This window comes from Acinonyx jubatus, chromosome F2, assembly GCF_027475565.1.
Source record: "Acinonyx jubatus isolate Ajub_Pintada_27869175 chromosome F2, VMU_Ajub_asm_v1.0, whole genome shotgun sequence".
Classification (NCBI taxonomy): domain Eukaryota; kingdom Metazoa; phylum Chordata; class Mammalia; order Carnivora; family Felidae; genus Acinonyx; species Acinonyx jubatus.
This window is the reverse complement of record NC_069394.1, coordinates 65,734,655-65,806,743: the sequence shown is the minus strand read 5'-3', so window position 1 is coordinate 65,806,743 and position 72,089 is coordinate 65,734,655. Positions and strand designations below refer to the sequence as shown.

General features: G+C 40.5%; 1 long non-coding RNA gene across 1 annotated transcript; it reads right to left on the bottom strand.

Moving 5' to 3' along the window:
- Window positions 1–39,208: 39,208 nt before the first annotated feature.
- On the bottom strand, window positions 39,209–56,833 carry LOC128312915 (uncharacterized). The gene is made up of 3 exons (XR_008292870.1): window positions 55,002–56,833; window positions 54,423–54,663; window positions 39,209–39,346 (listed from the first exon to the last, which is right to left on the bottom strand). It is a non-coding gene; the product is annotated as an uncharacterized LOC128312915 (long non-coding RNA).
- Window positions 56,834–72,089: the final 15,256 nt, after the last annotated feature.

The following is a 72,089-nucleotide window of genomic DNA, read 5'->3' as shown; positions in this document are numbered from 1 at the left end:
TAATAAAAGAAAAGATAAGAACCATATGATCCTGTCAATTGATGCAGAAAAAGCGTTTGACAAAATTCAGCAACGTGTCTTAATAAAAACCCTCGAGAAAGTCGGGATAGAAGGAACATACTTAGACATCATAAAAGCCATTTATAAAAAGCCCACAGCTAATATCATCCTCGGTAGGGAAAAACTGAGAGCTTTTTCCCTGAGATCAGGAATACGACAGGGATATCCACTCTCGCCACTGTTGTTTAACATAGTGTTGAAAGTGCTAGCATCAGCAATCAGACAACAAAAGGAAATCAAAGGCATCAAAATTGGCAAAGATCAAATCAAGCTTTCACTTTTTGCAGATGACATGATACTACACATGGAAAACCCGACAGACTCCACCAAAAGTCTGCTAGAACTGATACGTGAATTCAGCAAAGTCACAGGATACAAAATTAATATACAGAATCAGTTGCTTTTTCATACACCAATAATGAAGCAACAGAAAGACACATAAAGAAACCGATCCCATTCACAATCTCAGCAAGGATCATGAAATACCTAGGAATAAACCTAACCAAAAATGCAAAAGAGCTGTATGCTGAAAACTATAGAAAACTTATGAAGGATATTGAAGAAGATACAAAGAAATGGAAAAACATTCCATGCTAATGGATTGAAAGAATATTGTTAAAATGTCAATACTACCCAAAGCAATCTACACATTCAATGCAATCCCAATCAAAACTGCACCAGCATTCTTCTCGAAGCTAGAACAAGCAATCCTAAAATTTGTATGGAACCACAAAAGACCCTGAATAGCCAAAGTAATATTGAAGGAGAAAACCAAAGCAGGAGACCTCACAATCCCAGACTTTAGCCTCTACTACAAAGCTGTAATCATCAAGACAGTATGGTATTGGCACAAAACAGACACATAGACCAATGGAATAGAATAGAGACTCCAGAATTGGACCCACAGAAATATGGCCAACTAATCTTTGACAAAGCAGGAAAGAATATCCAGTGGAAAAAAGACAGTCTCTTCAACAAATGGTGCTGGGAGAACTGGATAGCAACATGCAGAAGAATGAAGCTAGACCACTTTCTTACACCATTCACAAAAATAAACTCAAAATGGATGAAGGACCTGAATGCGAGGCAGGAAACCATCAAAACCCTAGAGGAGAAAGCAGGAAAAAACCTCTCTGACCTCAGCCACAGCAATTTCTTACTTGACACATCTCCAAAGGCAAGGGAAACAAAAGCAAAAATGAACTATTGGGACCTCGTTAAGATAAGAAGCTTCTGCACGGCAAAGGAAACAATCAACAAAACTAAAAGGCAACCAACGGAATGGGAAAAGATAGTTGCAAGTGACATATTGGGTAAAGGGTTAGTATCCAAAATCTATAAAGAACTCACCAAACTCCACACCCGAAAAACAAATAATCCAGTGAAGAAATGGGCAGAAGACATGAATAGACACTGCTCTAAAGAAGACAACCAGATGGCCAACAGACATATGAAAAGATGCTCAACATCACTCCCCATCAGGGAAGTACAAATCAAAACCACACTCAGATACCACCTCACACCGGTCAGAGTGGCTAAAATGAACAACTCAGGAAACAACAGATGCTGGAGAGGATGTGGAGAAACGGGGGCTCTCTTGCACTATTGGTGAGAAGGCAAACTGGTGCAGCTGTTCTGGAAAACAGTGTGGAGGTTCCTCAAAAAATTAAAAATGGATCTACCCTATGACCCAGCAATAGCACTACTAGGAATTTATCCAAAGGATACAGGTGTGCTGATTCATAGGGGCACATGTGCTCCAATGTTTATAGCAGTGCTTTCAACAATAGCCAAATTATGGAAAGAGCCTAAATGTCCATCAACTGATGAATGGATAAGGAAGATGTGGTTCATATATACAATAGAATACTACTTGGCAATGAGAAGGAATGAGATCAATGCCATTTGCAGCAACGTGGATAGAACTGCTAGGTATTATGCTAAGTGAAATAAGTCATTCAGAGAAAGACAGATATCATGTTTTCACTCATATGTGGAACTTAAGAAACTAACAGAAGACCATGGGGGAAGGGAAAGAGAAGAAAATAGTTATAATCAGAGAGGGAGGGAGGGAGAGAGGCAAACCATAAGAGACTCTCAAACACAGAGAACAAACTGAGGGTAGATGGGGGGGAAGGGGGAAATGGGCAATGGGTATTGAGTAGGGCACTTGTTGAGATGAGCACTGGGTGTTGTATGTAAGCCATGAACCACAGGAATCTACCCCCAAAACCAAGAGCACGCTGTACACACTGTATGTTAGACAATTTGACAATAAAATATATTAAAAATATATATAGAAACAAAAAAAGCCAAACTCATAGAAACAGAGAGTAGAATGGTGGTTGCCAAGGACTGCAGTGTAGGAGAATTGGGGAGATGCAGTCAAAGGGTACAAACTTCCAGTTATGAGATGAATATGTTCTGGGGATCTAGCATTCAGCACAGTAACTGTAGTTAATAATACTGTATTATATACTTGAAAGTTGCTATGAAAATGTATCTTAGGGATACCTGGATGATTCAGTCAGTCAAGTGTCCAGCTTTGGGTCGGCACATGATCTCATCGTTCATGAGTTCGAGCCCTACACATCAGGCTCTGCAATGACATTGTGGAGCCTCCACTGGATTCTCTCTCAAAAACAAACAATAAACAGGAAAGAAAAGGAAAGGAAAGGAAAGGAAAGGAAAGGAAAGGAAAGGAAAGGAAAGGAAAGGAAAGGAAAGGAAAGGAAAGGAAAGGAAAGGAAAGGAAAGGGGAAGGGAAGGGAAGGGAAGGGAAGGGAAGGGAAGGGAAGGGAAGGGAAGGGAAGGGAAGGGAAAGGAAAAGGAAAAGGAAAAGGAAAAGGAAAAGGAAAAGGAAAAGGAAAGGAGGAAGGAAGGAAGGAAGGAAGGAAGGAAGGAAGGAAGGAAGGAAGAAAATGTATCTTAAATGTTCTCACCACATGAAAAATTTGTAATTATATGAGGTCATAGATGTGTTATTTAACCTTATTTGTGGTAATCATTTCACAATATACACATGTATCAAATCATCACATTTGTACATATTAAACTTATACAATGTTATATGTCAATCATATCTCAGTAAATCTAAGGGGAAAAAAACACACTCCAGTAAGTACTGTAAAACAAAAAGGCAAGAAAATAAAAAGGCAAATACTGGAAAGGAAGAAAACTATTTTAGTTCACAGAAGACATGATTGTGTAAATAGAGAATCCTAAGGAAACTACAAAAATTACTAGAATAAGTAAAGTTTGAAGGTCAAAATATAAAATTTATATTTTTATATAGCAGTCACAAATAATTAGAAAATAAAGCAAAAAAGTTATTTACAATAGCATCAGAAACATAAAATAATTAGGAATAAATTTAACAAAGGTTGGGTGAGACCTCATATTAGAACTATAAAATATTGCTGAGAGATATTAAAGAAGTCCTAAATCAATAGAAACAGATGCCATGTACATGGATTAGAAGACTTGATATTGTTAAAATCTCAATTCTCCCCAAACTAGTCTATAGATTTAATGCAATCCCCATCAAAATCTGTACCAGCTTTTCTGTAAGATTCAATAACTTGATGCTATGAAAATATAAATAATGTAGAGTGGTCAATCCAACACTGAAAAAGAAGAACAATGTTAGGGAATTCACACTAGTTGACTTTAATTTCTTATAAAGCTACAATAATCAAGACATGTGGTATTGGTTGCCTCTGGGTTGACTGCAAAGGGACATAAGGGAACTTTTGGGGGCAAAGTAAAAGTTCTATATCTTCACTGAGGTTATAATTTCACAGGCATACAATTTTTCAAGATAAATATTTGCATACTGTCCTGTCCATTCTCGGTACTTGAGATACATCAACAGACAAAAAAAGAAGCAGCATAAGCAGAGGAAATGAAGAAGGAGAAAGAAGAGGAAGAGAAAGATGAGAAGAAGGAAAAATGCCTGTTTTCATGATAGGAGTCAGGAGAAAGAGACAGATAATGAGGAAAAAGTATAATAAAGAAATTATATGATATGTTACAAAATGACAGTATTGTGGGAAAGAGAAAAGTCCAGTAGGCTGAAGGAGCTGTGCTGGGAGGATGCAATTTTATACTGAGTGATAAGATCTCAGCAGAGCAAAGACTTGAAAGCATATTCCAACTTCTTAGAGGAAAGAGCGTTCCAGGCCCTCAGTACTAGGAAGTGCAGGGAGGCCAGTCTACCCACAGGGTAGCTTTCTTAGTGCAATTCCAATTGAACAGAACTTTCTCTAAAGATCTAGTGAAAACTCCCTGAGCTGTTCTACCTGAGCTCAGTGCAGAACCTGCTGTCTAATGGCGTATGTTAACCCAGGGAGCAGGGGAAAGAGAAGAGAGAATTGTGGCTTTTTTATACCGGTTATCTCATTCTGTGTATACTTCAATGTTGAGGCGGGAGGTAAACAATCTCATTGCTGAGCTCTGGTCAGTAATCTGGCAGGGAAAGACACTGGTGCACTCTCAAAAATTGTGTTTCTGAGAGGTTAAAAACAAAAAACAGAACAGAACAAAACAAACAAATAAAAACAGTGTTCACTTCCCAATGGCTCTCAGGTCCTAATCATCCCCTGCACTAGGGCAGAGAAAGTGCAACTTAGGACAAATAAGAAGGCTCTAAGCCCTTGAGAGCCCTCCAGGAGTAGGCAGGTTGCTTCTGGAAAGAAAAGAGTAGGAAGGACCATAGCCAGGGTGTACAGTTTTGAAGGAAGTGGATATTTACTTATATCCCAGAATATTAGCACTGTGTGGCCACACAAATGGGAATTCACTCTGGTGTTGTTTTCTAGAAGATAGTCTATTTTTCTTGCTGTGTCTGAAATGGGAACTAGTGTAATAATTACAAACATCAGTTGGTCTAGCCAGTTCAAGCAGCTTTCCTTAATAATATCTTTCTTTTTTTTTTTTTTTTAACCTCAGGTCTTCATAAAGGCAGCCAAGTATTAGTTGGAAAGAACTGAGCCAACACTATGATTCCTAAATAGGCATAAATGCCAAAAACAAAAGAAAGCACAAATTTTGGACACCGATCCTTCCTCTCATTGACACAGCCCAGCTTAAGAGAGACATACCTAGAAATAAGAGCAGTAAGCAGAGCTTGAAACCATTTGCTTAGAGGTACGAAGCAAGGAGGAGGATATTTAGTTACTATTTTATAGCTCACTCCTGCTACCAATAACATAACTTAGTCTAGTTTCCTAATCTAGACTAGTTTAGATTTGAAACTAATTTGACTAGTTTCCTTAGTCAAATCCCTGTTTAACTGGCCTGTCCTGTCACTGTGGATTCAAGCCACGGCCAGAGCTTAATGAATTCACAGAAATAGAGATGCACCTACTTTGTGGCAATTAATTTCTAGTTCTACTGCTTTAACAAAACATTTGGTGTTTACTTAACAATGCTTATCAAATCAAAAATAATGTGAATTAATGAACATGAAATGTTATCTAATTTTCTTATCGGTAATAACGCTGGTTTCCAGTACCAAACACTTTGGAGCGAAACATTTAACCAGTATGTTTCCCACGTTTTCTCCCCATTGTATTCAATTTTAATTTGTGTGACAAGTTTCACCTCACAAAGTGCTTCCTCCTATTTGATTCTTCCTAAATATACATTGAAGTCTGTTTATTAGTTTTACATTTTTTTTAATGTTTATTTATTTTTGAGAGAGAGAGCGAGCAGGGGAAGTACAGAGAGAGAGGGAGACACAGAATGCGAAGCAGGGTCCAGGCTCTGAGCTGTCAGCACAGAGCCTGACACGGGGCTCGAACTCACAAACCATAAGATCATGGCCTGAGCCAAAGTCAGACAGTTAACCAACTGAGCCACCCAGGCACCCCCATTGAAGTCTGTTTATATATTAATTTCTGTTAGAACCATAAACATCTCCTCCTTAATGTCTCCTTTCCAAAGGACCAAAAAGGCCTCTTGAGTGGCTATAAATGTCTCTTTATAAACACTTAATTAAAAACTGTGTCACAGCGTCAATCTGGTCTGCACTCTCGTGCCAAAAAGCAGTCTTTCAAGCTGTGCATTTTACTATTAACTTTCCAGTGTAGCTTTAGAATCTCAATCAATTCTTTAAGAAATGCAAATGTTCTTTTCCCTTTGGCTTAGCAGTAGCCACAGGGAAATGCATATGTGTAATTTCTTCCTGGTTATACATGTGCCATAAAAATAATCAAAGCTAGATGCCAAAGAAGATATTCCAGAGCATTTTTCCCACATGCTGTAGGAGGCTATTTAACTTTCAGCCTTCCCCTTGGCCCAGCCAGGTGGATAGTGAAAGTGCCTGCGTGAAAATGCTGCCTGTTCATAGGATTAATCCTAATGTGTTCTCACTTCTGCTGTTGAGCCTCTTGTCTACAGCACCTTCTCCCTTCAACCTACTCTCTTGCTAGGGTGTTCTAAGGTTTCTCCTGGCCTGCCTCGGACATCCCTCTAGGTTCATCATCTGCATCCCCATAACACCCAACCCCAGTAACATATCTATGCTCTAATCACTAGCAGTTCCCAAACACACTGTGGGGTGTTTGCTCCCAGGCCTTTGCACACATTCCCTCTGCCTGCAACTTCTTTGTAGCCCTGGTGCTCTCCCACCCATCCTTCCAAACTCAGTTCATCTCCTCAGCCATCTCCTCTGTGAAGTCTCTCACTTCTCTCCCCCATCCTGAGCAGAGGGGAGAATTGTCTGCTAGTTCTCATAGCACCATGGGACCCTTGTCTATCCTAATATTTATCACATAACAGTTACTTATTAATTTCATTACTGTCTCCCCACTAGTCTGTGAGCTCCTTTAAAGTGAGGATGTTTTTCATTCTTATATTCCCAGCTGCTAGCACCATGGCTGGCAACTGGCAAGTAATCAAGAAGTCTTTATGGAATGAACAGAAGGGGATACAAATGTGGTAAGTATGGATTTTCCAGCTCTCCCACACACCTGGAAGGTTGTGAATCCCACACTATGGAAATGGATGACCTCTGCTCAAAGTTGGCCTAAACCCGTGACCAAGAAAAGAAACCTAGAAATGATACCATTTCTCGATGCCCTCTCACCAATCCTTATCTCTGCGCCTGATGGGATATGGGCATGAATCATGGAAGCATATATACCATGAAGGGATCTAGAATACACCACCATGGCATAAAAATTATTTTGAGCTGAAAGCATTTGAATTCCTGAAATGCTTTTTCTGGCTAAAAGCAGAACTACTAAAAAAGACTCAAAAGAACTCAGTTGTCATAAATCCTCTCCCCAGAAGCAGCCATGGAAGATTCACTCTTCCACCCAAACAGACATTGTCAAAAAACTGTATCTCCTATCTATTTTCCCAAAAGCCCATTTATCTTTCCAAAAAGTCATTTGTTTTGCCTTAAATGCCCTTTGATCCCCACCCTTTCCCCTATTAAGAAGTCATTTGTTTTCCATAAGTGCGCTTCTTCCTCTTACTTTTCCCTATTAAGATGGTAAATAAGCCCCAAATTCTAATCACCACTTTGAGTCACATTGTTCTGTGAACTCCCATGCATATACTTACATGAGTAATCTGTCACTAATCTGTCTTGCCAGTTTAATTTTGAAGGTCTCCAAACACTGAACCTAAGAGGGTGGAGGCAAACTTTTTCCTCCCCTATACACACACTAATCTATAGGTGTGTATATTGTATTTATACACATATATAGTGTATGTGTATACATACAGGCATGTGTATATATATGTCTATATACACATAGTCACATGGACAACTGCTTGTGCCTACAGAGGGCTTCTATGAAAGATTCGACTTGAAGGAAGAGGTCTATAGCTAAAACAAACAAATAAAAACAAACAAAACACCAATCCATAAAATGAGGCCATTTGCTTTGATGAAATTCCATCTAGTTTTACAAAAATATGAATGGCCTAAAATCAGACCAGCAGGCTGGAAGGTGACCTATAGCTCCCAATGTAGTATAGGAGAAACAAACCCAAAATTAGAGACAAGAGACTAATATCTGAGCCCTGCTCTACTGGATGTGACTGTCTCCCCCGTAAGATTCCCAGGCTGCTTGAGAGCACTGACCCTTTCTGCTTTGTATATCATGGAATTCTCAGACTGGAACATAGTAGCTATTTGATGACTAGCTGTTGAACAAAGAAATGAACAAAGTCTGCTGTGTTTGTCTAAAGAATTCTGGATTCTCAACTTGATAAAGTAACTTTTCTAAGCTGCAGTACTTTAAAGATAATAACAACAATACATATACCAGAGAGTTGTTTTAAAGCTTAAGTAAGATAGTTCATGTAAAATACATTAACATAATCCCTAACACAAAAAAGTGTCCAGTAAGGATTTTTTAATAATTTTTTAAAGTTTATTTTGAGAGAGACAGTACACGAGTTGAGGGAGGGGCAGAGAAAGAGGGCGAGAGAATCCCAAGCAGGTTTCATGCTGTCATGAAATGCAGGGCTCAAACCCATGTACCACAAGATCATGACCTGAGCCAAAATCAAGAGTTGGGCACTTAACTGAATGAGCCACCCAGGAGCCCCCATTTTTATAATTAATTTTACTGTTAGTACTCCCTGGACAGGAAGTTTCTCATAGAAGTACTTTTTTTTCAAGCCCTTAGAGGCAAGGTAGATGAAAGCTGGTTATTCCAGGCAAATTCCTTAACTTCTCTGAGTCTATAGTCATGCCTTCCTTCCAGGGTTGTTGTGGGGATAAGTAAGGTAGCATAGATATTCATATAGGTGACTTTCAATAAAGATCAGCCAACTGTCAATCAACATGCTCTTATTGGTGATGCCAATGTTAATGGCTGCGCTTGTGGTACACATTCTACGAGTCTACATAGATCATTCAGTCCTCATAAGGTAAGCTTTATTAGCCCTATTTTATGATGTAGAAACTGATACTTATAAAGGATAAGAAACCTGCTTGACATCACACAGCTAATAAGCAGAGCAGTAGGATTAAAACTGACATGTACCTTGCCCCACAGCACACAATCTTTTCTGTTTCAGTCCTGCTACTTTTGCAAGCCCTGACCCACGAACACCTGCCTACCCTGTCTGCATTGTCCCCTGGAGGGACATGTATTGGAAAGAACTTTACCCTGCATGTCAGGGCTGAGACCCAGCACACCTCCACCCCTCATGAATCTGTCAGCCACTGAGACTGCCCATGGTAGGCAGGGGCAGGGCTGTCCTTCATGTGGCTTGTAATAGAAGCAAATTTGTCACCCACTCATAAGCAAGTGTAAAGAATTTCCCGTCTGCATTTTAAATTGGCCTCATTTTTGTACCATTTTATTTCTACCCTTTTTCTTTTTTCTCAACTTTTTCTGGTCTGTACTTTATGTATGTTTGTTAGAAATCTTAAAGCATGTTTGGAGTAAGGTAGGAGTATGATATATAAGCCAACAAACATATTCCACAGAGGATTCACTTGAATGCCCCAGGAAAATCTAGAGAGAACACTTCACAACAAAAGCACTGTGATAGGAAACAGAAGCCCTGTATCCTAGCCCAAGTCCCTGCTGAGTGCCAGGTGAGTTACACAGGAAAACTGCACACCTTCACAACAAAGCTACACCAAACTGCCTCACTGAGCCTCAAGAAGTTGTGAATGAGCTTGTGACTGTCCTGGACACAGGTCTCCAGGCAAACCAGAGACAGAGAAGAAACAGAGGTTTAGAAGCCTAACCTTATGGAGCACATAGGTGGCTCAGTTGGTTAAGCATCCAACTCTTGATTTCAGCTCAGCTCATGATCTCATGGAGTGAGATTTTGAGTTTGAGCCCCACATCTGGCCCTGTCCTGACAGCATGGAGCCTGCTTGGGATTCTCTCTCTCTCTCTCTCTCTCCCTCCCTCCCTCTCTACCCCTCCCCAGCTCTCATGTGTTCTTACTCTCTCTCTCTCCCATTACAAATAAACTTAAAAGAAGAAGAAGAAGAAGAAGAAGGAGAAGAAGAAGAAGAAGAAGCAGCAGCAGCAGCAGCAGCGGCAGCAGCTGCCGCCACCGCCACCTAACTTTGCACAACAGTACAACTGGGGCAGGAAAATAGAACCAGTGACCACAGGTGGATACAGGCTTGAAAGAAGGTCCAGAGGCTTCTCAGAAGGCCAGTGCCTACCCAAGAGCCACCAGCACCTCCCAAGGCAGAAGAGAGGTGCCCCATCCCAAGAAACAACAGGGAGCAAGATTTAGGCATTGTTTCAGAGACACAGAATCTACCTTAAATCTTGCTGCCTTTTCAAGGCAAGTGTCACCAGTGCATGGTGAAACCTAAATTTTATCAGAAACAAACCTAACTTCAGGTCTAGGCAGGTGCTGGTGACATTTTCATTGCACAAGGGAAGGTGGGTATTTTTAAAACATAAATTATATCATATATGTATCCCCTTAGCCTAAAACCATACAGTGACTTCACTTAAAATATCATTTATTGGGGGCCAACATGGTGGAGAAATAGGGGGATCCGTACTTGCCTCATCTCTCAAACAAAGAGGTGCAGAAGCCAAAGGACTTTGAACACCAGAGCCTGGGAGGAAAAGAGACTGAATCTACTAGGAAGAAAATGGGAAAGCTGGAAAAAAGATGGGCGGGTAACTCCAAACTGGGGGAGATTAAAAAAAAAAAAGGCCGCATGGGCACGGAGGGGAGGGACCCCCTTCTGGGGAGAGACAAAGGGAAGAGAAAGAGCGGCTAGGGAAGTGTAGGACCATATCTGGACAGGAGAGAGACCTCGGACTGAGACTGAGAGGGATCCCATCACTAACTGCGGGGCTTTCTTCCGACTGGGGCCGGCTCTTTTTCGTGCACCTGGGGAGGAGGGGAGCCAGGGGCCTGGGTGTAGCTGTAGGTCAGGGGCTCAGACCACAGTTGGAAAAAGCAGTTCCCTCCCTGGAGGGCTGCGTGAGAGTACAAAGCCTGCCTGCGTCCTCAGTGGCTGGGCCAAGGGCACAGTCTGCAGTAGGAAAAGGCAGCCGTCTCCCTGGAGTGCTGTGGGAAAACACAACCACCAACCCCAGGGGCTCACGGCAAGGGTGGCAGCTCTCACTCCGCAGTAGGAGAAGGCGGTCCTCCCTGAAGTGCGGTGGCACAGACAAAGCCAGCCCGGACCACACATCGGCCACACTGAGAGGCGCTTCCCCAGTGCCAGAGCACACGGAGCGGGACTTTGAATCCTAGCCAAGCCCAGGGTCAGGGCACTTGGCGGAGCGAGAAGGACTGCCCTGGCTGCGCCCCTGGCACAGGGAGGATGACTCAAACGGAGTCCACCGGGTCGGCTCCATGGAGAAGAGACTGGGGGGTCACCATTCCCCACCCCACCCCCCCAGCGAAGGCGAGGCCTCAGGGATCACTCCCAGGGCCCGTAGCGGAGGTGGGTCCAGATTACACCACACCATGCCCCTTCACACTGCGTAACTGCGCATCCACCAGAGCGGCACAGACCCTGCAGACAGCTACTCCCGACAAACTCTGCAGCGTGGCCTGGACTGACTCTGGATCAATTCTGGATGTATAGATATATCCTCCCCCCGCCCCCACTTCCCCTCCTTATCTCTTCCCATCCCTAGGCTGCTTACTCTGGTTATTGGTCTGTCTAAACAGACATATTTAATCCATTGTCTTGATAGTGTTCTACACCTCCTTCTTTACCCTCCTTTCTCTCTCTCTAGAATAATCAAGCCATATAGTTTCTCTGTCTGGGTAACTTTATCTTCCTTTCGTTTTCCCTGCCCCCTTTCTTATTATCCTTTCTCTCTCTCTGGATTAAGCCTTTCAGTCTCTCGGCCTAATCCATGTTTATTTTTTCTCTCCCCCGCACCCTCATTTCCCTGTATGTGCTCTTCCATCAGCACCACCTCCACCCTCCTCTTTACTTGTAGTTGGTGTTTTGGGTTCTTTGTTTTTAGTCTTTAGTTTTTTGTTTTTGTCTATTGTTTATTGTGTTATTTGTTTGTGTGTTTCCGTGTTTTTGTCTCCTGTTTGTCTGTTTTCCTTTACAGGGTTACTCCAAGGAACAAATCAAAGCACACCTGTTGGAGGGTCCAAAATATCACTATGAGTAGGGTAATAAAAAAACCAAAGCCACAACAACAGAGAGCAAATAACAATCTCCCCCTGAAGGACCTCCTGAAGGGCCAGGCCCTGGAGGGTGTATGACCGTCCTTTAATAGAGCAGTGCTCCCAGGTGCAGAGCACGCAACAAGCTTTTAAAATGCATAAGGGACAGAGAACTAGCCAAAACGATGAAATGGAAGAATTCTCCTCAAAAGAAACTCCAGGAAGTAGCAACAGCTAACGAATGGATCAAAACCGATTTAAGCAATATGACGGAACAATAATTTAGAATAATAGTCATAAAATTAATTGCTGGGCTTGAAAAAAGCATAGACAACAGCAGAGAATCTATTGCTACAGAGATTGACGGGCCAAGAAATAGTCATAAGGAGCTAAAAAATGCTTTAAATGAGGTGAAAAATAAAATGGAGGTGGCCACAGCACAGATTGAAGAGGCAGAGGGGAGAATAGCTGAATTAGAAGAAAAAATTTTGGAAAAAGAGGAAGCTGAGAAAAAGAGATATAAAGAAATCTAGGAGTACAAGGGGAAAATTAGAGAACTAAGCAATGCAATCAAATGGAACAATATCCGTATCATAGGAATTCCAGAAGAAGAGAGAGAAAGGGGCAGAAGGGTACTTGCACAAATCATAGCTGAGAACTTCCCTGATCTGGGGAAGGAAACAGACATTGAAATCCAAGAGGCACAGAGAACTCCCTTCAGATGTAACTTGAATTGATCTTCTGTACGACATATGATAGTGAAACTGGCAAAATACAAGGATAAAGAGACAATTCTGAAAGCAGCTAGGGATAAACGGGCCTTAACATACAAAGGTAGACACATAAGGGGAGTAGCAGACCTATCCACTGAAACTTGGCAGGCCAGAAAGGAATGGCAGGAAATCCTCAATGTGATGAATGGAAAAAATATGCAGCCAAGAATCTTTTACCCAGAAAGTCTGTCATTCAGAATAGAAGGAGAGATAAAGGTTTTCCCAAACAAAAACTGAAGGAATTCATCACCACTAAACCAGCCCTACAAGAGATCCTAAGGGGGACTCTGTGAGTGAAATGTTGCAAGGACCACAAAGAACCAGAGACATCGCTACAAGCATGAAACCTACGGGCATCACAATGACTCTAAACCCATATCTTTTAATAATAACACTGAATGTAAAGGGACTAAATGCTCCAACCAAAAGACATAGGGTATCAGAATGGATAAAGAAACAAGACCCATCTATTTGCTATCTACAAGAGACTCATTTTGGACCTGAGGACACCTTCAGATTGAAAGTGAGGGGATGGAGAACTATCTATCATGCTACTGGAAGTCAAAAGAAAGCTGGAGTAGTCATACTTATATCAGACAAACTAGACTTTGATTTTTTTTTTTAATGTTTATTTACTTTTGAGACAGAGAGAGAGAGAGAGAGCATGAACAGGGGAGGGTCAGAGAAAGAGGTAGACAACAGAATCTGAAACAGGCTCCAGGCTCTGAGCTGTCAGCCCAGAGCCCGAAGTGGGGCTCGAACCCACGGACTGCGAGATCATGACCTGAGCCAAAGTCAGACGCTTAACCGAGTGAGCCACCCAGGCGCCCCTAGACTTTGAATTAAAGGCTGTAACAAGAGATGAAGAAGGGCATTATATAATAATTACAGGGTCTATCCATCAGGAAAAGCTAACAATTATAAATGTCCATGCACCGATTTCAGGAGCCTCCAAATACATAAAACAATTAATCACAAACACAAGCAACCTTATTGATAAGAATGTGGTAACTGCAGGAAACTTTAATACTCGACTTACAACAATGGACAGATCATCTAGACAGGGAATCAATAAAGAAACAAGGGCCCTGAATGATACATTGGATCAGATGGACTTGAGAGATACAGTTAGAACTTTTCATCCTAAAACAACAGAATATACTTTCTTCTCGAATGCACATGGAACATTCGCCAAGATAGATCACTTACTGGGTCACAAAACAGCCCTTCATAAGTATAAAAGAATTGAGATCATATCATGCACACTTTCAGATCACAATGCTACAATACTTGAAATCAACCACAGGAAAAAGTCTGGAAAACCTCCAAAAGCATGGAGGTTAAAGAATATCCTATTAAAGAATGAATGGGTCAACCAGGCAATTAGAGAAGAAATTAAAAAATATATGGAAACAAATGAAAATGAAAATACAACAATCCAAACCCTGTGGGATGCAGCAAATGCAGTCCTGAGAAGAAAATACATTGCAATCCAGGCCTATCTCAAGAAACAAGAAAAATCCCAAAATCAAAATCTAATAGCACACCTAAAGGAACTAGAAGCAGAACAGCAAAGACAGCCCAAACCAGCAGAAGAGAAATAATAAGTATCAGAGCAGAAACAAACAATATAGAATCTAAAAAAACAGTAGAGCCGATCAATGAAACCAAGAGCTGGTTTTTTGAAAAAATAAACAAAATTGTTAAACCTTAGCCAGGCTTCTCAAAAAGAAAAGGGAGAGGACCCAAGTAGATAAAATCACAAGTGAAAATGGAATTATTACAACCAATCCCTCAGAAATACAAGCAGTTATCAGGGAATACTATGAAAAATTATATGCCAACAAACTAGACAACATGGAAGAAATAGACAAATTCCTAGACACATACACACTACCAAAACTCAAACAAGAAGAAATAGAAAATTTGAACAGACCCATAACTAGTAGAGAAATTGAATCACTTATCAAAAATCTTCCAACAAATAAGAGTCCTGGGACAGACGGCTTCCCAGGGGAAGTCTACCAGACATTTAAAGCAGAGTTCATACCTATCCCTCTCATCTCCTATCCCTAAAAAGGGAAGGAATACTTCCAGACTCATTCTGTGAAGCCAGCATTACCTTGATCCCAAACCAGACAGAGACCCACCAAAAAAGGAGAACTACAGGCCAATATCCCTTATGAATATGGATGCAAAAATTCTCAACAAGCTACTAGCAAATCGAATTCAACAGCATGTAAAAAGAATTATTCACCATAATCAAGTGGGATTCATTCCTGGGCTCCAGGGTCGATTCAATGTTCGCAAATCAATCAATGTGATACATCACATTGTTAATGAAAGAAAAGATAAGAACCATATGATCCTGTCAATCGATACAGAAAAAGCATTTGACAAAATTCAGCATCCTTTCTTAATAAAAACCCTTGAGAAAGTCGGGATAGAAGGAACATACTTAAACATCCTCAAAGCCATTTATGAAAAGCCCACAGCTAATAGATAGCATCCTCAATAGGGAAAAACTGAAAGCTTTTCCCCTAAGATCAGGAACACAACAGGGATGTCCACTCTCACCGCTGTTGTTTAACATAGTGTTGAAAGTGCTAGCATCAGCAATCAGACAACAAAAGGAAATCAAAGGCATCAAAATTGGCAAAGATCAAATCAAGCTTTCACTTTTTGCAGATGACATGATACTACACATGGAAAACCCGACAGACTCCACCAAAAGTCTGCTAGAACTGATACATGAATTCAGCAAAGTCGCAGGATACAAAATTAATATACAGAATCAGTTGCATTTTCATACACCAATAATGAAGCAACAGAAAGACAAAGAAACTGATCCCATTCACAATCTCAGCAAGGATCATAAAATACCTAGGAATAAACCTAACCAAAAATGCAAAAGAGCTGTACGCTGAAAACTATAGAAAACTTATGAAGGAAATTGAAGAAGATACAAAGAAATGGAAAAACATTCCATGCTCATGGATTGGAAGACTAAATATTATTAAAATGTCAATACTACCCAAAGCAATCTACACATTCAATGCAATCCTAATCAAAACTGCACCAGCATTCTTCTCGAAGCTAGAACAAGCAATCCTAAAATTTGTATGGAACCACAAAAGACCCTGAATTGCCAAAGTAATATTGAAGGAGAAAACCAAAGCAGGAGACCTCACAATCCCAGACTTTAGCCTCTACTACAAAGCTGTAATCATCAAGACAGTATGATATTGGCACAAAAAGAGACACGGACCAGTGGAATAGAATAGAATCAAAACCCTAGAGGAGAAAGCAGGAAAAAACCTCTCTGACCTCAGCCACAGCAATTTCTTACTTGACACATCTCCAAAGGCAAGGGAAACAAAAGCAAAAATGAACTATTGGGACCTCGTTAAGAGAAGAAGCTTCTGCACGGCAAAGGAAACAATCAACAAAACTAAAAGGCAACCAACGGAATGGGAAAAGATAGTTGCAAGTGACATATTGGGTAAAGGGTTAGTATCCAAAATCTATAAAGAACTCACCAAACTCCACACCCGAAAAACAAATAATCCAGTGAAGAAATGGGCAGAAGACATGAATAGACACTGCTCTAAAGAAGACAACCAGACGGCCAACAGACACATGAAAAGATGCTCAACATCACTCCCCATCAGGGAAGTACAAATCAAAACCACACTCAGATACCACCTCACACCGGTCAGAGTGGCTAAAATGAACAACTCAGGAAACAACAGATGCTGGAGAGGATGTGGAGAAATGGGGACCCTCTTACACTGTTGGTGGGAAGGCAAACTGGTGCAGATGTTCTGGAAAACAGTGTGGAGGTTCCTCAAAAAATTAAAAATAGATCTACCCTATGACCGAGCAATAGCACTACTAGGAATTTACCCAAGGAATACAGGAGTGCTGATGCAGAGGGGCACTTGTACCCCAATGTTTACAGCAGCACTTTCAACAATAGCCAAATTATGGAAGAAGCCTAAATATCCATCATCTGACAAATGGATAAAGAAGATGCGGTTCATATATACAATGGAATACTACTTGGCAATGAGAAAGAATGAAATCTGGACATTTGCAGCAACATGGATGAAACTGGAGGGTATTATGCTAAGTGAAATAAGTTCAGGCAGAGAAAGACAGATGCCATATGTTTTCACTCATATGTGGATCCTGAGAAACTTAACAGAAGACCAGGGGGGAGGGGAAGGGGGGAAAAAAAAGTTAGAGGGAAGGAGGCAAACCATGAGAGACTCTTAAATACTGAGAACAAACTGAGGGTTGGTGGGGGATGGGGGAGAGGGGAAAGTGGGTAATGGGCATTGAGGGCACCTGTTGGAATGAGCACTGGGTGTTGTTTGGAAACCAATATGACAATAAATTATATAAAAAATAAATAAATAAATGAATAAACCAGGGTGCCTAGGTGGCTTAAAAAAATATATCACTTACCATTTCACTTGAAATAAATTCCCCTGTTTACCAGACCTTACAAGGGTATGGCCCTTTTCTGTCTGAGTGACCTCCCAACCCTCTCCCCTCATCACTGTGCTTCAGCTACCAGAGCCCCCTCATGACCTAAAGGGCTGAGCTCACCCTGCTCTTCCTTAGCCTGAGATGTCCCCTATCTGAGTTCTTTGCAAGGCTGGCTATTAGATCTCAGCTAGGCCAGTATCTCCTCAGTAGTGTCACCCTTAACACCCCAAGCCCCAAAGATACATTGTCCATCTCACCACCTGGTTTTATTTCTTTCATGGAAGCATTACCATCTGAACTTATTTTTTCCTCATTGTTTTCTTGTTTATGTTGCTTCTTCCTGCCAGAATGCGAGCTCCATGAGAGGGGGACCTTGTCCCGTTACCTCATCAAGCTCTTACTGTGTCCCAGTATTGATTTCATACCACACAACCACACCTTCATGCTATCCTCCCTACACTAGGAGGCCCCATGTCACAGAAGGGACTGGCCTGGCACCACAGTGCCTGTGGATGACATTTCGACCCAGAACCTCCATATCATAAAGTGTTGCCTCTGTTAATATTTGTGGCAGAAAGGCAAAAGCAAGGAAGGCAGAATAGAGGAGTTGCCTGGATCTTCCCCTATTTGTACAGTTCCTCATGCTTCAAGCCACAAAGACTCTGCCTCCCATCTGTAAAACTCCAGGCCTTCTCTCATCTAGCCAAGCCTCAGTGAGGTAACAGAAGATTTTGGATTCCTGGGAGCCTGGACTATATGTCCTTTCTACTCATTGGAGTATTGTCTGGAGCACTGAGCATGAGGCACAGCATCCGACCTGAGCCAGCCCTCAATAAAATAAATACGTGTTGACTAAGTAAATAAGAGTGAGCACAGCGGAAGGTGAGGGTGAGGGCAATCAAGTTGCTTGAAGTCCCTTACGGCACAGTCCATCAAAGTGCCTTGGAGAGTACTACAGCAGGGCTCAAACTTAAACATGCACCTGAATCACCCTGGAGGACTTCTTAAAAATATTGATTTTCTGGATCTCAGCCTCCAAGATTCTGTACGTCCAGGCTAGGGAGTTGATGTACAGCCAGGCTGGGGAATCACAGTATCCAATATTAAGGATTTCTTGATTACTGGAATGCATATGAGGATTTTCTCCTTTATTTGGTCAATGGCCCAGAATTTCTGGATAATGATAAAGCTGTGCCATTCTCTGTGCTGTACGGAACCTTGTGCTCTGTGGTCATCTGGTAGATGTTAGCTGATATTAACAGTAATAAAGCCTCTTTCCCTTAAACCTGCTGAGTATCTTCTACTGAGGAATCTAGTTCTGCCATCTCACTGTGAATGGTTGGCTTACAGGTCTTGAGCTGAATATAATATAATTCACCTAGTTATGAGGCAGGAAAATGAGTATAACCTTCCTGAATGTAGCCAGCAGCTGCTGGGAGAGAGGCCAGGCCCTCAGCTCAGGCTGGGAGAAAGTGAGTTCTTCAAAAAAAGCATATCAAGGGGCGTCTGGGTGGCGCAGTCGGTTAAGCATCCGACTTCAGCCAGGTCACGATCTCGCAGTCCGGGAGTTTGAGCCCCGCGTCAGGCTCTGGGCTGATGGCTCGGAGCCTGGAGCCTGTTTCTCATTCTGTGTCTCCCTCTCTCTCTGCCCCTCCCCCGTTCATGCTCTGTCTCTCTCTGTCCCAAAAATAAATAAACGTTGAAAAAAAAAATTTTTTTTTAAAAAAAGCATATCAAGTGTTGCAAGAGTCACTTGAAAAGGTGACAGAAAAATACCAACGGAAAACCTGTCTTAAGGTAATCTGAAAGTAAGTCTTAAAAGAGGGCCAGTTTGAGAAAACGTAAGGTATCAAATACCAAGCATTGACCTCCCAGCAGAGAGCCCAAAACAATACAGTGGTCCTTCTAGCAGGCAAGATATACCTAATACCACTGATAAGATTAAAAATGTACAGTTGTGAGGTAGTTTTTCTTTAGAGAGGTCAAAGTATTTTTCTATATTGTCTCACATCTGCCCTCCACAATCTGATTGGATGACTATGGCTGTGACTGAGGTAAGGAAACTGAGGCATAGGGAGACTAAGCAAAATGAAGCTGCCTGCACAATCCACCTGGTAAAAGTCAAACCCTACACGAGGGGTCTCCAGATTTACAGCTCAGGATTCTGTCCACTGACATTAGCCCGTGTCTCAAAATTATAGTGATGAAGGATAGTATAGATCAGTAAGATCAGAAGAATGAGGTATCTGGATTAGGAGGTGTTAGGCTCAGACTGCCAGACTAGCTCAGATCTCTAAGATGCGTTCCCCAAAGACCGCCCTATGACCAAACACATCCACCTCTTAGCCCAGCCCTGGGTCAGCAAGACTGAGTGGCCAGATGAGGTCTGTCTGCTGTGAACCAGGGATCCCAGAGTGGGGCCCCCTCAGGTTGCAACACAGCCCCTCTGACCACAGCAAAGGGTGGGGAGAATCCTCTAGGCCACGCTCAGCCTTGTCTTCCTCTCCACACTTTTCACAGATGACTCTACACCAGGCAAGAGTCTGGACAGGGTCCCCTAAGGGACCACACATACCACACAACCACACAACCACAAGTGCGCTCTGCACAATTTTTTTTAAGTTTATTTATTTATTTTGAGAGAGAAAGAGAGAGCGAGCGAGCAAGCAGGGGAGGGGCAGAGAGACAGAGAACGAGAGAATCCCAAGTAGGCTCTGCACTGCCAGTGAGGAGCCCGACACAGGGCTGGAACTCACCAACTGTGAGATCATGACCTGAGCTGAAATCAAGAGTCAGACATTTAACCGACTGAGCCATTCAGGCGCCTCCCGGATTTCTCTACTGAGATGTTTCACTGGCTCCTCAAACTTAGCAAGGCCTAGAACAGCACCAATCTTCCCCAGCAGGCAAGTGCTCCTCTTCTGTCTTCCCTATTTCAGTGAAGACTAGCAGCATCCACCATGCTTGGTATTCCCTGACCCCTCCATTCTGTGCCACAGACAGCCAGTCACCATCTCCTCAGCAGCACCTCCTCCTGGTCCCTTTTCTCTTACCCACTGCCTTGATTCTGGATTTCATCGCTCCCTGCCAAGGTTGCCACAGCAACCTCCCTCCTTAAGCCCCACAGGCCACAATACATCTCTGCAATGCTGCCATGCTGGCTGTGACAGAGTTCCTTCATAGCTCCCCATCACTTTTGGAATTAACCCAAACTCCTTAGTATGGCATAGGCCAAGATCTTCATGATTTAAGCAATACACCCTCTTCTCCAGCCTTTTTATAGTAGGAAGTGGGAAACTAATTCAAGGAATCAGAGATTATCCAGGTGGAGAAGGCAGGGAAGGGCCCCTTCAGTCTTCTTACACCTCCACTCCTACCATGGCCTTACCCTGTTCCTATGCCCCAGTTGTACCAACAAGCAATATATCATGTCCCTATCTCCTTGCCTGGGCTGGGGCCTCCCTCCCCCTTTTTCTCCACCTGGATAACCCCAAGTCCAGGTATTAGTTTCCTGTTACTGCCATAACAACATACTGCAAATTGGTTGGCTTAGGACAGAAATTTATTATCTCAGGGTTCTGGAGACCAGAAGTCTGAAATCAAGGTGTCAGCAGGGCTGTATTCTCTCTGGAGGCGCTAGGGGAAGGAACAGTTCCAGGACTCTTTCCTAGCTTCTGGTAGCTCCTTGGCTTGTGGCGGCATAATTCAATCTTCCTGTGGCATTACCCCTGTGTGTATGTGTGTGTGTGTCTTTGTGTCTAAATCTTCCCCCTTTTATCAGGATACATACTGGATTAGGGCACATGCTAATGACCTCAATTTAACTTGATTACCTCATAAAGACCCTAACTCCAAATAAGGTCACATTCTAAGGTACTGGGGGTTAGGACTCCCACATATCTTCTGCAGAAGGGACACTATTCAACTCATACCAGTCCTTAAAGCCACAGCTTAGGCGTCATTTCCTGGCTGAGCCGGGCTCAGTGCCCCTGCCCCTATGCTTCTCTAGTCCGTGTCATATCATACTGTAAAGTCTACTTGTCTGTGTCCTCCACCCTACCACGACTCTGAGAAAAAGAACCAAGAGCCTCCCCTCTGTAGTTCCAGGTCCTCCTCAGCCCATTGCTGGGTACATCATGGGCATCAAACGTTCGTTGACGACTGAACACAGATGGTGATGGATTGTGCAAGCTGTGCCGCTGGCCCCATTACCTTTCTTCACCACAGGAGTGCAAGGGAACACATGGTCAGCAGGCTTGAGTGACCTCTGTCCAGACTCCAGCCTCAAGGGCAACTAGGTGAGCTGGAAAATTCAGTCCATTTGTCTCATACCAGCATGGTCCTGACAGCTGGAAACTTCAGCGAACACAGGGACCCATGGGGTGAAACTTCAGGATCTCCAAACCTTTGCCTTGAACGCCATCTTTCAAGCTCTATTCGTGAATGGTTGCCAAAAACAAAGAAAGATTTATTTTTCTGGTTGTTTTTCTTACTGACCTTTCTTTGAGCCTTGTGGACCCATTCTTCTAGACGAAGATCCTTCAGGTAGAACAGCAACTGTAGGCTCAGGACTACAATGTGCAGCTCACTTCCCCTCCAGCATATGGAGAAGTCATTGCTTCTTCACATCCATACCCCCTGTACGCCAAAGGCTACCTGGAGCTGGCCTCAGTCCCTGCTGTGGCTAGAGCAGCCAAGAGCAGTGCTTGGTGCCAGCTCCTTTGCTTCTGTATGTTGCACTTGGCTTTCTCAAAGCAAGTTTTGAAATTAAAAACCACTATCTTCCACCTCGGTTACAGTAATAGTAGTGAAGATTCATTTGGAAGCATGGGTCACAGCTGTCCTTCAACAACTGCCATGCCTAAGACTGTGCCTGTGTTGACTCTCTCATCTCCAACTAAATGGACTGTGAAACAGGGCTGTTGCCTCTGTGCAGGGCTTCTCTCACCCAAGTGAGTCTAGTTAATGAACATTTGTTTAAATGCACTCTTTTGTTCCCAATGTGCTCTGGTGGGTTTGTGGCAGCATAATTCCAATTTTTCTTATATACATCCTTTTGATGTGCTAAGATCCCCTATGGTGATGGCAAAGGATGTGATCAGGTTGAGAGGACCAATGCAACAAAGGTGGAAACACAGTCATTCAGGAAGAATCCTGCCACTTCCATGCTGCAGATTCTTTAATGTTCTCCAGAATAGGGATTCCCCATCCTTAGAGCCTTTGCTTCCTACCACTTGTTGTGATACTAATAATGGCTAGCTTTATATTGTGTATCATCTCATTAATAATAATTGTGGTCATTTATTAAGTATCTGTTAAGTACCATTAAGCCTTCGGAGCAGCCCTAAATGAAGCAATTAGGCAAGAAAATGAAATAAAATGCATCCAAATTGGAAAGAAAGAACTAAAACTGTCTCTGTTTGCAGAATTCATGATATTATATATAGAAAACTCAAAGATCCACCAAAAAATTGTCAAAACTAATACACAAATTCAGTATCATTGCAGGATACAAAATTAACATAAAAATCAATTGCATTTCTATGTATCAACATGAAAATATCTGAAAGAAAAAGAAATAATCCCATTTACAACAGCATCAAAAACAATAAAATACTTAGGAATACATTTAACCAAGAAGGTAAAAGATCTGTTACACTGCAAACTTTAACTTACTGATGAAAGAAGCTGAAGAAGACACAAATAAATGGAAATATATTCAATGTCTGTGGATCAGAACTAATACTGTTAAAATGTCCATACTACCCAAAAACTATCTATAGATTCAATGCACTATCAAAATTCCAATGGCACTTTTCATAGATACAGAGAAAAAAATTCCAAATTTCATATGGATACACAAAAGACCCTGAATATTCCAAGCAATTTTGAGAAAGGAGAACAAAGTTGGAAGTATTTCACTTGTTGATTTAAACTATATTACAGGAGGATCCTGGGAAGATGGTGGCGCAGGAGGACGCTGGGCTCACCGCGCGTCCTGCTGATCACTAAGATTCCACCTACACCTGCCTAAATAACCCAGAAAACCGCCAGAAGACTAGTAGAACGGAGTCTCCGGAGCCAAGCACAGACGAGAGGCCCACGGAAGACGGTAGGAAGGGCGGAGAGGCGCTCCACGGACTGGCGGGAGGGAGCTGGGGCGGAGGGGCGGCCCCCCGGCCAAGCAGAGCCACCGAGTTCGGCTGGCAAAAGCGGACACACAGACGGAGTGTGTCCCGACAGCAAGTGGGACTTGACATCTGGAAGGTTATAAGCTAACAGCTCTGCTCTGAGAATGGGAGGGCTGGAGGACAATGGGAGGGAGAGCTGTTGAGACCCGGACAACAGACCTCAGCTTGGCGGGGAACAAAGGCGCTCGCCAGCACCATCTCCCTCGCCCATCCCCCAGCCAAAATCCCAAAGGGAACCAGTTCCTGCCAGGGAACTTGCTTGCACCGCGCAAACACCCAAAGCTGTGCTTCTGTGGATCCATCCCTCCGGCGGGTCTGACTCCCGCCCGGTGCCCCAGGGCCCCTCCCGAAGCGGATCTCCGAAGGAAAAGCGAGCTGAGCCTGTCCCTCCCGCCCCTATGCACCTTGCCGATCCACCCCAGCTAATACGCCAGATCGCCAGCACCACAAGCCTGGCAGTGTGCAAGTAGCCCAGACGGGCCACGCCACCCCACAGTGAATCCCGCCCCTAGGAGAGGGGAAGAGAAGGCACAAACCAGTCTGACTGTGGCCCTGGCGGTGGGCTGGGGGTAGACATCAGGGCTGACTGCAACCCCGCCCACCAACGCAGTTATTCAAGACAGCACAGGGGAAGTGCCCGGCAGTCCCACACCACTCCAGAGACTATCCAAAATGACGAAACGGAAGAATTCCCCTCAGAAAAACGTCCAGGAAATAACAACAGCTAATGAACTGATCAAAAATGATTTAAACAATCTAACAGAAAGTGAATTTAGAATAATAGTCATAAAATTAATCGCTGGGCTAGTAAACAGTATAAAGGACAGCAGAGAATCTCTTGCTACAGAGATCAAGGGATTAAGGAACAGCCAGGAGGAGCTAAAAAATGCTATCAATGAACTGCAAAATAAAACGGAGACAACTACGGCTCGGATTGAAGAGGCAGAGAAGAGAATAGGTGAACTAGAAGATAAAATTATGGAAAAAGAAGAAGCTGAGAAAAAGAGAGATAAAAAAATCCAGGAGTATGAGGGGAAAATTAGAGAACTAAGTGATGCACTAAAGAGAAATAACATACGCATAATTGGTATCCCAGAGGAGGAAGAGAGAGGGAAAGGTGCTGAAGGTGTACTCGAAGAAATAATAGCTGAGAACTTCCATGAACTGGGGAAGGAAAAAGGCATTGAAATCCAAGAGGCACAGAGAACTCCCTTCAGACGTAACTTGAATCGATCTTCTGCACGACATAGCATAGTGAAACTGGCAAAATACAAGGAAAGAGAAAATTCTCAAAGCAGCTAGAGATAAACGTGCTCTAACATACAAAGGGAGACCTATAAGACTCGTGACGGATCTCTCTACTGAAACTTGGCAGGCCAGAAAGGAATGGCAGGAGATCTTCAACGTGATGAACAGAAAAAATATGCAGCCGAGAATCCTTTATCCAGCAAGTCTGTCATTTAGAATAGAAGGAGAGATAAAGGTCTTCCCAAACAAATAAAAACTGAAGGAATTCGTTACCACTAAACCAGCCCTACAAAAGATCTTAAGGGGGATCCTGTGAGACAAAGTACCAGAGACATCGCTACAAGCATGAAACCTACGGACATCACAATGACTCTAAACCCATATCTTTCCATAATAACACTGAATGAAAATAGACTAAATGTGCCAACCAAAAGACATAGGGTATCAGAATGGATAAAAAAAAAACAACACCCATCTATTTGCTGTCTACAAGAGACTCGTTTTAGACCTGAGGACACCTTCAGATTGAGAGTGAGGGGATGGAGAACTATTTATCATGCTACTGGAAGTCAAAAGAAACCTGGAGTAGCCATACTTACATCAGACAAACTAGACTTTAAATTAAAGGCTGTAACAAGAGATGAAGGAGGGCATTATATAATAATCACAGGGTCTATCCATCAGGAAGAGCTAACAATTATAAATGTCTATGCGCCGAATACAGGAGCCCCCAAATATATAAAACAATTACTCACAAACATAAGCAACCTTATTGATAAGAATGTGGTAATTGCAGGGGACTTTAACACTCCACTTACAGAAATGGATAGATCATCTAGACACATGGTCAATAAAGAAACAAGGGCCCTGAATGATACATTGGGTCAGATGGACTTGACAGATATATTTAGAACTCTGCATCCCAAAGCAACAGAATATACTTTTTTCTTGAGTGCACATGGAACGTTCTCCAAGATACATCACATACTGGGTCACAAAACAGCCCTTCATAAGTATACAAGAATTGAAATCATACCATGCATACTTTCAGACCACAATGCTATGAAGCTTGAAATCAACCACAGGAAAAAGTCTGGAAAACCTCCAAAAGCATGGAGGTTAAAGAACACCCTACTAAAGAATGAATGGGTCAACCAGGCAATTAGAGAAGAAATTAAAAAATATATGGAAACAAATGAAAATGAAAATACAACAATCCAAATGCTTTGGGATACAGCGAAGGCAGTCCCAAGAGGAAAATACATTGCAATCCAGGCCTATCTCAAGAAACAAGAAAAATCCCAAATACAAAATCTAACAGCACACCTAAAGGAAATAGAAGCAGAACAGCAAAGACAGCCTAAATCCAGCAGAAGAAGAGAAATAATAAAGATCAGAGCAGAAATAAACAATATAGAATCTAAAAAAACTGTAGAGCAGATCAACGAAACCAAGCGTTGGTTTTTTGAAAAAATAAACAAAATTGATAAACCTTTAGCCAGGCTTCTCAAAAAGAAAAGGGAGATGACCCAAATAGATAAAATCATGAATGAAAATAGAATTATTACAACCAATCCCTCAGAGATACAAGCAATTATCAGGGAATACTATGAAAAATTATATGCCAACAAACTGGACAACCTGGAAGAAATGGACAAATTCCTAAACCCCACACGCTTCCAAAACTGAATCAGGAGGAAATAGAAAGCTTGAACAGACCCATAAACAGAGAAGAAATTGAATCAGTCATCAAAAACCTCCCAACAAATAAGAGTCCAGGACCAGATGGCTTCCCAGGGGAGTTCTACCAGACGTTTAAAGCAGAGATAATACCTATCCTTCTCAAGCTATTCCAAAAAATAGAAAGGGAAGGAAAACTTCCAGACTCATTCTATGAAGCCAGGACTACTTTGATTCCTAAACCAGACAGAGACCCAGTAAAAAAAGAGAACTATAGGCTAATATCCCTGATGAATATGGATGCAAAAATTCTCAAAAAGATACTAGCAAATCGAATTCAACAGCATATAAAAAGAATTATTCACCATGATCACCATGATCAAGTGATGGGATCAGCCCTGGGATGCAGGGCTGGTTCAACATTAGCAAATCAATCAATGTGATACATCACATTAATAAAAGAAAATATAAGAACGATATGATCCTGTCAATCGATGCAGAAAAGGCCTTTGACAAAATTCAGCAAACTTTCTTAATAAAAACCCTCGAGAAAGTCGGGATAGAAGGAACATACTTAAAGATCATAAAAGCCATTTATGAAAAGCCCACAGCTAACATCATCCTCAATGGGGAAAAACTGAGAGATCAGGAACATGACAGGGATGTCCACTCTCACCGTTGTTGTTTAACATAGTGTTGGAAGTTCTAGCATCAGCAATCAGACAACAAAAGGAAATCAAAGGCATCAAAATCGGCAAAGATGAAGTTAAGCTTTCAGTTTTTGCAGATGACATGATATTATACATGGAAAATTTGAAAGACTCCACCAGAAGTCTCCTAGAACTGATACATGAATTTAGCAAAGTTGCAGGATACAAAATCAATGTACAGAAATCAGTTGCATTCTTATACACTAATAATGAAGCAACAGAAAGACAAATGAAGAAACTGATCCCATTCACAATTGTACCAAGAAGCATAAAATACCTAGGAATAAATCTAACCAAAGATGTAAAAGATCTGTATGCTGAAAACTATAGAAAGCTTATGAAGGAAATTGAAGACGATATAAAGAAATGGAAAAACATTCCGTGCTCATGGATTGGAAGAATAAATATTGTCAAAATGTCAATACTACCCAAAGCAATCTACACATTCAATGCAATCCCAATCAAAATCACACCAGCATTCTTCTCGAAACTAGAACAAGCAATCCTAAAATTCATATGGAACCACAAAAGGCCCCGAATAGCCAAAGTAATATTGAAGGAGAAAACCAAAGCAGGAGACCTCACAATCCCAGACTTTAGCCTCTACTACAAAGCTGTAATCATCAAGACAGTATGTATTGGCACAAAAACAGACACATAGACCAATGGAATAGAATAGAGACTCCAGAATTGGACCCACAAAAGTATGCCCAACTCATCTTTGACAAAGCAGGAAAGAATATCCAATGGAAAAAAGACAGTCTCTTTAACAAATGGTGCTGGGAGAACTGGACAGTAACATGCAGAATATTGAAACTAGACCACTTTCTCACACCATTCACAAAAAAAATGGATAAAGGACCTGAATGTGAGACAGGAAACCATCAAAACCCTAAAGGAGAAAGCAGGAAAAGACCTCTGACCTCAGCCGTAGCAATTTCTTACTTGACACATCCCCAAAGGCAAGGGAATTAAAAGCAAAAATGAACTACTGGGATCTTATGAAGATAAAAAGCTTCTGCACAGCAAAGGAAACAACCAACAAAACTAAAAGGCAACCAACGGAATGGGAAAAGATATTTGCAAATGACATATCAGTCAAAGGGCTAGTATCCAAAATCTATAAAGAGCTCACCAAACTCCACACCCGAAAAACAAATAACCCAGTGAAGAAATGGGCAGAAAACATGAATAGACACTTCTCTAAAGAAGACATCCAGATGGCCAACAGGCACATGAAAAGATGCTCAACGTCGCTCCTCATCAGGGAAATACAAATCAAAACCACACTCAGCTATCGCCCCACGCCAGTCAGCGTAGCCAAAATGAACAAATCAGGAGACTATAGATGCTGGAGAGGATGTGGAGAAACGGGAACCCTCTTGCACTGTTGGTGGGAATGCAAATTGGTGCAGCCACTCTGGAAAACAGTGTGGAGGTTCCTCAGAAAATTAAAAATAGACCTACCCTATGACCCAGCAATAGCACTGCTAGGAATTTACCCAAGGGATACAGGAGTACTGATGCATAGGGGCACTTGTACCCCAATGGTTACAGCAGCACTTTCAACAATAGCCAAATTATGGAAAGAGCCTAAATGTCCATCAACTGATGAATGGATAAAGAAATTGTGGTTTATATACACAATGGAGTACTACGTGGCAATGAGAAAAATGAAATATGGCCCTTTGTAGCAACGTGGATGGAACTGGAGAGTGTGATGCTAAGTGAAATAAGCCATACAGAGAAAGACAGATACCATATGGTTTCACTCTTATGTGGATCCTGAGAAACTTAACAGAAACCCATGGGGGAGGGGAAGGAAAAAAAAAAAAAGAGGTTAGAGTGGAAGAGAGCCAAAGCATAAAAGACTCCTAAAAACTGAGAACAAACTGAGGGTTGATGGAAGTGGGAGGGGGGGAGGGTGGGTGATGGGTATTGAGGAGGGCACCTTTTGGGATGAGCACTGGGTGTTGTATAGAAACCAATTTGACAATAAACTTCATATATTGAAAAAAACTATATTACAAAGCTATAATAATCAAAACAGTATAGTACTAACATAAAAACAGACATAGATCAATACAACAGAATCAAGACCCTATGCATATAGGGTCAACTAATACTTCACAAAAGAGCCAAGAGTATTCAATGAGGAAAAAATAGTCATTTCAATAAATAGTACTGGCAAAATTGGATATTCACACGCAAAAACATGACACTAGACCTCTATCTTATACTGCTCACAAAAATTAACTTGAAATGGGTCAAAGTCTTATATATGAGAAACTAAAACTCCTATAAGAAAACATAGGGAGAAAGCTCCTTGACATTGGTATTGGTAACAATTTTTGGGATACAACACCAAAAGCACAAGCAACAAAAACAAAACTAAAATAAGTAGTACTATATCAAACTAAAAATCTTCAGTACAGCAAAAGAAACAATCAACAGAATGAAGAGTTAATCTACGGAATGGGAGAAAATATACGCAAATCATATACTAGATAAGGGGTTAATATCCAAAATATATGAAGAACTCATACAACTCAATAGCAAAATAATAATAATGATGATGATAATAGTAATAATCTGATTAAGAAATGGGCAGGATCTGAGTAGACATTTTTCCAAAAAAGACATACAAAGTGGCCAATAGTACATGGAAATGTACTCAACATCATTAATCATCAGAGAAATGCAAATAAAATCCCTTGGATTTTAGATGTTAAAAGAATCTGAAAAATCATCTTGTCCAGCCATCATACTTTAGTTTATTTTATATTTAAAATTTATTATTTTTAATTTTATTTTTTATTTTTTAAGATTTACATCCAAATTAGTTAGCATATAGTGCAACAATGATTTCAGGAGTAGATTCCTTAATGCCCCTTACCCATTTAGCCCATCCCCCCCTCCCACAACCCCTCCAGTAGCCCTCAGTTTGTTCTCCATATTTACGAGTCTCTTCTGTTTTGTCCCCCTCCCTGTTTTTATATTATTTTTGTTTCCCTTCCCTTATGTTCATCTGTTTTGTCTCTTAAAGTCCTCACATGAGTGAAGTCATATGATATTTGTCTTTCTCTGACTAATTTCACTTAGCCTAATACCCTCTAGTTCCATCCACGTAGTTGCAAATAGCAAGATTTCATTCTGATTGCCAAGTAATACTCCATTGTGTGTGTGTGTGTGTGTGTGTGTGTACATACCACATCTTCTTTATCCATTCATCCATCCATGGACATTTGGGCTCTTTCCATACTTTGGCTATTGTTGATAGTGCTACTATAAACATGGGGGTGCATGTGTCCCTTCGAAACAGCACACCTGGATCCCTTAGATAAATACCTAGTACTGCAATTGCTGGGTCATAGGGTAGTTCTATTTTTAGTTTTTTGAGGAACCTCCATACTGTTTTCCAGTGTGGCTCCACCAGCTTGCATTCCCACCAACAATGCAAAAGAGATCCTCTTCTCTGCATCCTCACCAACATCTGTTGTTGCCTAAGTTGTTAATGTTAGACATTTTGACAGGTGTGAGGTGGTATCTCATTGTAGTTTTGATTTGTATTTCCCTGATGATGAGTGACGTTGAGCATTTTTTCATGTGTCGGTTGGCCATCTGAATGTCTTCTTTGGAGAAGCGTCTATTCGTGTTTTTTGCCCATTTCTTCACTGGATTATTTGTTTTTTGGGTGTTGAGTTGGGAAGTTCTTTATAGATTTTGGATACTAACTCTTTATCTGATATGTCATTTACAAATATCTTCTCCCATTCTGTCGGTTGCCTTTTAGTTTTGCTGTGCAGATTTTTATTTTGATCAGGTCCCAATAGTTCATTTTTGCTTTTGTTTCCCTTGCTTCCAGAGGCGTGTTGAGTAAGAAGTTGCTGCAGCCAAGATCAAAGAGGTTTTTGCCTGCTTTCTCCTCGAGGATTTTGATGGCTTCCTGTCTTACATTTAGGTCTTTCATCCATTTTGAGTTTATTTTTGTGTTTGGTGTAAGAAAGTGGTCCAGGTTCATTCTGCATGTCGCTGTGCATGTCCTGGCACCACTTGCTGAAGAGACTGTCTTCATTCCACTGGATATTCTTTCCTGCTTTGTCAGAGATTAGTTGGCCATACGTTTGTGGGTCCATTTCTGGGTTCTCTATTCTGTTCCATTGATCTGAGTGTCTGTTCTTGTGCCAGGACCATACTGTCTTGATGATTACAGCTTTATAGTATAGTTTGAAGTCTGGGATTGTGATGCCTCCTGCTTTGGTTTTCTTTTTCAAGATCGCTTTGTCTATTCGGGGTCTTTTCTGGTTCCACACAAATTTTCAAGTTCTGTGAAGAAAGCTGGTGTTATTTTGATAGGGATTACATTGAATATGTAGATTTCTCCGGTTAGTATCGACATTTTAACAGTATTTTTTCTTCCTATCCAGGAGCATGGAATCTTTTTCCATTTTTTGTGTCTTCTTCAATTTCTTTCATAAGCTTTCTATAGTTTCAGTGTATAGATTTTTCACCTCTTTGGTTAGATTTATTCCTAGGTATTTTATGGTTTTTTTGTGCAACTGTAAATGGGATCGACTCCTTGATTTCTCTTTCTGTCGCTTCATTGTTGGTGTATAGGAATACAACCGATTACTGTGCATTGATTTTTATATTCTGCAACTTTGCTGAATTCATGAATCAGTTCCAGCAGTTTGTTGGTGGAATCTTTAGGGTTTTCCATATAGAGTATCATGTCATCTGCAAAGAGTGAAAGTTTGACCTCCTCCTGGCTGATTTGGATGCCTTTTATTTCTTTGTGTTGTCTGATTGCTGAGGCTAGGACTTCCAATACTACGCTGAGTAACAGTGGTGAGAGTGGACATCCCTGTCTTGTTCCTGACCTTAGGGGGAAAGCTCTCAGTTTTTCCCCATTGAGGATGATATTAGCGTTGGGTCGTTCATACATGGCTTTTATGATATTGAGGTATGCGCCTTCTATCTCTACTTTCTTGAGGGTTTTTATCAAGAAAGGATGCTGTATTTTGTCAAATGCTTTCTCTGCATCTATTGAGAGGATCATATGGTTCTTGTCCTTTCTTTTACTGATCTGATCATCACATGGTACACTTTCAACTTACACAATATTGTATGTCAACTATATCTCAATACAACTGGAAAAGAAAAGCCCTCACAGCAACTCTCTGAACCTTTGTCCTCACTCTATTAGAAAAGAAACTGATGGCTTATTTGCCAAATGCACATATGGTCAGTAGGTGGCAGAGCCAGCAGGCCAGCCTGGATGTGTTCAATTCCTGGGCCCATATTCTTGCTAACTCACCTTTTACACCTTCAGGTCTTCAGAACACAGTCAAAAATAAAACTCTGAATGGAACAAAACTTAACTCTGTCCTCCTGGACTTCCAGCACAGAGCACATAAACTGATCTTACTGACATAACTGGAATCTCCCTCAATTGTCTCCTCCACCCCCTGCCACCCCCAGTTGTTGGCGCACATGGTGGGATGAGGCAAGGAGACTGTGTGGAAGCAGAGAATGAAGCAGCTCCAAAGAGATGAAAATAACTTCCCTGTACCAAAGTAAACCTCCAGCATATTGGACCCTGTGGGGATACTTGCACTGCCGCAATGGAACAGCTGTCCCCACAGGCTCCTGTCCCCACAATTTCCACAGACTATGCAGAAATGACACAGGTTCCTATATGCCTCACAAGGAAAGTAACCCAGCTCCCACCAGGCGAGTAAAGGCAAACTATGTCATGGGGTCCTACAGAAGTCAATCCTCCCACCAAGGCAAGATGCCAGTGTGGACAGCAGTCCAGGGTTTGAGTCCCAAAGGTCTGCAGGAACTGGGTACATAAAGAGAGGAAGCTGAGACATGGCCTCAGCTGACCCCAGCGGACAGGACCAAACAGATATTTTTTTTAATTCACTTCTAATTCATGCATGTGGATAAAATAGTTATGGGCCCGGGAACATTTACCACACTGGAATCATAACACTTAATTAAAGCATTGTTGACCCTGCAGGAGAAGCTGGAGGCACTAAAGGAGGAGAAGAGCCTGCATCTCCTTTGCTTAAAGCCTTTCAATGGCTTACATTCTCTTTGGGTGGAAGTCCCAGCATCTTGGCCTGCACAATGTGGCTCCCACCCTAACCTCAAGCCACCCCGTGCCCATGCTCCTGAGCTTCCATATATGTCCTAACACATCTTGCTCTCCTGTCTGCAAAGTAGCTGTGCCTGTACCCAGAACATTACCTCCATGCCCGCCTTACCAGCTGACAGCTGCTCGTCATTCACATCTCTACTTACCACCTCCTCCTGGAGCCCTCTGAGCTCCCCCCATGTGCAGGTCAGACACTTCTAAGTTCTCTCCTAACACCTCTGCTCCCTACTGAAGCACTCATGCTGATGGAAATTGCTTGTTACCAGACAGAAAGCTCCCTGAGGGTAGGAGCCAGATCACTGTGTCATTACTGTGCATCAAGTGAGCAATATCATACTGAAAACACAAATTAATAAATGAATGTAGTAAATGAATTTAGGGATAAAGCTTGGTTTATTCTCTCTGCCTCTGAGAGGTCTCTTCCATCTGCTCTAAAAATGGATCCCTCTCATCTTGTTGGCAGGTCTGTCCAAGCAGGGAGTGCCAAGACAAGGATCCACTCAAATTCTTTGAGTTTTGACTGTCTCCCACTAAAAATATAATCCATAAACCCAGGCCAAGGTTCCATCCATCAGACACCAAAGGCCAAGCCTGACATCATCAATAACAGGGCTGATCGTGCCGTCAGCACCAGGAAATGAAGAGTGATGCAGGCCCAGTAGCTCAGGGACACCAGCAGCTGCACCAGCTCTGATGGATTGCCTTGGATGCACAAAGAGCATGCCTAAGAAGCAAAGAGGTCTCCTGTTCAGCAAGATGAGAACTGCATGGATATGAAGCTTAACTTCTCACAGGTTGAGAGAAATTTGTAAACTGCTACTTTGTCATTTAGATGTATATGCATTTTTCATCTGGATTAAAGATACACTACATTTTCTTTACAAACAAAACCATGCTGCCAATTAACAACGACTGCTCAGGAAATGGAAACCCAATGTAGATTCCTTATAATACTAGAGCGGTGGAGTAAGCTGTCTCTTTATTAAGGTTAATCTAATTAGACTGGAGAATATTTTGGCATTTTTCCGCCTTTGGAGTTGTTTGACAATGTGCCAGTGAACCCAACTGTGGCAGCCACCCTTGCACAAACTCTACACCAGAGGACTCACACCCAACATCCTCCCCAACCTTGAAAAGTGGTCCAGAGAAGATACCCTTTAGGCTCTTCACCAAGTTCTCAACAGTCTCCCTTCCCCAGAAAACATCCTCTGCCAAGCTAGGCATTCAGGCATATTTGTACTCTGTGCCCTACCCTCCTGGCTACAGGTGACCTGTGTTGGGCCAGAGCTGGATATTTGGAATTGGGGCTAAGAGTGTCCAGTTTTAATCTGGGCTGGTCCCTTGAGCAGACAACGTCCAAGGGCCTTGAGGACAGCCATTTTCAGCCAATTTCTGAGGAGCAGAGCAAGCCAGTGTGTGGAAAAAAGAAGCTGGAAGCAGCTGTGTAAGTAACAGTGACAAGAGAGGGACCTGCTGGGTTCCCTCACCTAGACCCACACTGCTCCCTTTCTCTAACACTTTCCCTCCTGGTCTAGATTCCTGTCCATTGTAAATGAATTACTGGACACCTTCAGACTCCATGGAGATCTGCTTCTGCCTGACTGATCCTCCTTGACTTGAATGAAAGCTGGATCAGAAGAGCATCAATTTCAGTACTATACCACATTTACCTCCCCAGATCACGAGTGCACAGACACATTGCTTCCCCAGCACTTGGATATGCTCAACACCTATTTACTGAATGAGTAATGATATCATCTTACTTGAAGGCCTCTCAGTGGAGGCTGCTCATTCACTTGCTTCCCACACACCATGAAGACAGGTGGACATTCTTCCTTTCCTACTTCCTACTGCTGCTTCCGACACCACTCCTCCTCCCTTATAAAAACACAAACCCAAACAAAAAGCCAGCAGCAGCTATTCCTCTCCAAGGTGTGTGACATCACAGTCATCCACCCATCTCAGCTGCATTTCTCAAATGAGTTCTCCCCATCTTACATTGGACCTTCATCGGCCCATGGTATAATTCCAATCATCAGTAATTCTTCCTCACAGTTACACAGAATCCATTTTGGGGTAACATTTGGGAATGGCTTGGTGAGAAGTGATATCTGGTTCAGGGTAGCTACATGGCTGAGATTTCATATGCTAAGTAAAGAGGAGAATTGAGTTAATTCTGGTCAGTTTGGCTCATGAAAGCAGCTAAACTAGAATGTACCCTAGTAGAGTGCCTTAATTCCTCACTAAAATTGAACTGAGTGGACATTACAGCTTTTGGCACTTCTCTAAGACAATTTATTAGGCACCATGAATAATATCCCGGATTCTTTATATTCTATCAGCACCAAAACATAACATCGTTCATTTATTCCCCACTGTACAGAGTCAGGATAAAGAAGATGCCTCAGGAATGACAACAGCTGTTGGTGGGGTGATCCAGTCTCCCTTTATAAGGCCCTCATAACCTGTATATGACTCAATTATCTCCGAGCAATTAAATCCTAATGGGAAGAAGTACTGCAAAGAAAACTGCAATTATACACATGTGTATAACTGAGCCTGCACCTCACTTCAACCCCCTTTTATTTCTTGGTCTCTGTGTCACATAAGAGCTGTGTATGTAGAAAGCAATAGAGTTTCCTCCCACACAGTCACAGAGCAGGTCAGTAGTGTGATTCCCTGCTTGAAGCAGAAGCTGTGGGAGGAAAAGCTGTATACCCAACATGGCAGGTAAGATACAATTTCACATGTTTTCCAGGGCCCTACCATAACCTCAAGAAAGTAAGGAGTTGAAATTGTTTGGTACTTGAAAATCAGTCTCTTTGGTGTCCAACTACTGCCCACTTCTTTCTAAGCAAGGAGATCATGCAGATGGGTAAGAGAAGACATAGGAGGCCCTGACTGGTAAAAGTGACAATTTACATGGGGCCAAGCAATATCCTTGACCAAATCCAGATACCTCCAAGGAAGCTCCAATGATAGTTGGGTACACAGGTCTACAGAGTCACACCCATCAATCAGCATGTGGGCACATAGAACAGTAGTAATGACCCATTCTAAGATTCTGCCCAGGAGGGTCTGGCCTCTAGGTACTCAGAGCAGAGTAACATGCACCACACACACACACACACACACACACACACACACACACACACCCTGTTCTTGCCTCCTGAACCTGAAGCAGCTCCTGTGTGTGGTGCTATGGTACATAGGAAGAAGTCCTGGATAGTCACGGGTAGATGAGATGGCAGTGATGTTTCACATCCTCTTACTCATTGGTCTTGGTTGTTGCCTAAACCGTCAAGCTCAAAACTTATAATCAAATGACAAAATTATCTAAATCATGTGTATCTTACTTTCCATTTCAATGTATCATATTAATTATATGCCATTGTATAGCTCTAAAGCATGAGATTGGCCCCCCAAATCTTTAAGGTTCCAATTGAGCATCTTAGGAAATATCAACCAAAACAGATAATATGCTGCATGAGATTCTTTTTCCAATTCAGATCCTCAACAAGACATTCAACCAAGCATGTAAGCATGTCTAAATTTGTCATTCATGGCCATGCTGCAAGCTGACTTCAGATGACTAATTACCGAGCCTTCCTTCATCGACCTTCTCCCAGGATGTCCCCCCACTTCCAAGCTACATCTCTTGGCGCTTCCGTGCCCACTATTCCTGCCAGTCATCTCACTCCATTCCTCCACACTGTGCCAAAGAGAGGTCCTGGCCCCCTCCCCTGACAAAACATCAATTATCACTAAATTACGACGTCTCTGACACCAACCAAACTAGATATTTCAGACCTAAATTTTTTCTAGGAAGCTTGAGGCAAATTTATCAGACAGTTGCCAAAGTTTATGCTTCACTTAGAGGCAGCAACACACAGTCTGACTGAACCATTCCAGAAAGATGGTCTGGTCATTTAAAAACCTGACTGTCAAGGGCTGAATTCAGGCAAGACTGGATTGGGGAAATGACATAGTTGATGGGAGAAAGGAGAAACCTATAGGAGCAGCAAGACTTCCCCCCTCACAGAAAAGAGAGGGGGACCAGAGAGAAGCTTACAGTAGGTATTTGGAAAGTTTAGAGTTCTATTTTAAAGCCTTATGTCTTATTCAAAACCATTTGATGAATTAGGGTTTTTTAAAAATTTTTTTAATGTTTATTTATTATTGAGAGACAGAGAGAGGCAGAGCAGGAGCATGGGAGGGGCAGAGAGAGGGGAGACACAGAATCTGAAGCAGGCTCCAGGCTCTGAGGTGTCTGCACAGAGTCCGACCTGGGGCTCAAACTCACAAACCACAAGATCATGACCTGAGCTGAAGTGGGACACTTAATCAACTGAGCCACCCAGGTGCCCCTTGATGAATTAGTTTTTATATAAACTGATATCTTCTTAGCTTTAGATTAAAATAATGTGCACAGCAATATTCACTTTAGCACTGTTTGTAATGAAAAACTGGAAGTCTATATATGAGAGAACATAGTTAAAATAAGGTGACTTCACTCAATGGAATACTGACATAATTAAAACAAGGATTCTGAAAAGAATGTTATACTATGGAAAAGGCTTAAGATGAAATGCTAAGTCAAATGACAAAGGGAACCAAAGAATGCATAATATATGTTATGATTTCACATTTTAAAATATAGTCTGGCAGACAGTTCACCGCAACACATATGGTGGGTATGTTTAGGTAGTGGGAGTATACACTTCTTTCCTTTTTTCTATATACCTGTGTTTTCCAAATCTAATGAACATGTAAAATTTTTAATGAACATATTTTATAATAGATACTTATTTTAAAATATAAGTAAGTGGCCTCAGAGGATACACTATAAAAATTACATGGAATCAGAAAAAAGTAGGTAAGAAAATCACTATATGAAACTAAGCCGGTCATCCAATGAAAGATGAGGGAAAGCTGAAGTGACTTAGAAGCTACTAGGGCAAGTGCCCTCTGGAAAAAAAAGAAATCATGAGACTTTATGCTGTGGATATGACCCCACATTATTCCTTTCTCTTCTTTGCTTTATTACAGGGAAACAAAGGATCACACAACACTTATCTTCTGAGAACTAGAAGCAGACCATTGGAAGCCTGCCTTCACCTGGTCCATTTTTAATTTTTGACTCCTCTCCTACTTACAAGGGTTTTAGCACACTTTCTGCTCTGAAACTCTTGGGAACTACAGTCAGACCCCAGGCACCATACACATCCTTAAAGAGCTGCAATTCCATAGAAGGTTTCCAATCCCTAAAAAAGACCACATTCCTGCATACTATCATCTCTCTGGGGACAAATTTCAACTTTATCTTATTCATTACTGCAACCCCAATGCCTAGCATAGTACATCGTACCAAAGGATGCTTCAAGCAATTTGTTGAATGGTTTTTAAATATTTTCTTATAATCAGGATTAGCCCTAGTAGAAACTGAAGTGAGTTTAAATTAGTAAAAATTATATTTTATCATATTTAGGCACCGGGCTTTTTAATTTATGACTATATGTTATTTGGACAAATAACTGTACTCTTTTAATTAGTTTTAAAATTGGCCAAATTAACATGTGGTGTCACCTTTAACACAGTTATTTACACACAAGAGAAAGAAGCCAAAGCCAGACACTACCAGCCACCTAGTGCAACTTATGTGGATCACAGACAAATTGCAAAGGAGGAAATCAACAGCCTCTGGAACATTACCCTGGCAAACCTGAACCCATGGAGTGATGGTGCTTGTTCCATGAGGAGTTGATCCTAACCACTGCCGGAAAGAGTACCTGTGGGACAGCCATTTGGTACCAGCGCTGGGAGGAAAACAGGAGCAGCCATGTTGAAACGTCACAACTGGTGACTGGACCAGGAGAACTGGTGTTGGCAAGAGTCTCCAATGATGCTGTGTCTGATGCACTTTGCAGGTGCCACCTATCAAAAATTGAAAGCCCAATTCAATCAGAGTTGGTTTTGTGCTACATTTCCTATAGTTAGTTTACAACATGTCTCTGATTCTTATGCTACACAGACAAGAAAATTCAAAGATTACACTGGCTCCTTCATATGCGGTCAAGTTCTTCAGCTCTCAGTCATATTCTCTATGAAGGGCTCTGTGGATTCTTTAGAATGAATACAAAATAATAAAATAATAACAATAATAGTAATAATAATAATAATAGTTATAATAATGATAATAGTGCTTTAAATAAGTGAAGTTCTGGCAGGTTTCAAGTGCTTTCCCATTCAGTATCAGAACCTCTTATTAATTTTCACAGTCAGAATTAAGAAACAAACTTAGAAAAACCTTTAAGGAAATGGAATTAGAGTTTAGCAAAGAGCCACACAATAATATCTTTCAAATGTAGGAATGGCTTTCACACAGCGAGAAGCTACTTTTCATTTAACAAAGAACAAGGAGAGCCTGGTTTTAGTTGAAACCTGAGGAATTTAGGTTAGATAATATGTTAACTTTTGTTCTCTGGTATTCTTTCCCAGGAACTGTTTTTTAGGTAGGGTAGATACTCATCTTGCTGAGATGCTTTTAAATTTAACCTGAATGCAAAAGATGTAGCAGATGGTCTTTTAAAGACTCTCCATATTCAAGAAGCTGGACATTTAAGAGCTTCAAAAGGAAATTGTACTTTGTCATTTGATGGCCAATTCAATTCTAACAAACATTTCTGAAACACTTGACACATTATTTTCCTATAGGCAATGACCTAATAGCTTTCTCATCCATTTAAACCTACTGGTTGATTTCCTCTCCGAGTTACTGACTACTGTCTACTTTTCCTTCAACTGTTCTCACCTGTTTCCTCTGACCTTTTCATCCCATCCAAGTCCCTGTGAACTCACACTATGTTCTCTGCAATAAAGAAGGGACTTTCCTCTTAAACCATACAGTCCTCTAAGAAAAGGAGGATTATTAACCAAAAGGTCTTGTTCAAATTCCAACAGGGGAAACTGTATTTTGCCACCATATAATTACCCATCATTTATTTAGAAATACTATTTAATATCCCATTCAAAATAAAACCTGTTGCAGAGAAGGCTGCCTCAGAGGGGGCCTGTCTCTTCTAGCACAGAGGAGATGATGTTTCAGAGATGTATGACTAATACTCCTGGGGCAGGAGCCGAGTACATTGGGATCCTTTGGGAATAAAGGTACCTTCAAAGGATCAAAATGATTTTTATTTTATGCGTGAAGTAGACAATCCCATTAGACAGATTTTTTTCCCTCCAGCATTTTGCAGCATCTTCTGAGATTCAGACTCAAGCCAAGAACTGCTTGGTAATATTGTGTGGATGACGCATTACACGGAGATGACTCTGTGACATCATGCCGTCTTGTTCTCAGTAGAGCAACCTGATGTGCCTGCCCTGTACACCCCAGTTCTGTGAGTCACTGCATGATATATTGTCCAGGAAATGCAAAATGATGCTCTTCCTAAAAACTCACGATTAAAAAATTGAGGCTTCCGGCTAGGGAATGTAGAGTGAAAAAAGTTAACTCTCTGGAGGGGCAAGTTCTCATTTCTGTTTTTCTTTTCATTATTGTTTAAGATCCTATAAGGGATTGTGGTTTATAAATAAGTATGACAGGTGGTTATTTTCTTTGGTGTCTTATTGTTACAGAAATGAAGTTTATTTTCCACCAACCAGAACTTCCCACAATGAACAGCTATGCCACTCTTCATCCTAGGAAGCTTTACCATCAAAAATGAATACTGGAGCGCCTGGGTGGCTCAGTCAGTTAAGTGTCTGACCCTTGGTTTCCACTCAGGTCATGATCTCATGGCTTTATGAGTTTGAGCCCTGCATCGGGATTCTCTCTCTCTGTCCCTCCCCTACTCGTGCTGTCTCTGTCTTTCTTAAAATAAATAAACTTAAAAAGAAAGACTTAATATCTATATGCGTATTATGGATACTGAAGACAATTGACTAAATAAGCATACTCACGCCTGAAGAATTCTTCAATACAAAGCAATCCTTATACACACAAACTTACAGTAAATTTTAGCAATGATAAATTAAAAAGGATAATCTACTAAAGAGAAAATTAAAATTTGGTCTTATCCAAATAGTTCCAATCTGAATCAAAAAATCATGTGCTGAACCCCAGAGAGAATTCGAGGTTTAAAAATCTTTTCTCCTTCTGTCTCCACCCTGCAAATTTCAGTAAATAAAATAATTGGTGAACCAAAGATTCAGTGAACAAAAAATGCAGGGAAAAACAGAAACAGCAGAGATTAATCAAGCCAAGATGTTAACAAGGACAGAATCTCTTTCTGGCAAGGCTGACCTTTCCAATCCAGTACATTGTACTCGTCACTCCTGAAGCTTAAGACATCAGGGCAGCCAGACAAATAGCAAGAGCCCAGACCCCCAGGGTTCAAAAGCAATCAGGCAGAGAGCACACATTAAATACCTTCCCTTGCCTCAAAACCACCATTCATCTCCTGTTAGAAATGCACTGTTACTGAGAGAGCAGCATCATTTGGGGCTATGGATGCTACCGGTTTGATTTGGACCAATGTCTGGTTAAATCCCAAGGAAGGATTCAAGAGCCCATGAAGGTGTGGGTTCCATGGAGGAGGGATCACTCCAGGTAGTCACTTCACAGTTAAAGAAACCCCTGGAATTGCTATTGGATTTGGAGGTCAGGCAACCAGGCAGAACCCGAAGGACCCAAAGGACCCAGACGCTCTAATACATCCCCTAGGAATTTTAGTTCTCTCTGTGCCACAGCCCATTTATCTAAGCACGTCTTTTGAAGGAGTCTTTTTTTGGCAGATTTCAGGATTTTTCATATAGACAATTATGTCATCTACATGTAGAGATATATCATTTCTTCATTTCCAATATGTATGCCTTTTATTTCCTTTTCTTGCTTTTTGCACTAGCTAGGATTTACAACACTATGCTAAATAAGAGTGGTGAGAGCTCATGTCCTTGCCTTTTTCCCACGTTTAGGGGGAAAGCATACAGTCTTTCACTATTAACTTTGATGTTGGCTTCAGGATTTTGTAGATTCATTTTATCAAGCTGAGGAATCCCCCACTAGTACTGTTTTTTCTGAGAGGGCTTTTGTTAATTTAAAAAAATGTTGATTTGGGGGGCATCTGGGTGGCTCAGTCTGTTAAGCGCCTGAGTCTTGATTTGGGTTCAGGTCGTGGTCCCAGGATTGTGGGATCAAGCCCCACATCAGGCTCCATGCTAATCCTGCTTGGGATTCTCTCTCTCCCTCTGCCCCTCTCCCCTGCTTGCACACTCTAAAATTTAAAACAAAAAAATTTTATGTTGAGTTTTTTTTTATTTGCATCTACTGATATGATCATGCGATTTTTCTTCATTAGCTTGTTAATATGGTGGATTACATTATATGATTTTCAAATGTTAAACCAGTCTTGAATAACTAGAATAAGCCCCATTTGGTTGTGGTGCATAACTGTTTTTATGGAATGCCAAATTCTCCTTCCAACATTCTATTAAGACTTTTATGTCTATATTCATAGTGCAAATAGGTCCATAGTTTTCTTTTTGTTTTTTGCACAATCTTTGCCTGATTTTAGTATCAGGTATATTGGCTTCACAAAATAAATTGCAAGTGTTCCCTTCTCTTCTGTTTTTGAAAAGATTTGTAGAATTGGCATTAATTCTTTAAACACTTATTAGTATTCTCTAGTGAAAACTTCTGGATCTGGAGATTTATTTTAGGAGGTTATTAATTATGAATTAAAATTCCTGAATAGTTATAGGGACCTTCATATTGGGCCTTGTCTATTTCATATTGGGTGAGTTGTGGTAGTTTGTATTTTTCAAGGAATTGGTCTATTTCACCTAAATTGTCAAATGTATGTATGTAGACTTGTTATTAGTCCTTTATTATCCTTTTAATTTTTGCAGGACCTTTAGTAATATTTCTTGTTTCAGGGCACCTGGGTGGCTCAGTCAGTTAAGCATACCAACTCTTGATTTTGGCTCAGGTCATGATCCCACAATTCGTGAGATCGAGCCCCACATCTGGCTCTGCGCTGACAGCATGGAGCCTGCTTGGGATTCTCTCTTTCCCTCTCTCTGCCTCTCCCCTGCTCACTCTCTCCCTCTGTCTATATCTCTCAAAATAAATAAATACAATAAGTAAAATGTAAAAACTTAAAAAAATATTTTTTGTTTCATTCCTGCTCTTGGTAATTTGCATCTTCTGTTTTTTCTTTATTAATCTTGCTGGACATTTGTCAATTTTAACTTTTTGTTCCATTAGTTTTCTCTTCTTTTGTTTTTAATCTCATTGATTTCTCTATTCTTATCTTTGTTATCCACTCCCTATGCTTGCTTTGGACTTATTTTGCTTTTTTTCTCGGTTCATGAGGTTGAGAACTTATGTTGTTGATTTGAGACTTTTCCTCTTTTTTTTTCCTTAGAATCATTGTTAGTATTTTATTTTAATTTTGTTTGTTTTTCATTTTATTTAAATCCAAGTTAGTTAACATATAGTGTAATAATGGTTTCAGGAGCAGAATTTAGTGATTCATCCCTTACATATAGCACCCAGTGCTCATCCCAACAAGTGCCTTCCTTAATGCCTATCATCCATTTAGCCAACATCCCCCCATCCAACACCCCTCCAGCAACCCTTAGTTTGTTCTCTGTATTCAAGAATCTCTTAAGGTTTGCCTCCCTCTCTGTTTGTATCTTATTTTTCCTTCCCTTCCCCTATGTTCATCTCTTTTGTTTCTTAAATTCCACATGAGTGAAATCATTTGGTATCTTTCTCTGACTTATTTCCCTTAGCATAATACACTCTAGTTCCATCCATGTTGTTGCAAATGGCAAGATTTCATTCTTTTTTATCACCAAGTAATATTCCTTCATGTGTGTGTGTATATACATATATATATATACATATATATATGAAGATGTGGTATGCATACATATATATGTATACTTATATACATATAGATACACACACACACACACACATCTTCTTCTTCTTCATCCTTTCATCAGTCAATGGACATTTGGGCTCTTTCCATAATTTGGCTATTGTTGACACTGCTGCTATAAACATTGGGGTGCATTTGCCCCTTCAAATTAGCATTTTTGTGTCCTTTGGATAAATATCCAGTAGTACAATTGTTGGGTGATAAGGTAGCTCTATTTTTAATTTTTTGAGATGCTTTTCTTCTTTTCTAATGAAAGAAAGCATTAAGTACTATAAATTTCCCTTTAAGTATTGTTTTAGCTATGCCCCACAAATTTTTATTATGTTCTATCTTCATTTTCATCAATTCAATTTCTTTTTACTTCAATATAATCTTTGACCCATGGATTACTTAGAATTGCACTGCTTAATTTCCAAATGCTTGAAAATTTTTCTGTCATTCCTCTGCTAATGATTTCTAGATAATTCCATTGTGTGTACAGAGCACATACTTATGACTTCTATTCTCTTAAATTTGTTGAGGTTTGTTTTATGGCCTAAAATATGTTCTATTTTGGTATATGTTCCATGGACCCTTGGAAAGAATGTATATACTGCAGTGGTTGGGCAAAGCTTTCTATAAATGTCAATTAGATTTTCTTGGATGATGATGTTGAATTCTTCTATATTCTTGCTAATTTTTCTATTTAGTTACTCTATCAACATTGATAGAGGAGTCCTGAAATCTCCAACTATAATTGTGGATTTGACAATTTCTCCTTATAGTTCTATCAATTTTTACATCACATATTTTACAGCTCTATTGTCATATAGTGCATACCCTTTTAGGATTACTATCTTTTCTTGGGAGACTGACCTTTTGTAATTATATAACGTTCCTTTCTGATCCATATTTTCTTTTCTTTCTACTTTGTGACATGAGTATAGCCACTCCTGATTTATTTTGGTTAATGTCTGCATAATACATCTTTTTAATTTCAATGTTTCTATTTTATTATATTTGAAATGAGTTTCTTACAGACATCATATAGTTGGGCTGTTTTTTAACATACTCTGTCAATCTCTGACTTATAGTTGTTATATTTAAACCATTGACATTTAATGTAATTATTGATATGTTGTGGCTTAAAGCTGCCATTATATCTTTTGTTTCTCTTTGTTCTTCTTTTTCCATTTGTTTTCTTGACTGTCTTAAACATTTTTTAGTGTTATAGAGTTTTTTAGTGGTTGCTCGAGGTATTACATTATATATAGATAATTTATACCTCTACTGATACCATGGGGGCAGGGAGGTGGTCTCCTTACCACTGAGGAGTGATGAAAGTCCTAACTCTCCACTAGGTCTCCTCTGACAGCACTCCAGCAAAGGGGTTTCCTTGTTAAAATGTGAAGAAGGTCAGAGTCTTTTCCAGTATGGGTTAAGGTAGGGCCATAGTTTTTCTGTGATGTTTGACTAGAGTAGAGCAATTATTATCTAAAACTTTTCTTCTTAAATAAATAATAAGAATTTTCTGTCTTCCTAAACTGTCCCTCTCCTAGTCTTCTGGCTACAGACAGCAAGCTTCTACTGGAGATTTCTTTGTCTGCATTTGGTGTTTCTAGGTTACTGGCTTATCAAGCTCCAAGTATGAGACTTACGAGACAAAAAGAAGACCCAGGGAATTTACCATTATGCTGTCCTTGAGTACTAAGGTTCCTAACCGTTCTGCCTTCTTCCTTCTACCTTTCATAATCTTCTTATGTGCGTTTTCTATATACTGTCCAGGGTTTGTATTATATTTAACCAAAGAAATAGGGGAAAGTATGTCTATTCCATCTTCCCAGAAGTGCTAAGTGCTTCTTCCTTAGCTGTTTAATAAAGAACACTTAAAAGAATTGAAGGACTATTGGCATGGATGTTTTGAAAAGACAAAGCACCAGCTAGCCATTGCACTGTCATATAAATATATTCATTATCATATAAATATATTTATTGTTAGATAAATATACACTAGTTATCATAAAGTTTAAATTGAACCTTTATTTATTCTGATTATTATCAGAAAATTTGGTTTATCTTTAAGACAAAAAGGAGTTTTCTTGTAATGTGAAATGATTCATTTTAATAATTCAAAAGATTGATCAATTGTAATCTTGATAATATAAATGTTCTTATATGAAAGTACTTTTGTATCAGCTTGTTAATAAATCCTTTAATTTGTGGCAGGTTATAGATAGAGTTTTCAGATTACCTTCTGATAAAAATACAAGCATCTAATAGCAGATAGCAAGAAAGCAACCTGTTTTCTAGCTGGATGAAGCCCCAGCCTCTGTCTTCCTCAATGCTCTAACCATACCTTGTATTTTTTTTCCAGTAACATATGAATTCTAGAGGCAAAATTCAGTTAATCTCTCAATCAGCCTCAAGTGACCAGAATCTTCTAAATTGTAGGAACACAATTATTGTATTCAAGTCTCAGGTACCAACCCCATATGTGAGGGGGAAGGCTTCTGATACCCCTTTCATGCAAGAGTGGGAGAGTGTCTCCAAAATTTTTTAATCAATCATTTCATGAAAATACCCATTAGCATCCCCCTACACATCACAGAGAATTCAACCATTGAGAAATAAAGGACAGGGGGAAGAAAGAAGTAGTGGACAAAGCATTTTACAGTTTTTCCAGAAGTGGAGCAGCTGGTAACTACCGTGTGTTATACAGTCACTTCTTCAAGTCTCTTTGAGTTTCTGAAAGTCATATTAGGGTGGGATAAACACAGCATTCTTTACAAAGGCTGTTTTCAGGCTTTTTAAAAAACTTATATCCTGGTAGAAAATAGGGAAGGATTGTTAAAGCCCACTCATCTGCCTACCACGACCTAGTCCCCTCAAAATGTGGTTCTCAAAATGTGGACCCCATACCAGACTTACTACATCAGAATCTCTAGAATTAAGGTCCAGGACTAGCATATTTAACAAACTTGTAGTAGCTTGGGAGATCTCTGCCTTCGTACTTTGTGGAACATAGTTTGAAAATCACTGTGCTATGGTTAGATTAATAGCATAACACAGAGAGAAAATCAGATCTCTATGGGGAATACTAGGTGGAAACAGAAGCACAAAAGTCTCCAGGCATAGTAAACAATTAAAGGGCAGCCACCACAGGCGGTCCTGGGATCCAGAGCATGAGTGTCAGTCTTTAGGATGCCAAAGACTAAGCCCAGGCCAGGGTGATTTCTATTGTGTCTGCTTCACTGAGTCATAAGGCGAATGGTAATACAGTATAGGAAAAGGTAGGGGAAATTCCCTTTTTTATGAAATAAACTTTCTTAAAAAGAGTAATTTATTGAAACATTTTATATCTTACTTAAACATCTTACTATGGAAACATGACATTTAAAGAGAAATCTATTAGTCAACAAATGCTAATTAATGAAAGGTGAACTTTCTAAAGTTGACACCAATAGTTTAATTGATCAGCATCATCAGCTAGCATCAATCACTGAGGGTACTTGGGTAGCATTCCAATCAGAGAACAGAAGGAAAGGTTTTGGAGGAAGTGTGCTGCACAAAGCCAAATATATGTACAGTAAACAAATACCTATGCTGTCAAAAAGCAAAACAAAACAGTATACCTACAGAGCCCTCATAAGTCAAACCACGGGAAGCAGGCAATGTTAATGTTAACACTGCTTTTACATGAACTGTTTATGCTTTTAACGTTTTCCAGCTTCTCATATTGCTTTTCCTATAGGTAGGGATTTCACAATTTTGTGTGTAAAAGCATAGCAATATTGACTATACTTTCAGTGTCCTAAAAAGAAGCCAGAATGTCCAAGAAGGAATAAATTTTAAAATATTTATTTCCAAAGAACATATAGTGATATAGGGGAAAGTTCTTTATACAATGTTAATTTTTTTTAAAAAGCAGAGGTACAGAACTATATTTCAGTATAATGATGAGTTTGATCCAATTTTGCAAACATATGTGTATATATTTTTATTTTTTTTTATTTTTTTATTTTTTGAAATTTATATCCAAGTTAGTTAGCATATAGTGCAATGGTAATTTCAGGAGTAGAATCCAATGATTCATTCTCTACATATAACACCCTGTGTTCATCCCAACAAGTGCCGTCCTCAGTGCCCCTTGTCCATTTAGCCCATCCCCCCAACCCAAAACCCCTCCATCAACCCTCAGTTGCTCCCTCTCTCTCTAAAAAAACAGTCCCTTATGTTTTGCCCCTTCCCTGTTTTTATATTATTTTTGCTTCCCTTCCCTTATGTTCATCTGTTCTGTATCTTAAATTCCACATATGAGTGAAGTCATATGATACGTGTCTTTCTCTGACTAACTGAAAAAAAGACTCATGGATGAAATAAATGTGCCAATACATTTATTCCAATTTTGGGTGTTAAGGGTATATTATTTTCTACTTTATATTTTTTTGTTTCAAAATTGTCTATAATAAATGTCTATTCATTCTATTAGAAAAAAAGGTTGTCTTTTTCTAAGTGATCAAGCTTCCATTCTCTTGAAATAATTCTACAATCTTGTCTACTTATTCATGTCCTTTTTAGCAATAAAACCATTCCCAACCACCACATATCCTTAAAGCACAAAGACATTGACCCCAAATTTGAACACAAATCATTGAAGCTCTAAAATTCTAGATCTCTCCATATTCCATGCATTGGCACATTTATTTCATCCATAAAGAAGATACAGGGGGGCACCTGGGTGGCTCAGTCAGTTAAGCTTCCAACTTCGGCTCAGGTCATGATCTCACAGTTCATGAGTTTGGGCCCCACGTGCGGCTCTGTGCTGACAAATCAGAGCCTGGAGCCTACTTCAGATTCTGTGTCTCCCTCTCTCTCTGTTCTGTCCCAGTTCACACTGTGTCTGTCTGTCTGTCTGTCTCTCTCTCTCAAAAATCAATAAAAACATTAAAACAAAAAAGAAGATATAGGATAATAAGTAATTTTACCAGATCCTGGTTTGTCTGCCATTTTACCATTCACATTCTGCTGTACTTACATTAGGCTTTATAAAGGATATGTCAAATACTAACAACTGAGACTTCACCTGTTGGAGAGGCATGGCTTGAGGATATAAATCATATATACCTCCTGTTCCTAATATAAGGAAGAAGATTGGCATATGTCATTGGAGACAACATAACAGACAGCTGCTTCTGTGATGCCACCTTTTGCATTAGTCAAAATATTGCTTAGGAAATACTTGTCAGGATAAGACAAGGTTATATATACCGTTACCCACAGGACTGAGGACAGTCACCAAACATATGTGTACAAGACAAAAAAAATTTGCTACATAAAATCTTCATTCTTGAGTTACTCCAGTGGCATATATAGCAAAGAGAGGGTTTGAGATTCAAGAGGGAAAATAGAAAAGGAATTCAAGCTCCAGAGTTGCTCTATAAGAGAGATTAGTGGGTATGAGTCTCATTGGTTCAAGGAGAGGCACATTATGAAACTATAGTTGAACAATTATGGGTCCCAATTATCCCACTTATTACCTTTGTAACCACTGATGAATCACACAATATCTTTGCTCCTCATTTTCCTCATTTGTGAAAGAAGAATTAAAATATTCAAATGGATAAGGTGATTAAGAGAATCACAGGAAGAAATATATGCAAATTATTTGGGTCGTAAGTGTTTGGGTTCCCTACACTTACTAAATGTCCATCAACTGACGAATGGATAAAGAAGTTGTGGTTTATATACACAATGGAATACTACTTGGCAATGAGAAAGAATGAAATATGGTCTTTTATAGCAACATGGATGGAACTGGAGTGTTATGCTAAATGAAATAAGTCATACAGAGAAAGACAGATACCATATGTTTTCACTCTTATGTGGATCCTGAGAAACTTAACAGAAGACCATGGGGGAGGGGAAGGTAAAAAAAAAAAGTTAGAGAGGGAGACAGCCAAACCATAAGAGACTCTTAAAAACTGAGAATAAACTGAGGGTTGATGGGGGGTGGGAGGTAGGGAAGGGTGGGTGATGGGCATTGAGGAGGGCGCCTGTTGGGATGAGCACTGGGTGGTGTATGGAAACCAATGTGACAATAAATTTAATATTAAAAATAAATAAATAAATGAAAACAATTTGAAAAATAAAAAATATTCAAATGGATAGATGATTAAGAGAATCACATGAAGAAATACATGCAAATTATTTGGGTCATAAGTGTTTGGGTTCCCTAGCAAGTTCCCATTCATCTGTGGTCATCTGTGAGGAAGAAATTTAGGCATTTGATTGGTGTCAGGGATTGGGTTCCATGAGATAAAGGTCAGAGGTTGCTACCCAAGGCCACACAGTAGCCTCACAGCAAAAAGAGCAGAAGTCAAGCCTGAATCTTTTAACACTATTTTTTTCCCAACTATAGGTCACAACCTATTAGTGGGATGCACATCAATTTACTGTGCTGTGATTAGCAGTTTTTTAAGTGAAATGGAATCAACTACATTAGAGTTCATCTAATGTGATAAGGGTTAGTTTCATGAAACTCTTGGTTTGGTTTTATATATATGTATATGTTAATGTATGTATGTTGGATTGTGATGTGAAAATATATATTACTGAGGGTCAAGGTCAAACAACTTTGAAAAACACTTCTTTAAAAAAGCCAAGTTTCAAAATCTCAGCCCAAAGGTTCACATCACAGTGATTCAGCGTTTGAAGGAATCAGGATGGGAACTGATTAGGAACAGTATGAGGGCAGAATCTCTAGTGATTGCTGGAAAAGGTTTGGGGTATCCATACTCCCTATATCTATGAATAGTATGTAGTGAGCCAGGCTGACTTATCACAGGCATAGAAGACCCTAAATACTAGAAAGATCTGGTTCCCAGTATGCTGGGGGTTAGCAGTTTCCTTCATATTCTCCAGGGAAATCACTGATCCTCTCTACTAGGGTACCTTGGGTTTTGTTCACCTGCTCTGTGGAACTCCTCATCTGGGACTTGTTTTCTTACCTCCCTTCTGCCATACACACCTTTTAGGACTGAGCCTTGTTCTCATTCTTCCCCACCTCACCTCACTCAGAGTTCTGTGGACTCGACAGCACCTTGTTCTATTCCATGACCAGTCCCCACACTGCCCCTCCCCATTACATCTCATCATTCAGCCCAAAATGGAATTGATTTCCCACAACTCAACTCAGAATCAGAACAGATGAAATCTCTCTCCAACATGAAAACCTTTCAATATTTACATCTTTAAATTTGATTAGCTTATCTTGTGTGTCTTCACCTAATCACCAGAACAGACCATAGAGATGGAGCATGACCAGAAACCTCCTACCTGGAGCACCAGTCACAGATTACTGCTCCAACAGCAAACAGAAGTCTCTTTGTTTATAGTACCTTCCAGCTTATCTCTGCCCACAAGGATCTCATGCACAATTGTCAAGGGTCCCACTGAGGTTCTGATAGCCAATATCTACCAGTGTCCTATAGAAAATTATCTTGATGCCATTTCAGGCTACCAAAAATGCCAAAAATACTATGAGGAAGTCGTGGAATGGTTTGTTAAAAATCCATTTATAACACACAGAGAGAAAGAAGAGAAAAGTGATCAGGGTAATTTAACACATTTAGATAGGGTACAGATAGGGTAGAAGAGCCTCACTGCTTGAATTCTGGGTTAGCAATGTCCATTTGTCTTCTCTCTCTCTCTCTCCCTCCCTCTCTCTCCCTCTGTTAATAGAAAGGACTGCCCACATCCACATCCCCACCCCGGCCTAGAAAAGAAGAGATGAAGGGGAAAAGCTTCCCTCACAACTATGCTGGAGAGAGGAGGAGAAAGCCAACAATTAAGTAATTTCAACAGTCTGGAATTACTTTTATATTGCATGTTGTGTACATATCCTCCATTAATTTTCACAATCTTGAATTTCCTTATTTCCATCTGGTATTATTTATCTTATTTTATTCTAGATTCCTTCAGAATTCAGACACACTAAGGTGTTGAGAAACAACTTTCCTCAAGCTTAGTGGCCAGCTTTCATTCATTGTGTGAAAATTAACACACCAGAATCCCCGTTCCTCCCAGAATCACACCATTCCCATAATCTCAGTGGCCTTGGGCTTTTCCTTCTGGGCTTCCCTGCTAATGGGCCTGTTGGGCTGCCTAGGACTAGGCTTCTGGGTCTTCTGGCACCTTAGTGCCATTTACAGTGTTCTATCCCCACTCCTGCTGTCTTAAGATATGCCTTGGCTTCTTCCAGGACAGCCACTTGCTACTGCCAGCAATTTACCAGTAACTAGCAGCAATTAGCAGCAGCCTGAGTTAACATACTTTAGAAGCAACTCAGCAAACTCGGAGAAATCTCAGAATTTTGGAGAATGGCTGACCTTTCCCCATCCTCCAGCTGCAGAGAGAAGCCTTACACCTATCTCCTCAGAATTCTAAAGAGACTGCTAATGTACACTAGATCTTGTAAACTCACAAGGAGCCATTCATTTTTTGGGTCTGCAACATATCTTTCCAGAGCCCCCTCCATGAAACATGGGCTTAGGCCATGCCAGATGGCAAGTGACTAGCTTCATGCTATCCTCAGTGATGAAGGTTCAGAATTCATTCACCTTGAGCTTCTTCCACCAATAAATAGCACCAAAGGATTTCACAGGGGCAATGTTCAGAGGTGGCTCATGAAAAAGAATCGTAATACCCTCATTATTCCATCCAAGACATAGATGGGCTGTGCCCACCATCCAGTACTCAGAAATCAAACTCTGCTGAAAAACAAGACATGGGCATTAGTGTGGAACTGCTCGTCATCTCCTGGAGAAAACCAATCAGCAATCTATCTACGTATTATTAAAAACAAACAATTATTGAGCCTCTCCTATATTCCAGACACAGTGCAGACACTGGTATTCAGACCAAAGAGTTCACAGGTTGGAAGGAGAGAGAATGAGAGATCTAAGTAGACAGTTACTACAGGAAGCACTGGGTTCTGGAGAAGCTTATAAGAGGACATCAGGAAAGGCTTCCTGAGAAGCTGATGCTCAAACCGAGCCTTAAAGAACAAACAGGAGTCAGCAGGGCAGAGACAGCAGAGGGCACATCATGTGCAGATGGTCTGAGATAATGAGAAAACCTGGGACACTTGGGGAGCTGTACTTTTAGTTCAGCCAGTAGGTCAGGGAATGAGATAGGCATGATGTGGCAAGAGGTGAGACTGCAGAAGAAGAGTCAATGGAGGCAAAAGTCTAGAGGTTCTTGGTGAATTCCAAGGTTCTCCCAATCACAATCTCTATTTTCTTAAAAAAGAGTCATGAAAGAATGGAATTCTAGGCATAGAAGAGAAGTGGGATATCAACTAAGGTCACCTATTTTATACACAAGTAAGCTAAGGCCCACAGTGGTCAAATGAGGATAAGAGGCAGCACACTGAGATGATGGGATGATAGCATCATATGTATAGCACATATGTATAACATCTTACAGTCCACCAAGCTCTTTTACTTATCACATATCAAAGATGGAGGGAAATGTGCACAAGTTAAAAGACCTAAGTTGTCAGCATGCCTCAATCACTGCCTGGGACAAGTGATCCTCAGTAAGTCCTTTTATGGCTCTGGATCTCATTTTCACATCTACTGGATGAAGAGGCTGGATCAGTAATGCTTTTTCCAGTTCTAACACCCCACGTTTCTAAAAGCCGGTACCACCACATCTTTACTGCCATATTAGAAAAAAATAACTTCTCCTACAAAGGCCTAGAGTTATAATTTTCTGAAGGTTTCAAGAAGGATCTAACCCGTATTTCTAATAATAATCCATTTCCTGCTTAAATCAACTGGTCACAAATAATCTCACATCACCCTTATTAAAAATATCTCCAATTAAACCAAGAAACAAGTTGCCTCCATAAACTCTGGAAATCCATCTGAAACCAAAAGAGCCATTATTGCACTCCACACTGAAAGTGTTTCCTTGCAAACAAAGTGCCCAAAATTATAGCTTTCTTTCTTTTTTAGTTTAAATTTAGGCACTGAAAACCCACAGGGACATTCTATAATAAAGAAATGAATATGTCGCACCTTCTGCCTTTCTCATCATCTATTATTAAAGACATTTGCAGGAGAGCAGGCTCACATTGCTTACGAATCCATCCAGGCCTGCTGCTAATTCTCATTATGAGGTAAGGAGCACAATCTGAGAGGTCCTTCGTCTTTTGGAGAGTGGAACAATGTAGCTGTCAACGCAAAGATTGAAGACGCAGGTGGGCACGACTCAGCTGGAGCAAAAGGATGCAACAGTGACCATGTTTCATGCAATGACCTGAAAAGCAAGAGAAGAGAAGAAAAACACAAATGTAATTTGCTAAGTTTCTTGGCAATGGTTTTAAAATTGGAGTTCTGTGCTTCAAGGCACTGTGCTCTAGTGTGGGATCAAACATGGAAAAGCTCAGCCTGTCCTCAAGGAGTTTACAAGGAACAGGAGATGAAAAATGAAAAGTAGAAGGCAGCAAGAGATGGTATCATGAGATCAGAAGGTGAGTTCAGAGAGGAGAGAAATCATATCCTGGCCGATCAGTGAGGCTGCAACCATCTGGGGCAGGGTAGGGCTGTGGCAGGAGGTAAGTGCCACCTGTCTGAGCCACCCTCCCCTCCTCTCACCCTGCACTCGGACTTCACTTCACAATTCCCTCCATGGCATCATCTGGATTTCCTTCTTTCCTTCCTCTCCTTCTTTCACCTGTTCATTCTGTATCTCCTCCGCTAAAATGCAAGTTCCATGAAAGCAGAACTTTGCCTCGTTCTCTTCAGTGCCTAGAATAGTGACTGGCAAGTAACAGGTACTCAATAAATGGTGGGAAGGTAAGGCAGGCATCCAGGAAATAAGGGGGGGGGGGGGAAGGTAAGATACAATCCACAGCAATGAATCCATGTCCCTGCTCATCTTTACCTCACATCCTATTCACATTTTAAAGTTTGATGTAAATTACTTCCACTGAGAGATCTGCCCCTACTGCCTTTAGCGCACCCAAGTCTTAACTTGGCCCAAAATTCTTTTACAGTCCTGTGTCTGGCCATTCCCCACCACACATCCCACCAAACTGCACAATTGTTTGTACACGCCATGTCTTCGCCCCTGCTGTTCCCTGCACCTAGAATAGCATCCTTCTTGTACCTTTCTCTGCCAGATAAACTCCTACTCTTTCTTCAAAACACAATGTAGCAAGTTAGCAATATCTAACAAAATGTTAAATATGCACTCCTTTTGATCCATCTACCCACTTCAGTAAATGTATGCTTGAGGTTTTCCTGCACAGGGCAAATGTTAGCTCTTCTAGAAAGTTCTTTCTGTATGCTGAGGCCAGGCCACAGGCTCGCCCATGTTTCAATAGCACAAATAATACCCCTTTCATATATCATTTATCCCACAAACGTGTAACTATTTGTTTACAAGGTGTTCTCCTCATAGCAAACCTGAGCAGCTCATGAAATTTACACTCATATGGGTAGACAGACAAAAATGTAAGAAAGCAAATAAATACATAAATAGTACTTTCAGATAAAAGCTGAAAAAAGGTGGATAATGCGATCTCCAAATAAGGAATAAGAATCTCCCTTTTTACTTACTGTGCACTTGTTGTGTATCAATGGTTGACACATGTTTAAATCTAAATTCTCTTCTAAATGTCTGTACTATGCACTTTGATATTCTATGGTATGTTGCAGTCACACAGGTCCTGTCTGCTCAAGTGTGCTATCAGATTACAGCAGGCAAAAGCCAAATCCTATATGTCTTTTGCCTACCCCATGTCACGTAGCATAGGTAGAACAGCAGGATTACAGTTACTACCTGGTTGGTCATAGAAATAAATTAAAGCACAGGTGCTACTGACAAGATCCATGAATAAAGAGATCAAACCCACGAATCCAAAAATGGAAAATGCTCACTGTTAACTTCACTAGAGATCTGTGCCTGGCCCCTGACTAGCTCATTAAAAAACAACAAAAAACACTGAGGCTGTGGATCAGTATAACTCTAATATGTAATCTGAATTTACTGTCTATAAAGTGAATTTGTGACGTATAAGAATCTTTATTTTGAAGGAGTACAGAAACCTACAGGAAGTGAATCATGCATAGTCTCTGATTTCTATACCCTCTATTTTCTGTTTTATGGCAGCCTCATAAGGGAATAACTGCTACCATTAGAAGAGGAAGGAAAAGGAAGAGAATCACACACATAATTAGTAAGAATGAACAGGCATGTCACAGATTGGGAAAAATTATCACAAAACATATATATATGGAGGGGCCCCTGGGTGCCTCAGTTGGTTGAGGGTCTGACTCTTGATATCAGCTCAGGACATAGCTCACAGTTTTTGAAATTGAGCCACATGTCAGGCTCCCACTGACATTCCTGCTGAGAGAATCCCTAATTGGGATTCTCTCTCTCTCTCTCTCTCTCTCTCTCTCTCTCTCTCTCCCCCTCCCTCCCTCCCTCCGCCCCTCTCCCCTGTTCATGCTCTCTCTCAAAATTAATAAATAAACTTAAAAGGACATATATATGGAATATTATTGCACATGTACAAGATGGGAAAAATTTTTAAAAATCTGACATTAAGAAATGTTTTCAAGAATGTGGCCCATTGGAAAAAATAAAAGAATGTGGCTCACTGGGAACTCTCATCCATTGCTGGTAGAAGTGCAAATATATCCAGCTACAGTTGATTCTCATTATCGGGAGTAGTTATGTTCTATAAAGTTGCCACAAACACTGAATTAGCAAATGGTGAACCCACTGCTCCTGGGGGAAGGAAAGGAATAGTTCCCTGCAAGTCTCTAGTCACAATGTTTTTGTCAACCAATCAATACATAAACTTGTTTTATGTGTGTTTCTGTTCAAAGACACCTTATTTAATATATATTGTTGATTCACCAACATTGAATTCATGGCTAATAGCACTATAACTAATGCCTAAAGGAAACATCTAAAACACATATTTTCTCTGTAAGGCATATTATAGCTTTCTTGTGCTTAGGAATACTAGACAGTACTTCAGCACTGCATACACTTGGGGGCCATTTTAAATGGTGAAATCAATGAAAAGCACAAAAATATGAAAAACTTGGCACTAACAGACATATAAAGGATACTTGTTTATAGTAAGAGGGCTGAAACAAGAAGGCACTGTCACCTTATTTAGCCTCAGCTGGGAGTGTGCACAGTGGCAACTCAAAATATTTTACCACCCTGCACCTGTCTGTAATTCACCATGAAAACAGCAGGAGTATAGACTTTGGAGTTACAGATGAATTCTGTCAAGTAGGAGAAATCATAAATGCAGACTCTGCAAATAAGATAAACTGTACTTTGGAAAAGAGCATTTATAATAATTATTATAAATCAATTTAATTATGAGCATGCACTGTAACCCAGCAATTCCCTCCTAGATGTAAACATTATAGAAATCGTGTAAAGGCACCTGGGTGGCTCAGTCAGTTGGGCATCTGAGTTTGATTCAGGTCATGATCTCATAGTTCGTGGGTTCGAGCCCCACATTGGGCTCTGTCTGTGCCAACAGCTCAGAAGCTGGAGCCTGCTTTGGATTCTGTGTCTCCCTCTCTCTCTGTCCCTCCCCTGCTCGCTCTCTCTCTCCTCTTAAAGATAAATAAACATTAATTTTTTTAATAGATTAAAATTAAAAAATAAAAGAAATCCTTGTAAGTGTTCAGCAGAAGATATATACAGATTTATTTGTAATATATCATTCATAATAGACACAAACTGAAAACAACCTAAATACCCATCCTTAGTAGAATGGGTAAATATATTGTAGAACAGTTACATAACTGCAATACCATACAGCAATTTTTTTTAAACTACAATTGCATGCAACAATACAAATGACTGTCACTAGTGTAGAATGAAAGATAACATGCAAATGTAGTGTAGAATGAAAGAATACTCACTGCATGATCCCATTTTATAAAACACAGAGTTTTTAATACTTCATTTTTTGTTGAAGAATACAAACAGGTGTGATTCTATAAAGAAAAGCCAAATGGGAACCTGGGTGGCTTCACTCGGTTAAGTGTCCACCTCTTCATTCGGCTCAGCTCATGATCTCATGGTTAGTGAGAAGGAGCCCCACACCGAGCTTTTCGCTGAGAGCATGGAGCCTCCTTGGGTTTCTTTCTCTCTCCCTCTCCCCATGTGTTTTCGCTTGCATGTGTGCACTCTCTTTCTCTCTCAAAATAAATTAAAAAAAAAAACATTTTTGGGGGTGCCTGCGTGGTTCAGTCAGTTAAGTGTCTGACTTCAGCTCAGGTCATGATCTCACAGTTCTGAGTTGGAGCCTGGTGTCAGGCTCTGTGCTGACAGCTTGGAGCCTGGAGCCTGTGTCAGATTCTGTGTCTCTCTCTCTGCCCCTACCCCACTTACACGCACACACGGCGCTGTCTCTCAAAAATAAATAAACATTAAAAAAAATTCTCTCAAAATAAATAAACATTAAACATTTTTTTTTAATTTTTTTAATGTTTATTTATTTTTGAGAGAGAGAAAGAAAGTTAGGGGCAGGGAGGGGTAGAGAGAGACACACACACAGAATCCGAAGCAGGCTCCAGGCTCTGAGCTGTCAGTACAGAGCCTGACATGGGGCTTGAACTCATGAGCCACAAGATCATGACCTGAGCCAAAGGCAGACGCTTAACCGACTGAGCCACCCAGGCACCCCATAACATTAAAAAAATCTTTTAAACACATTTTCAAAAAGGCAAAACTACTACAATTATTTGAACTATGCACATAGGTTTATATACATTGTTCTGCATATATGGTATACTTTATAATAAAAAGAAAATTTTAATGTTTTTTAGAAGGGTCAGAATGCTCCCCAAGTAAGATTTCTATATGAAATGGGCAAAGGAAGGCAAGCAAGACCTATCTGCAAAGAGGCTTTTTAGCTTTTCCCAATGATTACCACTTTAATAAGAGCATACATCAATTCATTTGCTTTTTCTTAATATTATATTTGAGTTGGAGGGCTTTATTTATCTCACAATTAAATAAGCAAAAGCTGTAATGAATACAATGTATTTACACCCATCCATGAAATGGAAGTAACCAAATGAGATTATATTGGTCAATCCAGTAACTAATACTGAGTTTTTTGGTTTAAACTAGCAGATGGGAATCATGAAGTTAGACAAAACCATATCTAAGCCACAAAAGTTAATGCATAAAATTGTATCTGGTAGAAGTACCTAGAACCTTCTACATAGAAGTGTACTCGTGAGATCTCTAAGCACCTTGGAGAACAAATACAAAAAGTTGAATTGTCTACGCAACATCAAAGCCACAAAGTGTAAAACAAAATAATCGTCACAGTAACCAACTTTTCTATAGGATGTATAACTTCTTTTTTGATCATGACATTCAGCGGATTCACCTTTCATCTATTAATCCAGAGTCCATCACTTGCCCTACACAGATGAGTGACCTTGAATTAATCATGTAACTTCTCAGGTGTCTAGTTTTCTCATCTTCAGTACATACGGTGTGGGCCAGAAATCTCTAAATTGCTTTCCAGTACTAACACTGAAACTTGGAATGAAATGTTTTTATTTTGTTTTTTTTTTTTAGGGTTTTTTTTAATGTTTATTTTTTAGAGAGAGACAGAGCATGAGCAGGGGACTGGCAGAGATACAGGGAGACACAGAGCCAGAAGCAGGCTCCAGGCTCTGAGCTGTCAGCACACAGCCTGACACAGGGCTTGAACCCAGGAACTAAGAGATCATGATGTGAGCTGAAGTGGGATGCGTAACTGACTGAGCCACCCAGGCGCCCCTTGAGTGAAATGTTTTTAAAGGAGAATCCTTCACCTTAATGCTCAACCTGCGTTGACCTGCATTTAAATGATAAATGCCCTGACAACCAAAGAAAATAATATAATCAAAAGGCAATCGGGGGCACCTGGGTGTCAGTGGGTTAAGCTTGTGACTCTTGATTTCAGATCAGGTATTGATCTCAGGGTTGTCAGTTCAAGCCCTGCACTGGGCTCTGCACTAGGCATGAAGCCTACTTTAAAAAAAAAAAAAAAAAACAATCAGAATTGCAAAGGAATTATCATAATTTTAATCTCCCTTATGTAAATTGACCTAAAATACAGGTTGTTATCAATAAATCCCTCAGCATGTAAAACAAGAACTCAGACCTTAGGGAACAAAAAGCAGGACATGATTAAATTGAAAGTACATTTGATAGTACAGTCACTCCACAAAGTTTCTGAAGGGCCCTTATCCAAGCTGTTTCTCACTGCCCCTTGTGACCTTCATAAAGTAATTCATTAGGCTTTGAGAAGTGCAGGTTGACATTTGTAATATGTGTTTCAGGTTATAATATGTTGCTAAATGTGAAAAAATAAAAGCAATGATCTTTAATTCAAATAGATCCATAAGCATATCCAATTGCCTGTTTTGCCTGCTATAACAGCTACAAGATTACGAGATTTTTCACCTTGTACATAAAGCATTAGTAGGTGAGGGGCGCCTGGGTGGCTCAGGTCATGATTTCACAGTTTGTGAGACTGAGCCCTGCGTAGGGCTCTGTGCTGGGGGCTCTGTGCTGGCGGCTCAGAGTCTGGAGGCTGCTACGGGTTTAGTGTCTCCCTGTCTCTCTGCCCCTCCCCGCCCCCTGTGTCTCTCAAAAATGAATAAACATTAAACAAAAAAAAAAGCATTAGTAGGTGATTAGGTCAGGAGCCTCGAACAGCCAAAATGGTTAACTCAATCACTTCCCTATTAGCACAGGTCTATGGGTCCTGGCCTTCAATTTTGCGTCTGGGTGAAGAGCTTATGCTTTTGAACTGCAATCTCTGTCCTCTGCTGCCAGTGCATCCAGCAAGTAAGAAAACTGATTTTTTTAAGGGCTTTTGTGGAGACTGATGTTAAATCTGCTCTGCAGTTTTAATAACAGTTAAAATTGAAGAGCAAATGATCTTATGAACATTTGGGACTTGTTGAAATCCTCTCTCTCCAAATTTGAAATTCTTCAGCACACTAAGCCCTACTCTGTCCCAGAAGTCAACTACCCTAGAAGAGTCCTGATGGGATTCTTTATTTCATTAAGAGGAAAAAAGATATTCCTAATCTTCCATTTCAAGAATGATGCTCGCTAACATCTGCTGAGTGCTCACAGCGCTAGGCACTGTTAAATGGTTTACATGCATAATTTCTTTTAAAACTTGTAACAAGTCCAAGTAGCTAATACTGTCATGATCCTCACTTTGTGGATAAGGACATGAAGGACTGAGAGGTAAGTAATTTGCCCAGGATCACATAGGAAGTACTGGGTCTAGGAATGGAACCCTGGAATCCAGACACAGTGCTGCAATGCATTTCTTTTCAAAAACATCTCTATACATTGTTGTCACATTCTTCCTTCCAGTACTGTATCATAGTAAACACCATTTAGGTTACCTTCACAGCCCCGGTAACCCTCTTCTTCTGAGAACTGCCTACACACACACACACACACACACACAGGCAGAATCTTGCCAACACTCACCTACTATGTTACTTCACCTTTTTTATCAGAGCTGATTGAATCATGAGTGGACACGTGACCTAGGTTGGGCCTGTCAGAATCTTTCTCTCAAGAATTCAAACTGAAAGTGCTAGTGTGGAAGCATTAGGAGCTGTCAAGTTAATGGCCAAATTCTCTAGTGATCAAGTTGGTGAGGTTCCCAGAGCTGCCTGGCTTAGCCCCTTTCTGTGTCCTTATTCAGTTTTCCTAGAATTCCATGAAGTTTCTTCTCATGAATCTAGGTTGCACAAGAGTGGTAACTAAGACATAGTCATTTTCAACATCTACTATGTGACAGGCACATAGATAGAAACTTAGTGGGTGGAAATAATGAAGCAACAGAAAGAGAAATAAACTGATCCCATTTACAATTGCACCAAGAGCCATAAAATACCTAGGAATAAACCTAACCAAAGATGTAAAAGATCTGTATGCTGAAAACTATAGAAAGCTTATGAAGGAAATTGAAGAAGGAATATGAAGGAATTGAAGAAGAACACAAAGAAATAGAAAAATATTCCATGCTCATGGATTGGAAGACTAAATATTGTTAAAATGTCAGTACTACCCAAAGCAATCTAAAACATTCAATGCAATCCCAATCAAAATTTCACCAGCATTCTTCTCAAAGCTAGAACAAATTATCTTAAAGGTTGTATGGAACCATAAAAGACCCCAAATAACCAAAGTAATACTGAAGAAGAAAACCAAAGCGGGAGGCATCACAATCCCAGACTTAGCCTCTACTACAAAGCTGTAATAATCAAGATAGTATAGTATTGGCACAAAAATAGACACATAGATCAATGGAATAGAATAGGGAACCCGGGATTGGACCCACAAATGTATGGCCAACTACTCTTTGACAAAGCAGGACAAATGGAAAAAAGACAGTCTCTTTGGCAAATGGTGGAGAACTGGACAGCAACATGCAGAAGAATAAAATTGGACCACTTTCATACACAAAAATAAACTCAAAATGGATGAAAGACCTAAATGTGAGACAGGAAACCATCAAATCCCTAGGAGAGAAAACAACAACAACCTCTTTGACCTCAGCCGCAGCAACTTCTTACTCGACATTTGTCTGAAGGCAAGGGAAATAAAAGCAAAAATGAACTATTGGGACCTCATCAACATAAAAAGCATTGGCACGGCAAAGGAAACAATCAACAAAACTAAAAGTCAACCGACAGAACAGGAAAAGATATTTGCAAATGACATATCGGATAAAGGGTTGGTATCCAAAATCTATAAAGAACTCACCAAATTCCACACCCAAAAAACAAATAATCCAGTGAAGAAATGGGCAGAAGACATGAATAGACACTCTTCTAAAGAAGACTTCCAGATGACCAACAGACACATGAAATGATGCTCAACATTACTCATCATCAGGGAAACACAAACCAAAGCCACACTGAGATACCACATCACACCAGTCAGAGAGGCTAAAATGAACAAATTAGGAAACTATAGATGCTGGAGAGGATGTGGAGAAATGGGAACCCTCTTGCACTGTTGGTGGGAAGGCAAACTGGTGCAGCTGCTCTGGAAAACAGTGTGGAAGTTCCTCAAAAAATTAAAAATAGAACTACCCTACGACCCAGCAATAGCACTGCTAGGAATTTATCCAAGGGATACAGGAGTGCTGACACATAGAGGCACATGTACCCCAATGTTTACAGCAGTGCTTTTATGGAAAGAGCCTAAATGTCCATCAACTGATGAATGGATAAAGGACATGTGGTTTATATATACAATGAAATACTACTTGGCAATGAGAAAGAATAAAATCATTCCATTTGCAGCAACGTGGATGGAACTGGAGGGTATTATGCTAAGTGAAATACGTCAGTCAGAGAAAGACAGATACCATATGTTTTCACTCATATGTGGATCCTGAGAAACTTAACAGAAGACCATAGGGGAAGGGAAGGGGAAAAAAAATAGTTACAGAGAGGGAGGGAGCAAACCATAAGAGACTCTTAAATACAGCGAACAAACTGAGGATTAATGGGGGATGGAGGAGAGGGGAAAGTGCGTGATGGGCATTGAGGAGGGCACTTGTTGGGATGAGCACCGGGTGCTGTATATAAGCCAATTTGACAATGAATTATATTAAAAAAAAGAAAAAAGAAACTTAGTGAGTGAGCAAGACATTAAAACTAAGCACACAAATAAATATATAGTTACCAGTTGTAAAAGGTGCCACAGCAAAAAAGTGTGGGTGCTCTTAAAGAGGGAATTACTTTTGTCATAAATGAGATAATATACGTAAAGCACTTAGCATAGGGCCTGGTTCCTAACGGGCTCTCAGTGTATGTATATTCTTTGGCCAAATTCTCTCTAAATAATAAATAATAGTTCTGGCACAACATCTTCCTGGTTGAGGCCCATATCCTGCCAAACTGTTCTAATTGAGTACTAATTTACTCCCTGTCTCTGGTTTTGGCTGCCAAATTATTATTCCCAAAATACCCTTTTATTATGCTGCCTATTTGTAACCCATGCCAAAGAATTTGGACTCTTTCCTGTAAGCCAGCTGTGAGGTCTCAGATGGGAGAAATGCAGGTAAGCAGTTTTCTTGGTTACCTGCCTCCCTCCCTTACTCCAAGGGAAAATAAAGGTGCCGCTACCATGGGGGTGAGAGGGCACATGAAGAATGAATGATAGGTAGGCCACTAAAGCACTCATAATTTCTATCAAATTAAATAAGCAGTGCAGCAATCCAATCTGCCCAGATAAATTTTGGCCAATGAGGGACAGAGGAGGAAAGGAGACAGTAGCTCTGAGGTAAACCCTTCATTCTTCAGCACTGGAAAGAGTGCTTTGATCACTCGGAGGAAACGTCTCTGGAGATGGTCACTTCAATAAAAAAGTTCAACCATCTGTTCCATCTTCCTTGCCAGAGCTCCAGTGGATATCTGGGTGTTGGAGACATTGTCTTTGTGGAGCAGGGGGAGATTCAGTCCCCCAGGTGCTACTCTGCCATCCATTCTCTCCTCCTACTCCTCTCCCTTCTTCCCTTTCATCTTATTCCAATGCATGTTGTGACATTTAATGTGGCTACACAAGATAACAATCCAATGCATAGTATTATGCACAAGGACCTAGCTGATTTACAATGGGAATTATAGCTGTAGGAAATAGGGTTTATTCTGGAAAGAATAATGAAAGCATAAAAACTTTATTTTATGAATCATACTACCCTATGTGGAAAGCAAAGTAAACCTTATGGAAAACTCTTTATATTCATAAAACCAAATCCAATCTGCCCCTGAAGGAGAGTGAGTTTGATGGAATACATTGCTTTTTCCAGGGAAACACTACGATACCCATTAAATGGCAACTTTGAAATGACCTAGGACTTAGGAAAATTGCTTACAAACTAGCAATTAAATGTAAACTTCCTTGCCTGCCAGCTTTTTTCTCCCTCCAATTTTAAAATATAAGTTAAAAGAGACCCTTAGAGAAAGTTCAGCAGATAAGGCAGAAGTAAAACAACATTTTCTACCTCCACAGTGCCAGATGACCCAATCAATTTAATTTGTGCTGGGCACCTCTCAACCTGAGTCCAGGAACTTCTACTTTCCTGCTTATCATCACATGAATTCTGGCCAGGACAAAGGGTACTTGTCCATGGAATTATTGGGTTTGGATGCCAACTGTTGGGCCTGCCTGCCTCTCTCCTATCATTGATCCTCGCATTTCTCAGGAGGCCAAACGGAAAGGAGCTAATAAAATTCTCAGAGATGTTTTCTGGTTGATGATAATTTCAAAAGCCATTGTGCAAATTTTTCCCCCATCCTTAAAGTCCTGGGGGCATGAAAGAATAAAGTGGAAACTAACTTTTAGAAAGGATGAATGGTATTCAGAGCAGACTTCAGAATAAACTACATTTTTGAATCTGAGAGCAGGAACCATTTATTCAACATTTATTGGGCCAGGAACCTGACTTGGAGCTAAGTATTCAAAGGTCGATACCACAGGACTGCCCGGGTGGCTCAGTTGGTTAAGTGTCCGACTTCAGCTCAGGTCATGATCTCATGGTTCTATGAGTTTGAGCCTCACGTTGGACTCTATGCTGACAGCTCAGAGCCTGGAGCCTGCTTGGGATTCTGTGTCTCCCTCTCTCTGCCCCTCCCCTGCTTGCGTGCTTGCTCTCTCTCTCTCTCTCTCTCTCTCTCTCTCTCTTTCAAAAATAAATAAACATTTAAAAAATTACAAAGGTCAGTACTACACAGTATTTGTGCTTAGGGAACTGCTACTCCAGTAGAAAGACAACCATTTTAAGTATTTTCAGGAACAATGCAGGTTTATATAAGACTGAAAAATATATTTGCTATTTTGATGCCTAGTAGCCACCACCCTTCTGATATTAGCACCCAATTTTGCCTCCTCCACTGGAGCCAGTCTGGATGTAATAATTCAGTCATGGTATTATGTCCAAAACCAAACTAAGTCAACTGGACACCAATCTCACTGAAAATTATGTACAAGGTGCTATGGAACAACAAAAAAGGATTCATAACTCAGCCAGGAAAGATCAGGAAAGGCTTCCTGAAGTAAGTGATGCTAGATTGGAGTCATGATGGCCAATCAAGAGTTAGGGAAACAGGGTCAAAAATAATGCACAAAAGAAAAGATACATGGGGAGAAACAAGAACAGCACAATGGAGACAAACATGTATAATTTATTCCAAAAAAATGTTTGAAAATAATACTAATGTTCAGGCCTCACCCTACACCTACTAAATAAAAATCTTTGTAACTGAGACCAGGCACTCGTCTTTTCTAAAAGTCTCCCAGATTAATTGCAGCTAGAGAACCAGCACACCAAACCATAAAAGACAAATAAATACTTGTACCTACACAGTGGACCTTGTATTCTGGTCCCAGACTTCACTTTCCACTTATTTTTCCACCTCTTGGCCCTCTTACATTTTTTTAAACCAACAATACTAAATTTCTTATAGATATTCAAACATGTCATGCCTCCCTGACTATTTACACAGGCTCCTCCTTCCTCCAGCCTCCAGGAGGCTGCCCTTCTCCTGGTTGGATATCTGGCAAGTTGTCATTCTTTATGGCCAGCTCAAAGCCTAACTTCCCTGGAAAGCCTTTCCTGACTCCACCGCAGATGGAGGAGCTTCTTCCTCTGTCTTTCCCCAACACCTATCCTTACCTCCACTGAAGTGACCATCTTACGGTCTTATAACACTTTTCACATCTCCCTCCACATTAGACTCAGAGCAAGGATCTTGTCTTATTTTTGTATCTCTAGCCTAGTACATATGATTGCTACCCAACAAATATATGTGAAAATACAGCAGGGAGGAAGGAATCCACCTACCTCCTTCTTCTGATGGCTACTGGTATACTAGACACCATTTCTTCCACTCAAGTAAAAAGGCTTAAGGTCTTTAGAACTCCTTTTCAGAGCAGTCATGCAAGAAGAACCTTTGTTTAAATACGGAAATAACCAGCTACTCCTATTTCATTTTGATATCTTTGTAGAAACTCAAAGTTGAGGAGGTAGAACAGACTGTCTTGGGCCAGGTAATCTTTTCAATGTTTTATATAGCCACCCGTTGGTCTTTGCCAATGTTGGAAAATACACAAGAATGAAGAAATCAACAGTCTGTCTCTTCACCTAGATCATAGGCCCCTTGAGGACAAAAGCCGTTGTTTATTCACTTTGAATTTGAATTCACAGGTCATAACAGAGTGTCTGGTTTAGAAGAGAAACTCAATAAATGTGTAGAAATAAATCTGTCAATAGCCCCTGAGGTTGGGGTCCCCGCTGGATCACTCTGGAACAACAGATGAAGTCTGCGTCTGTGCATAAATCATCCCCTTGCATCATTTCTCCAGTCAAGACTTTAAGGATCCTGGGTTCTTATCCCAGCTCTGCCACTTACTGGCCATGTGACCATGGCTTCTTCACCTTGCTGACCCTCAGTTTCCTCAGCTAGGTAGTTCTCACTCAAAGTCTTTTATGCAATTGCAATCAGACAGTGACTGGGCTGGAAACACCTTGAAGGCATCCTCATTCACAAATCTGGCAATTAATGCTGGCATTTTAGTGGGATATAATCTGGGCTATCAGCTGGAATACCCTACATGGGGCCTTTGCATGTGACCTGGGCTTCCTTACAATGAAGTGGTCGGGTTTCAAGAACAAGTGACCCAAGAGAGCAAAGTAAGTACATGGCATTTTTATGATCTAGTTTTGGATGTCACATAGTATCATTTCTGCTGTACTCTATTGGTCAAGGCAAATCACAAAGGTCCACCCAATTTCAGGGAGAAGGGATACTACCACCCTGTGAGAACAGCATGTGGGATGGAAAATACTGGGTAGTTATCTTTGAAAATTGCCACCTACCTAGGATGACTATGCATATAAAATGAAACAGTGATAGAAAGTACTTACTTAGCCCAGTGCCTGGCACATGGTAAGTGCTCAATAAACAACAGCTATAGGTATTTTTGTAGTAGTATTGAAGTGGTCCTTTCACTTTCCACCTGTGCCACAGGAACCACATAGAGTATCACCTGCAGGTGAGCTGTGTAATCACATGGCCACAGAAGGTCACATCACCAATAAGTGACAGAGCCAGGTTTGGAGCCCATCTATGTGGCTCCAGAGTCTGCCCTCTTAATCTCTACATCATCAAATCCCTCTTTTGGAATGGTTGTCTCAAAGATGAATCTAAGAACCTGAGGAAGGAAGGGAGCAGCCATCAGTGAAATGAATAGCCCATTAGGTTGGGAACACCCAGTACTAACTCCATACCTATGGACATTAGAGGGGTAAAGAACCTCAGGCAATTCAGATGGGCCATTATCCAGGGCTCAGTTCCTAGAGAAGAGGATCCTCTTGATCCCAGCATTGACTATGAACAGCATTTTGTTTTCCATCAAAACCATCCTGGGTCAGGAGAACCTGTTCATGTCACTCTTTCTGTACAAATGAAGCTACAGAAAGGCAATTCAGGCAACCAGCACACCAAGGAGGCAGGGGCAATCTGACCTAAGTGCACAAGGCTGAGGAGAAGTAGAGATGAGCTCTCCCCCCTGGGTGGGGGGGAGTGGTGGGGTTTAAGACCATGGGCCCTGGAAGCAGCCACTGGGCTCCACTCCTTACCAGTTAGGTGACCTCCCTGAACAAGGGAGCAAGGGACAAGTTTCCTTGTTTATAAAATAGGGGAGTAACAATAAGAGAACCCTTGATAAAAGATTGGTGTGGGGGTTAAAGAAGCCAGGGCTTAAAGGGACACCTGGGTGGCTACGTCGGTTAAGCATGTGACTCTTGATCTCAGCTCAGGTCTTGATCTCAGGGTCATGAGTTCAAGCCCCATGTTCACCTCCATGCCAGGTGTGAAACCTACTTAAAAAAAGGAAAAAAAAAAAAAAAAAGAGGGAGAGAGAGAGAGAGAAGATGCCAGTGTTAGTGTTAGTGTTGTGAGGTTAGTGATGGTGAGGATTCTAAGATTATGGAGTTCCCAGTGTTCCATCCACTATGCGGATGTGAAAGACTGGAGACCCCTCCCCACCCACAGGAGCCTGATAAGACCTGCTGCCCCACAACTTGCATTTCTCCTTCATAACCTACACTGCATTGTCATTTATTTTTCAGTTCCTGTCTTTCTTCCATAGTCTGTGGTGCCCAACAGAGCACAGAATTCTTTTCTCACCTTTAAATCCCCAGCACAGTGCTTGGTACCTAATAGGTACTCAATAAGTATTTATTGAGCTAATCAAGAAATAAATAGAATAAAAATTTAAATCCCTACTCAAAAAAAACCAAAATAAAATAAAAACAATTTTTTAAAAAAATCTCAGCCCTCTTGTCCAAATGGACAATATATTTTAAGATTTCAGTATGCTCTCCCTCCTCCTTATAGCTGTCATTATCTTCTCTACCTCTTAGGATTTCTTCTTTCCTTCAATAAATATTTATTGAGAACTTATTTTGTCTGGGTTCTGAGAAACAGCAATAAATTTTTAAAAAATAAAAATAAAAACTCTGCTTTCACTGAGCTATTTCTAGTATGGGAAACAGACACTAAAACCAAATAATAGATAAATACAATTTCAGACAGCAAGTGCTATGAAGGAAATAGGGTGTTATGATACAAAATTTCTGGGTTGAGCAAACCTACAGAACCAGCAAGAAGAATCTATCTGGAGCTATACTGGCATTAATGGCAAGGACTTTCCTTCCTCCTTGGGCCTAAGACAACCTTCTCTGAAGGAGACAGGATTCTGACACAAGTGGTCAACCCAGGAAGTGCTTTTTGTCTTTACTAGGAATCCTTGCAGCCTGGGAAAGCTTCTTCAACCCACTCAGGCAGCACCAGCAGGGATCTGTTAAAACTACAAGGACACCAATCAGACCAAAAATAGTACAACAAAGGCTCTGAAAATTAGATTTTCATTGAAATCACAGCCTACAAAAGTAGGCCAGGACTTTCATGCTAAACCTAAAAAGGGTGACTACCCACTAAAATAAAATACTAAATAAGATTCAAAGTCTCCTAATGTAATAACCAAGATATCCAGGATACAAACCATCATACCAAGAAATAAGAAAATCACAACTTGAGAAAAGACAATCAACTGACACCAACACCTAGATGAATCAGATGTTGGAAATATCCGACAAGGATTTTAAAGCAGCCATCCTTAAATATGCCTCAATAAGAATTAAAAATGTTCTTTAAACAAATAAAAAAATTTTAAATCTCAGCAAAAAACTAGAAGTTAAAGGAAAGAACCAAATGGCAATTATAGAACTAATAAATACAATAACCAAACGTTTAAAATCTGACTGGATAGATTCAGTAGCAAAGTGGAGATAACAGGACAGAATCAGTGAACTTGAGACTAGATTAATAGAAATTACCCATATGAACAGAAAATAGACTAAAAATAAAGCGAAACAAAAACAAACAAAAAATAGTCTCAAGAACTTGTGGGTCAACAACAAAAGATCCAATATATGGAGTCCTAGGAGACAATAAAGAGAATAGCTAAAAGAGTATTCCAAGGGGCACCTGGGTGGCTCAGTCGGTTAAGTGTCCGACTTCAGATCAGGTCATGATCTCACAGTTTGTTGGTTCAAGCCCCAAGTCAGGCTCTGTGCTGACAGCTCAGAGCCTGGAGTGTGCTTCTGTTTTTGTGTCTCCCTCTCTCTCTTTGCTCCTCCCCAACTCATGCTCTGTCTCTCTCTCAAAAATAATAAACATTAAAAAAAATTTTTTAAAAGGGTACTCCAAGAAATAATGGCTAAAAAATCCCAAATTTGGTAATTAAAGTAAATAAATAAAGCCACATAGTCAAAAAGGTGAGTGAATCCTAAATAAAATAAATGCAAACTGAAGCCAAATTTCTGAAAACTGAAAGCCAAAGAAAAACCAAAAGCAGAGGGAAATTATATTACCTATAGAGGACACCAACTTAAATGGCAGAATATCTCTCAGATTTCTCATCTAAAACCATGGAGGCAAGAAGGAAGGAGAACATACTTCAAGAGCTGAGAAAGAAAAAGAACTGTCAACCATGAATTTTATATCTGGAAAAACTATCCTTCAGGAATAAAAAGGGAAATAAAGACCTTCTCAGATGAAAGAAAACAACAACAACAAAAAATTGTTGCTGGAAGACCTACCCTTAAAGAACAGCTAAAGCAGGTTCTTCAAACAGAAAGGAAATGACAAAAGAAGGAAACTTGTGGCATCAGGAAGGAAGAAGAAACAACATAAAGAGCAGAAATATGGGCAAACAGAATAGATTACCCTTCTTACAAGTTTTCCAAGTTATATTTGGTAATTAAGACAAAAATGATAACACTATCTGATACTCAAGACGATGATATTTAAAAGGGGAAAAGGGAAAGGGACCTAAACAGAAGTGAGGGTTCGACACTTCACTGGGAAGTGGTAAATGCTGATACCATTAGATGGTGGTAAGTCACATTTGCATACTGACACACTCAGTGCTACTATGAAAATTATATAAAATGATACACAAAAAAAATATAAACTGACATGGTTATAATTTTAACAAATCACTGAGCCTGGTTCTAAAAAACACAATGTTTTATACCTAATAACTGATTGTTAATTTATGAAAAACACACTAATGGCAAAATG